Below are 72089 nucleotides of genomic sequence, written 5' to 3'. Positions count from 1 at the left end.
ATCCCTTAATCGGGCAGGTAGGTTAGAAAATTTAAAAAGGGAAATGGATAGGTTAAAGTTAGATTTAGTGGGAATTAGTGAAGTTCGGTGACAGGAGGAACAAGACTTTTGGTTAGGTGAATACAGGGTTATAAATACAAAATCAAATAGGGGTAATGCAGGAGTAGGTTTAATAATGAATAAAAAAATAGGAGTGCGGGTAAGCTACTACGAACAGCATAGTGAACGCATTATTGTGGCCAAGATAGACACGAAGCCCCCGCCTACTACAGAAGTAGAAGTTTATATGCCAACTAGCTCTGCAGATGACGAAGAAATCGATGGAATGTATGAGGAGATAAAAGAAATTATTCAAATAGTGAAGGGAGACGAAAATTTAATAGTCATGGGTGACTGGAATTCAAGCATAGGAAAAGGGAGAGAAGGAAACATAGTAGGTGAATATGGATTGGGGCTATGAAATGAAAGAGGAAGCCATCTGGTAGAATTTTGCACAGAGCATAACTTAATCATAGCTAACACTTGGTTTAAGAATCATGAAAGAAGGTTGTATACATGGAAGAACCCTGGAGATACTAAAAGGTATCAGATAGATTATATAATGGTAACAGAGATTTAGGAACCAGGTTTTAAATTGTAAGACATTTCCAGGGGCAGATGTGGACTCTGACCACAATCTATTGGTTATGACCTGTAGATTAAAACTGAAGAAACTGCAAAAAGGTGGGAATTTAAGGAGATGGGATTGGATAAACTGAAAGAACCAGAGGTTGTACAGAGTTTCAGGGAGAGCATAAGGGAACAACTGACAGGAATGGGGGAAAGAAATACAGTAGAAGAAGAATGGGTAACTTTGAAGAATGAAATAGTGAAGGCAGCAGTGGATCAAATAGGTAAAAAGACAAGAGCTGGTAGAAACCCTTGGGTAACAGAAGAAATATTGAATTTATTGATGAAAGGAGAAAATATAAAAATGCAGTAAATTAAGCAGGCAAAAAGGAATACAAACGTCTCAAAAATGAGATCGACAGGAAGTGCAAAATGGCTAAGCAGGGATGGCTAGGGGACAAATGTAAGGATGTAGAGGCTTATCTCACTAGAGGTAAGATAGATACTGCGTATAGGAAAATTCAAGAGGCCTCTGCAGAAAGGAGAACCACTTGCATGAATATCAAGAGCTTTGATGGAAACCCAGTTCTAAGCAAAGAAGGGAAAGCAGAAAGGTGGATGGAGTATATAGAGGGTATATTCAAGGGCGATGTACTTGAGGACAATATTATGGAAATGGAAGAGGATGTAGATGAAGATGAAATGGGAGATATGATACTGCGTGAAGAGTTTGACAGAGCACTGAAAGACCTGAGTTGCAACAAGGCCCCGGGAGTAGACAACATTCCATTAGAACTACTGACGGCTTTGGGAGAGCCAGTCCTGACAAAACTCTACCATCTGGTGAGCAAGATGTATGAGACAGGCGAAATACCCTCAGACTTCAAGAAGAATATAATAATTCCAATCCCAAAGAAAGCAGGTGTTGACAGATGTGAAAATTACCGAACTATCAGTTTAACAAGTCACAACTACAAAATACTAACGCGAATTCTTTACAGACGAATGGAAAAACTGATAGAAGCCGACCTCGGGGAAGATCAGTTCCGTAGAAATGTTGGAACACGTGAGGCAATAATGACCCTACGACTTATCTTAGAAGTAAGATTAAGGAAAGGCAAACCTACGTTTCTAGCATTTGTAGACTTAGAGAAAGCTTTTGACAACGTTGATTGGAATACACTCTTTCATATTCTGAAGGTGGCAGGGGTAAAATACAATTTGTACAGAAAGCAGATGGCAGTTATAAGAGTCGCGGGGTATGAAAGGGAAGCAGTGGTTGGGAAGGGAGTGAGACGGGGTTGTAGCTTGTCCCCGATGTTATTCAATCTGTATAATGAGCAAGCAATAAAGGAAACAAAAGAAAAGTTCGGAGTAGGAATTAAAATCCATGGAAAAGAAATAAAAACTTTGAGGTTCGCCGATGACATTGTAATTCTGTCAGAGACAGCAATGGACTTGGAAGAGCAGTTGAATGGAATGGACACTGTCTTGAAAAGAGGATATAAGATGAACATCAACAAAAGCAAAACGAGGATAATGGAATGTAGTCGAATTAAGTCGGATGATGCTGAGGGAATTAGATTAGGAAATGAGACACTTAAAGTAGTAAAGGAGTTTTGCTATTTGGGGAGCAAAATAACTGATGATGGTCGAAGTAGAGAGGATATAAAATGTAGACTGGCAATGGCAAGGAAAGAGTTTCCGAAGAAGAAAAATTTGTTAACATCGAGTCTAGATTTAAGTGTCAGGAAGTCGTTTCTGAAAGTATTTGTATGGAGTGTAGCCATGTATGGAAGTGAAACATGGACGGTAAGTAGTTTGGAGAAGAAGAGAATAGGAGCTTTCGAAATGTGGTGCTACAGAAGAATGCTGAAGATTAGATGGGTAGACCACATAACTAATGAGGAAGTATTGAACAACAACAACAACATTGTATGTAAGCGACCTAACAGACAATGTTAGACTATTTGCAAATGATGGACTGATCTATAATGAAGGACTATATGAACAAAGTTGCACAAACATGTAGGCACATTTTGATAATATGCCAAACTGGTTCGAGGATTGCGTTTACTTTAATTGTTCATATATGTCAAACAGTGCATTTCATAAGACGCAGAAAAGTGATATCGTATGACTACAGTATCAATAAGTCAGAATTAGAATCACTCACACAAACACCTTTAGGTATATGAAATGAAATGATCACATAACTTCTATCTTAGGTTATGCAGTTGGCTTACTTCGATTTATTGGCATAATTTTGGGAACAACTTACAAAACACTAGCGTGTCCCATCCTTGAAAATTGCTCAAGTGTCTGAGGCCCATACAACCAGGTCTAAAATGACATACTAAATTGTGCAAATAAGGGCACAAGAATGGTTACATGTTTGTTAGCCTCACGGGAAAGAGCCATGGAAATGCTCGAAACCCAGAATTTGCGGACTTACAAGAAAGACGTCATTTATCAGGTGAAAGTCCGTATAAAAAGTTTTGAGAACCAGTATTGAGTGAGGTATCTACACTCTTGTTCATAAATTAAGGATAATGCTGGTACATGGGTAAACAACGCTCTGGTGGGCGGTTTGTGGCTTTAAATCACCTCGGCGTATGACCATGCGGTGCATTTGACCTGTGGTCGTCGCACGGTGGTGCTGGCAGCAGTCCACATACGCAGAGGTGTGTTGGTGCATGTCAGAGTACGCTGCACCGAGTAAGTGTGCAGGCGTTTTCAGACGTGCTAATGGTGGCAGTGGGTTGAAAATGACTCAAAGAACACATATTGATGACGTTATCAGAGGTAGAATACTGGGGCGACTGGAGGCTGGTCAAACACAGCAGGTCGTAGCACGAGCCCTCCGGGCGCCACAAAGTGTGATCTCAAGATTATGGCAACGATTCCAGCAGACAGGAAACGTGTCCAGGCGCTACAGTACCGGACGTCCACAGTGTAAAACACCACAGGAAGATCGATATCTCACCATCAGTGCCCGCAGACGGCCACGTTTGATACGGGCAAGTCTTCAGGTCCAGATTGTATACCGATTACGTTCCTTTCAGATTACGCTGATACAATAGCTCCCTACTTATCGATCATACGAGGTGTGGCTAGAAAAAAACCGGACTAGTACTGGTGAAACAATAAAACGAATGCAATAAGGCTGAAAGTCGCGTGGCCTGTCACGTGACTCTCGCTCCGCCTACTGCTCGAGTTTCATCTGCCTCCTGCACTCAGTCTGCCCGTGGCGTCTGTTTTAAGTAGTTGACGTTTTGTCTGTGCGTCGGAAAATGTTGAGTGTACAGAATGAACAGCGTGTTAACATCAAATTTTGTTTCAAACTAGGAAAATCTGCAAGTGAAACGTTTGTAATGTTACAACAAGTGTACGGCGATGATTGTTTATCGCGAACACAAGTGTTTGAGTGGTTTAAACGATTTAAAGATGGCCGCGAAGACACCAGTGATGACACTCGCACTGGCAGACCATTGTCAGCAACAACTGATGCAAACATTGAAAAAATCGGTAAACTTGTTCGACAAGATCGCCGTTTAACAATCAGAGCAGTGTCTGAGTTAACAGGAGTTGACAAGGAAAGTGTTAGGCAGTTTCTTCATGAAAGTTTCAACATGAACAAAGTGTGTTCAAAAATGGTTCCAAAGTGTCTCACAATTGAACAGAAGGAACGCCAAAGAATGATTTGTTCTGACATCCTGGAAAACATTGAAAGTGATCCCACCTTCTTACAAAATGTTATTACTTGCGATGAATCGTGGTTTTTTACTTACGATCCCGAAACTAAACGCCAATCGATGCATTGGAAAACTCCTGGTTCTCCACGACAAAAAAAAAGCACGAATGTCAAAATCGAAATTCAAGGCAATGATGATTTTTTTTTTTTTTTTTTTTTTTTGACATCAAAGGGATTGTGCACATTGATTGGGTACCAGAGGGACAAACAGTGAATCAGCATTACTACATTAGCGTCCTGGCTACCCTACGTGAGCGAGTACGGAGAAAACGGAACGATTTGTGGAGAAAAAAGTCATGGATCCTTCACCAAGACAATGCCCCAGCTCACAGTGCGTTGTCAGTGAAGACGTTTTTGGCAAAACACAACATTCCCATCTTAGATCATCCACCCTACTCACCTGATTTGGCCGCCTGTGACTTTTTTCTTTTCCCTAAAGTCAAGTCAGCTTTGAAAGGAACTAGATTTGAGACTGTTGAAGCAGTAAAAGAAAAAGCGACGGAAGTAATGTATGGACTTACCGAAAATGATCTGCAGCATTGCTATGAACAGTGGAAAATTCGTATGGAGCGGTGTAGAGACCGAGGAGGAGAGTACATTGAAGGAGATAACATGAAATTGTAAATAATTGTAAATAAATGTTTTTTCCAGCATCAGTCCTGTTTTTTTCTAGCCGCACCTCGTATACAACCGCTCACTCACCGATAGATCTGTACCTACAGATTGGAAAATTGCGCAGGTTGCACCAGTGTTTAAGAAGGGTAGTAGGAGTAATCCATCGAACTACAGACCTATATCATTGACGTCGGTTTGCAGTAGGGTTTTGGAGCATATACTGTATTCAAACATTATGAATCACCTCGAAGGGAACGATCTGTTGATACGTAATCAGCATGGTTTCAGAAAACATCGTTCTTGCGCAACGCAGCTAGCTCTTTATTCGCACGAAGTAATGGCCGCTATCGACAGGGGATCTCAAGTTGATTCCGTATTTCTAGATTTCCGGAAAGCTTTTGACACCGTCTCACAAGCGACTTCTAATCAAGCTGCGGGCCTATGGGGTATCGTCTCAGTTGTGCGACTGGATTCGTGATTTCCTGTCAGGAAGGTCGCAGTTCGTAGTAATAGACGGCAAATCATCGAGTGAAACTGAAGTGATACTAGGTGTTCCCCAGGGAAGCGTCCTGGGACCTCTGCTGTTCCTGATCTATATAAATAACCTGGGTGACAATCTGAGCAGTTCTCTTAGGTTGTTCGCAGATGAAGCTGTAATTTACCGTCTAGTAAGATAATTCGAAGACCAGTATCAGTTGCAAAGCGATCTAGAAAAGATTGCTGAATGGTGTGGCAGGTGGCAGTTGACGCTAAATAACGAAAAGTGTGAGGTGATCCACATGAGTTCCAAAAGAAATCCGTTAGAATTCGATTACTCGATAAATAGTACAATTCTCAAGGCTGTCAATTCAACTAAGTACCTGGGTGTAAAAATTACGAACAACTTCAGTTGGAAAGACCACATAGATAATATTGTGGGGAAGGCGAGCCAAAGGTTGCGTTTCATTGGCAGGACACTTCGAAGATGCAACAAGTCCACTAAAGAGACAGCTTACACTGCACTCGTTCGTCCTCTGTTAGAATATTGCTGCGGGGTGTGGGATCTTTACCAAGTTGGATTGACCGAAGACATCGAAAGGGTGCAAAAAAGGGCAGCTCGTTTTGTATTATCGCGTAATAGGGGAGAGAGTGTGGCAGATATGATACGCGAGTTGGGATGGAAGTCATTAAAGCAAAGACGTTTTTCGTCGCGGCGAGATCTATTTACGAAATTTCAGTCACCAACTTTCTCTTCCGAATGCGAAAATATTTTGTTGAACCCAACCTACATAGGTAGGAATGATCATCAAAACAAAATAAGAGAAGTCAGAGCTCGAACGGAAACGTTTAGGTGTTCGTTTTTCCCACGCGCTGTTCGGGAGTGGAATGGTAGGTAGATAGTATGATTGTGGTTCGATGAACCCTCTACCAAGCACTTAAATGTGAATTGCAGAGTAATCATGTATATGTAGATGTAGCCTTGCTCGGGACCTTACCGCAGTCACTGGAACAGTTGTCTCCAGACACACAGTCTATAGACTACTGAACAGACATGGTTTATTCGCCCGGAGACCGGCAAGGTGCATTTCACTGACACCTGGTCACAGGAGAGCCTGTAAAGCCTGGTGTCAAGAACACAGTACATGGTCACTGGAACAGTGGTCCCAGGTTATGTTCACGGACGAGTCCAGGTGTAGACTGAACAGTGAACTCGCCGGGTTTTCATCTGGCGTGAACCAAGAACCAGACCCCAACCCCTTAATGTCCTTACAAGGGACCTGCACGCAGGTCGTGGTTTGATGGTGTGGGGTGGGATTATGATTGGTGCACGTACATCCCTGCATGTCTTCGACAGAGGAACTGTAACACGTCAGGTGTATCGGGGCGCCATTTTGCACCAGTATGTCCGCCTTTTCAGGACTGATAAAGGACGGCCCCACCGAGCTGCCATCGTGGAGGAGTACCTCGAAACTGAAGATATCAGGCGAATGGAGTGGCCTGCCTGTTCTCCACACCTAAACCCCATCGAGCACTTCTTGGATGCTCTCCGTCGACGTATCGCTGCACATCTTCAACTCCTACTACACTTCAGGAGCTCCGAGAGGTGCTGGTGCAAGAGTAAGAGGCTGTACCCCAGCAGCTGCTCGACCACCTGATCCAGAGTATGCCTACCCATTGTGTGGCCTGTGTACGTGTGCATGGTGATCAAGTTGTTCAAGTGGCTCTGAGCACTATGGGACTTAACTTCTGAGGTCGTCAGTCCCCTAGAACTTAGAACTACTTAAACCTAACTAACCTAAGGACATCACACACATCCATGCCCGAGGCAGGATTCGAACCTGTGACCGTAGCGGTCGCGCGGTTCCAGACTGTAGCGCCTAGAACCGCTCGGCCACTTCGACCGGCCCATGGTGATCATATCCCATATTGATGTCGGGGTACATGCGCAGCAAACAGTGGCGTTTTGTATCACATGTGTTTCGGGACGATTTTCTCAACTTATCACCAATACCGTGGACTTACAGATGTGTGTCGTGTGTGTTCCCTATGTGCCTATACTATTAGCGCCAGTTTTGTGTAGTTCCACGTTGTGTGGCACCACATTCTGCAGTTATCCTTAATCTACTGTATGAGAATGAGTGTGGAAATATACTACAGGTCCCCACTCTTCCCATAGGGAACACGGAGACATGGGATAGACTAATTAGAACGCCCGCAGGGGCATTCAGGCATTCATTTTCCCTTCTTGGAACTACAAGAAAATCTAACACGTGATACGATGCTAAATACACTATGCAGAGCAGTTCGCAGTCGCTGGCAGAGTATGTGTGATGTAAAGCAACAGCACTGGTAGTTCGCTATTCCGCTGCAAACATTCGTCTCCTGTCTGATACAAAAGGTAAATCGGTGTCTTCAGTGGTAGGTGATTAGTCATCACCGACTGTCTACAACCCACTGCCCTAAATATAAAGTCCAGCCACATTAATGTGACCATCACGATTGTTCGCAGTGGGAGGTATATAAAGCGTGCCGGGGGTACAGCGAAAACACTGCAGTCGTTGCCGTAATGCGTAAACGGGGTGGTTTATCTGACGTCCAGACATGCACGATCGTTTGCTTTCGGGCAAGAGTAGAAGTATTTCCGAAATATCTAAGATTGCAAACAGTTCGTGTGCCTCCACAGCTAAATTATACCGTGGCGCTACTGTGAAACACCTCTCTTCCATTGAACCAGAGCTCATAGATGTTAAGACATGCATTTTAGAACCCCTATCTACTAGACATTTTTTCTTGTTTCGGTCCGTACAACCTCCTTCCAAAATATCGACATCAAAGATCCTGAAGTAGAAGACATATATTTCGTAGAACTCAAATGGACAGTGGTCGTAGCTGTCAATATATACATTTTAGAACCCATGTTTACCAGACCTTTTTTTCTTGTTTTGGTGTAAGGAACCTGCCCTATCGCTTGTCGGTGTTTTCCTGGGACACCCTGTATATTATACAGACGCGTAAGCGACGGGTACTCCAAACTTACTATGAAACGATATTACAAGACCATGCGGAAAGAATTTAATGATTTAGCTGGCAGAAAATGACAACTATCGACAGAGGGGATTCATTGTTCTGTACATCAAAAAGTACTTAGTGTTAAATTTACAGGCATGGATCACGTGAAGTAATTTGGTGGTACGAATAGTAAAATTTCCGAAGTCTCACGCAGGGTTTCATTTGCATCAGTTTTCGATGGAACTGAAGGAAGAGTGATGGACGCGTTATATATTACCGCAAAGTACGTTGGTTAACTTAAGGGACATACCTAAAACTATTTTTCGATTTAAAACTCGCTACAGGTGAATTTATTAAGGAAAAAAGAGTACAGAAACGAAAATTAGGACACCTGGAATGGGTTACGGACCTCGCATTTTAAGTGGACTTCACTGCAAACTGCCGACAGTAAAATAGTGCAAGCCGGTCGTTGTGGAGGAGCGATTCTGGGCGCTTCAGTCGGGAACAACGCTGCTGCTACGGTCGCAGGTTCGAATCCTGCCTCTAGCAAGGATGTGTGTGGTGTCCTTAGGTTAGTTAGGTTTAAGTAGTTCTAAGTTCTAGGCCTCAGAAGTTAAGTCGCATAGTGCTCAGAGCCATTTGAACCATTTGAACCGAAATGGTGCTATCCAAAACCAACACCGAAGCAACTGTAGTGCACCGTGGGCCATAGACAAGGGTGAATGACGGCTGCAGAGATGTGTACGCGAACAGACGTGCAACTCTTGAGCAGCTGACAGACCAGATGAACCCAGGGGCTACCAGCAAATGTCTCCTCAGAGACCGTTCAGCGAACATCGCTGCGTATGGACCTCCGCTGCAGGCTCCTGGTTGATGATCACATACTGACTGCTGCTAATCGGCGACGAAGGCTGAAATACGCACTCCAGTACCGCAGCTTGACGATCACTGAGTGGCGACATGTGGCCGTTCCGGATGAATCACGTTTTATGCTCCATTAGGCAGATGGCGATTGGCATGTATGGCGTGAAATGTCAGAAAGCAAACACAGGAGGGACCGATGCGGTCTGGGGAATATTTTCGTGACACTCCGTAGGTGATCTCGTCATTCTGGAAGATGCAGCGGACGAACACAAGTATGCAGCTATCCCTGAGGACCCAGTCCCCCCTGCATGCAGTTTGTTTTTCATCAGCACGATGGCATCTACAATCACAACAATCCAACGAGTCACACAGTTCACGGCGCATGTGCATGGTTCAAAGAGTGTCAGGATGAGTTCACGGTACTCCCTTGCCACCAGCTCCCCGAATTAAAACCCAATAGAGAATGTGTGGGTCTACCTCGATCGGGCTGTTCATGCCATGGATCGTCAACCAAGAATCCTAGCACAGCTGACCACGGTACTGGAGTTGACATGGCTCCACATCCCTGTCGATACCTCCCAAAACCTCACTGACACTCCTGCAAGTCTCGCAGCGGTGCGCGCTGCAAGTGGCTCCTATTCAGGCTTTTGATAGGTGATGACATTGGTATGACTGAACTGAGTAATATCAACCATCTGGTTGGAATCGTTCCACCAACAATTCTTCGAGAAGCAACTGCCTTCACCGAGAGGATGAAGCCCTTAACGCCTGTACAACTCTCACTATGCGGCATTCGACTGCCTACCAAAAGCCACATCAACTGAGGATTGCAACATTCAAACTGAGACTAAACTGGAAATCTGGTCAACCCTAAATGACCGTCACTGGATGGAACCACCAGGAAAAGTAGCCCCTGCCCATTTTGGAAACGGGGAAGTCTTCACATCTCTAAACAGACTGCGGACAGGGACAACCAGATCGAAAGTATGTCTTCTGGAATGGAGGGACGCAGTATCGTCTAGCCTGTACAACTGTGATGGGGTCCAGAGTATCCAACTCATTTACTTTTATCCTGACTACACCAGGTAGTGTATCCGGAACGACTGCATTCAGCAACTAGTAATGCAGTTTTCATTGCCTGTTTCTAGACAAAATTAGCATTATTAATACACTTTGTTCTGTAATACACAGTCGTTGCTATTTAATTTGTGTCGAAGATGACAGATGTAAGTAGAGTTCTATCAAACTATGTTTTAGTTGCTTTTCCTGCTTTTAATTTTTAATTTATTGCGGCTGACAAGAATAAAAAATGATGGGTTGAATGAATGAACGAATATCTTCTTAAATTTTTAGTGCCTGTTCTTATTAGACAAACCATTTTCAACTTCCAGAACGCCGTATTCTAGCTCAAATTCAAGAGCTTACTGAATGTTAGACAAATATTTCTGGATGGAGAATTGCTACCTATTAATACGTTAGACAAATACACCAAACAGCAAATGTTCGAATGAAGGGCGTTTGATAAATCTCATACTGCAAGAGAACCGACCATCAGAAGTGTGATAGCTACAGAATCTCAGGCAGTGTACAAACATTTAGTAGCTCCTCAGATTGGGATATGCTTTTCAAGTTACAGTTGTCCGAGTCCAGAAATATGTAATACGAATTGTTTGTGGTTTGAAATAAAAAACGTTCTTCAGACACCTGGTCAAGGAGGTGGGGATAATATGCTCCACTAAATATTTATTACTTAATGAAATTTGTCATAGATAATATAGCTCTTCTTGAAACAAACAGCGCAGTTCGTGCAACCAATACCGAAAACAAGACTAATCTGCGTAATGACATTAAATTACTTACTTTCGCCAGAAAGATGTCCATTAGTAAAGAAAACACATTTTTAATAACTTTCCAGTCGCGATAAAGAATTCAGCTAATAATGAAGTGCAGTTTAAGAGCAAATTAGACTATTTCTTGGCAGCCAGCTCCTTCCACCCCACCGACGATTTTTTTCTTACTGAAACCTTACTACGTATATCTATTACTAATAAAATTAAGTAACGAGAATGTTAAGTAAAACCTGACTTCTTCATATCTGTAGAGCACTAAAGTGATCAATGCAAATAAAAATATGTGACGCACATTTTACTTAAGAAGTGATAACAACCTTACTGCAAATCACCTAAATGCACAATAATTCTTACCCTGTTGTCGCCATACACCACAAACAATTCGTATTATATATCCCAATCTGAGGAGCTACTAAATGTTTGTACACTGCCTGAGATTCTGTAGCTATCACACTTCTGATGGTCGGTTCTCTTGCAGCATGAGATTTATCAAACGCCCTTCATTCGAACATTTGCTGTTTGGTGTATTTGTCTAACGTATTAATAGGTAGCAATTCTCCATCTAGAAATATTTGTCTAACATTCAGTAAGCTCTTGAAGGTATTTTCAGTGCTGATATCCAGACGTCGTTTGTCACGTCTTTTCTACTAATAAAGCCAGTAGGGCGATTTTGAAACGCTTACACGCAATTTAGACTGTTTTAAAATGCTTTGACTCTGTGTGTCGTACTTGAGCGTCTACTTTCTAGAAGAGACGGATCTCGTATAAAAAGATAATTGAAGAAACTCATCCTTAACTTTACTGACTGAGAGTGGACAGACAGATACAAAATCGTATCGTTTTATTACAGCCATACCTTTCTCTCACTTCGACGAAGCATAACACGTACAGTAACAGCAGTTATTACTTTTTAATTTATTAGGACGCCTCAGGTGGAAACAGAAGATAATAGTAATCGAAAAATAATATCAAGGGTGATAAATCAATAATTCAGAAAATATTTCCACAATGAGAGGTTCTCTCGCAAAAGCACGGAAAGTAAATGGATTTTCTTTTTATTTTAACTACACTAACGGATATGGAAAGCATTACACTATGAAAGCCTTGACCCAACGCTGCCAAACTGATACTCCAGTCTTTCCTTACCTTTTGGACATGTTTAAAAATTTACCCTTGTGAGATCTTATTTCAGGATTTTTAGTACAGAAAAATTCATGTCTACAGATAAAAAATAGTGTGAGTAAACTACGGGTACTGTGTATGTGTAACGTTACTGCGAGTTTCCAGGTGAACATCGCAACACAACAACCCCAGAGGACGTCCACGTGCAGCATGTGGCCATCTGTCATACCCTGCCCAGTCACAATTAAAGTGACCACCTGTCAAAAGCCTGAGTAACCACGTTTTATAGTCCGGACGGCTGCGAGACGCACAGGAAGAGGGTCAGTGAGGTTATGGAAGGCACTGGCACGGGTGTGGGACCATCGCGACTCCAATGCCGTGGCCAGCTGCGGTATGTTTCTCGGCTGAGAGGCCTTGGCGCGAACAGCCCGATCGAGCTGGTCCTGCAGTTTTCGATTTGTGTTTAAGCAGGTGGAGTTTGGTGGCCAGGGAAGTACGGCAAATTCATACAGGTGCTCTTCGAACCGCCCACGTACACCGCCTGCTGTGTGACACGTTGCACTGCCCTGGTGGTGTAGATGTCATTGTGCCGAGGAAAAACGAACTGCATGTAATGCAGTCTTCAAGGATAGATGCAGTGTTTTGTTGATCCATTGTGCCTTCCTGAATGACTCGATCAGCCGGGAAATGACGAAAACATTCCCCAGACCAAAACGCTCCCACCTCCGGCCTGGAAAGCAATATTTTATCTGCAGATTCTAAAAATAACCCCAAAAAATTTTGGTCGTACGTAAAATCTATGAACGCTACAAATAATGCAATACCTTCTCTTGCTGACTTTACGGGTGATGATAAACAGAAGGCCTAAATTCTAAGCCTAGTCTTCAAAAACTCGTTTACGGTAGAGTACTGCAGCACCATTCCCCCCTTTCAATTATCGAACAAACAAAAGGATGGCTGACATAGTGTTTAGTGTATCTGGGATTGTAAAACAGTTAAGATCCTTAGACGCCAGGAAGTCATCTGGCCCAGACGGTATCCCCGTAAGATTTTATGTTGACTATGCTACAAATATAGCACCATTCTTATCCACCATCTATCAGAGATCATTGGAACAGCGAGAAGTTCCACGGGACTGGAAGAAGGCCCAGGTCATAGCAATCTATAGAAATGGTAGAAAATCGGATGCACATAATTACCGGCCAATTTCACTGACATCGATTTGTTGTAGAATCATGGAACATATTTTGTGTTCAGACATTATGACCTTCCTAGACTCTGAGAAGCTCATCTGCAGAAACCAGCGTGGTTTTAGTAAATAGCGCTCATGCGAGACACAGGTGACTTTCTTTGTGCATGATATACAACAGGCTCTAGATACCGGCTCCCAGGTTGATACCATATTCCCCGACTTTCGAAAGGCGTTCGACTCAGTTCCGCATTGCCGCTTGCTGCAAAAAGTGCGCGCTTACGGTCTGTCCGATGACATATGCCGTTGGATAGAAAGTTTTCCAACAGACAGAGAGCAGTATGTCGTCCTGAACGGGGTGACTTCAACAGAAACAAGCGTAACTTCAGGTGTCCCCCAGGGCAGCGTAATAGGTCCTCTGCTTTTTACGATTTACATAAACGATCTGGTTGATGCTATTGACAGCGGCCTTAGACTGTTTGCCGATGATGCTGTAATCTACAGGAAAGTACTATCACACGAAATTTGTGAACAAATCAATGATGATTTGCAGAAAATAAATGCGTGGTGTAAAGACTGGCAGTTACCTCTCAATATTAGTTAGTGTAACCTAATGCGTATAACAAGGTGATAATCCCCATTAATGTACGAGTACAATATTAATGACCAGTCTTTGGAAGCGGTAACGTCCGTCAAGTATCTGTGTGTGACTATTCGAAATGATCTCAAATGGAATGATCAGATTACACAAGTAATGGGTAAAGCGAACTCTAGATTGCGGCCGACAGGTGTGATCACCATTCAAAGATAAGGGAAATTAGAGGTCGTAGTACTGTGGCGTTCATACAGTCGTTTTTCCCTCGCGCGATCCGCGAGTGGAACAGAGTGGGGAGGGGGAATATGACTTTGGCGCGAATTGTGCCCTCCGGCACACACCGCTTGGTGGCTAGCGGATTATATATGTAGATGTAGATGTAGATCCTTCTGAAGATTCTTTCAGGGTGTTAGTTTTTAGTCCGATGGAGCATAAAGTGTGATTCATCTGAAAAGGTAGCCTGTCGCCGCTCAGTTGACATCCAGCTGCGGTAATGGAGTGCAAATTCCAGTCTTCGTCGCGATGAACAGCTATCAGCATGGATGCATGAACCAGGCACCTAGTATACAGATCCAAACCCAGCAAGTTCGCTGAACGGCTGTTGAGGAGACACTGTTGGTAGTTCCTGGGTTTACCTGGTCCTCAGCTGCTCCACAGTTGCATGTATATTCGCTACCGTTGACCACTCCTGTTATGTGTGTCCTGCTGTGCGTCTTAGTTGCCTCGGCGCCACTTACAGATGGCACCGATTTTCCACGCACGGTACACTTCAAGTACGCTGGCACGCGAACAGTTTGTAAATTTATCCGTTTCAAAAATGCTTTCACTCCTGGCCCGAAAGCCAATGACCATGCCCGTTTGCCGGCCGGTGTGGCCGTGCGGTTCTAGGCGCTTCAGTCTGGAACCGCGTGACCGCTACGGTCGCAGATTCGAATCCTGCCTCGGGCATGGATGTGTGTGATGTCCTTAGGTTAGTTAGGTTTAATTAGCTCTAAGTTCTAGGCGACTGATGACCTCAGAAGTTAAGTCGCATAGTGCTCAGAGCCATTTGAACCATTTGAACCATGCCCGTTTGGACGTCAGATAAATGTCTCCATTTCTGCATTACATAAATGACTACACTGTTTTCCGCATCCATAGACATACTTTACATACTCTCCAGTGCTGGTCCTGCCACCTGCCGTCTGTGAATGGTTATTGGACACCGATGTCGAACACAGGCGGTGGACACATTAATGCGACTGAACCGCGTGGTATGGGGTAGATCGAGTAATTGACAAGAGGGAAATCGGGAATCATAGCTGCAGATCGCACCTACAGTCGACAGTAGCGCAGTGTCTGCAGATCGAGTGGTGGCTTAACGAACTTCGGACAATAGTATGGCAAGATGAGTAGGCACAAGTCCTTTTAGATGCACTGCACCACGAGAAGATCCACAAATTGTTTTACTGTCTCTGATGGATAGAGAGATGACAACAGCTGAAAGCTAGACAGAGATTAATAGGCAGAGTGTCACCACGAATATTCTGGAACAGATGGCTGGAAAGAGTGGAGATATTAAGCTGACATGTTTACCGGTGACAACATGCCACAGGTAACAGACATGCATGATGGTGTAGAGCACGAGTGGGCAGCGCGCGACTAGTTTCAATCCGCTGCGGAAGAACTTCGTGGGAGAGCGAGCGGGGCACTGTCATTGTTCGCTCGGGACGTGTGTTTTGATATTCCCGCTAGCGCTCGAGTCGCCCCGAGTTTGCGACACATCAAGGACAGTAGTGAAAGTTTTTCTTTCTCCGCACATCCGCAATGCCATTTCACCGCTGCTGGATTTGAACCGCAACAAAAACACGTTTCCAGTCTGAGCTTGAAATTATAGCCCATGTGTGCGTGCGGACTGTCTTGAAGCTCATTACCCCGAAGGAATACAGGGATGAAGATTTTCGTCTCTGAATCAATACTGAGAACAGGCAAACTTTACTTGCTGCTATCTGCCTACATCTGTGGTACACAATGACAGATCTCAAACGTTAGTAATACGCGAAAAAGGCACGAAAATGACAGACAACTCGCAAAATGTATCGATTTTTTTCACCCGTAAAATTTTGTGCTAATTTCATTTTGTTTGTTCATTTATTTCGAGCGATTATTTCCGTGCGTCTTTACTAAGTTTTTCTGTAAAATGTCTGGCATTAAGAAGAGAAAAGTACATGTTGAATATCGCCAATTCCAGGATAAACAGATGCGGGATTATTTCTTTACCGCGTACAAAGGTAAGCGTGTTGCTTAGTGAATCAACGTTTGTTGTGAAGGAAGATAATACGAAAAGACATTGTTCTACGAAGCACATTGCTCAACAACAATATACAGTGCAAACGCGGAGAGACATAAAACATTAATGGTTGCTTCCTAAATGTGTTAAGGTAGTTCGGCAGCACTGACCGATTTTTTAAAATAACTCCACCTATGAGGGACGTGGACCACCGCTTTTTGATCGTCTTCATCCCACGTAAAACCGTATTGCAGATACTGTACTATTAAAACTGAAAAAGTTAGTCTTTTAATGCTGAACGTATGTGTAAATTTTGACATGTTTGACAATATGGATTTTAGACAGTATGATAGTGTTTGCGTGGCCTAGAAGATAATGTGAGCGCTCGTGAAATGTGAGAGATCCAGTTTTGCAACCAGTGGCTAAACACAAAATTATACGATCACATTGCAACCATACGGCAAAAATTTAACACTGTTGTTAAGATATACAACACGTTCTCGTAAATGCTGGAGAATCTCTCATATTGACTGCTGCTTGTCTAACACTGTCACAAGTCCTGAAGGTTATTCAGTTTACTTTTATGAACAGTAAGACTCTACATCACAAATCAGAAACAAAATTTTTGGACCACTACTTACGTATGGCGTATGTACACTGAAACTAACAATATTCCCAGGATGCTTTTATTCTTGTTTTCACGAAGTGGGAAGAGTAAGGCTGAAAGGGGCATGAAAGGGTTGCGTCGTTTATGCACCGCTCCTAGACACCATCATCATCATCATCATTTAAGACTGATTATGCCTTTCAGCGTTCAGTCTGGAGCATAGCCCCCCTTATAAACTTCCTCCATGATCCCCTATTCAGTGCTAACATTGGTGCCTCTTCTGATGTTAAACCTATTACTTCAAAATCATTCTTAACCGAATCCAGGTACCTTCTCCTTGGTCTGCCCCGACTCCTCCTACCCTCTACTGCTGAACCCATGAGTCTCTTGGGTAACCTTGCTTCTCCCATGCGTGTAACATGACCCCACCATCTAAGCCTGTTCGCCCTGACTGCTACATCTATAGAGTTCATTCCCAGTTTTTCTTTGATTTCCTCATTGTGGACACCCTCCTGCCATCTACTAGTACCTGCAATCATCCTAGCTACTTTCATATCCGTAACCTCAACCTTATTGATAAGGTAACCTGAATCCACCCAGCTTTCGCTCCCATACAACAAAGTTGGTCGAAAGATTGAACGGTGCACAGATAACTTAGTCTTGGTACTGACTTCCTTCTTGCAGAAGAGAGTAGATCGTAGCTGAGCGCTCACTGCATTAGCCTTGCTACACCTCGCTTCCAGTTCTTTCACTATGTTGCCATCTTGTGAGAATATGCATCCTAAGTACTTGAAACCGTCCACCTGTTCTAACTTTGTTCCTCCTATTTGGCACTCAATCCGTTTATATTTCTTTCCCACTGACATTACTTTCGTTTTGGAGATGCTAATCTTCATACCATAGTCCTTACATTTCTGATCTAGCTCTGAAATATTACTCTGCAAACTTTCAGTCGAATCTGCCATCACAACTAAGTCATCCGCATATGCAAGACTGCTTATTTTGTGTTCACATATCTTAATCTCACCCAGCCAGTCTATTGTTTTCAACATATGATCCATAAATAATATGAACAACAGTGGAGACAGGTTGCAGCCTTGTCTTACCCCTGAAACTACTCTGAACCATGAACTCAGTTTACCGTCAACTCTAACTGCTGCCTGACTATCCATGTAAAGACCTTTGATTGCTTGCAAAAGTTTACCTCCTATTCCATAATCTCGTAGAACAGACAATAACTTCCTCCTAGGAACCCAGTCATATGCCTTTTCAAAATCTATAAAACATAGATACAATTCCCTGTTCCACTCATAACACTTCTCCATTATTTGTCGTAAGCTAAAGATCTGGTCCTGACAACCTCTAAGAGGCCTAAACCCACACTGATTTTCATCCAATTGCTCCTCAACTAATACTCGCACTTTCCTTTCAACAATACCTGAGAAGATTTTACCCACAACGCTGATTAAAGAGATACCTCTGTAGTTGTTACAATCTTTTCTGTTTCCATGTTTAAAGATTGGTGTGATTACTGCTTTTGTCCAGTCTGATGGAACCTGTCCCGACTCCCAGGCCATTTCAATTATCCTGTGTAGCCATTTAAGACCTGACATTCCACTGTATTTGATGAGTTCTGACTTAATTTCATCCACCCCAGCTGCTTTATTGCACTGCAATCTATTGACCATTTTCTCCACTTCCTCAAACGTGATCCTATTTCCATCATCATTCCTATCCCATTCTACCTCGAAATCTGAAACATTACTGATCGTATTTTCACCTACATTGAGCAACTCTTCAAAATATTCCCTCCATCTGCCTAAGGCATCCACAGGATTCACCAGCAGTTTTCCTGACCTGTCCAAAATACTTGTCATTTCCTTCTTACCTCCCTTTCGAAGACTGCTAATTACACTCCAGAATGGTTTTCCAGCAGCTTGACCCAATGTCTCCAACCTGTTTGCAAAGTCTTCCCAAGATTTCTTCTTGGATGCTGCAATTATCTATTTGGCTTTGTTTCTTTCTTCAACATAACTTTCTCTGTCTACCTGAGTTCTAGTATGTAGCCATTTTTTATACGCCTTCTTTTTACTTTTACAGGCTGCCTTGACTGTGTCATTCCACCAAGCTGTTTGCTTCCTCCTACTTTTACACACTACTGTACCAAGACATTCTTTAGCCACTTCTAGTACTGTGTCCCTGTACCTTGTCCATTCCTTTTCCAATGACTGTAATTGACTACATTCAACTAACTGGTACCTTTCTGAGATCGCTGTTATGTACTTGTGCCTGATTTCCTTATCCTGAAGTTTCTCCACTCTTATCCTCCTACATATGGACCTGACCTCCTGCACTTTCGGCCTCGCAATCCCAATTTCACTGCAGATTAAATAATGATCAGTGTCATCAAACAATCCCCTGAATACACGTGTGTTCCTCACAGCCTTCCTGAATTCCTGATCTGTTATTATATAGTCAATGACAGATCTGGTTCCCCTGCTTTCCCAAGTATACCGGTGAATGTTCTTATGTTTAAAAAAGGAGTTTGTGATTACTAAGCCCATACTGGCACAGAAATCCAAGAGTTGCTGCCCATTCCTGTTGGCTCCATATCCTCTCCAAATTTACCCATAACCTTTTCATACCCTTCTGTTCGATTTCCAATCCTGGCGTTAAAATCACCCATGAGCAGAACACTGTCCTTGTCCTTTACTCTAACAACTACATCACTGAGTGCCTCATAAAAACTATCCATCTTATCTTGAACAGTCCCTTCACAATGTGAATATACTGACACAATCCTAATTTTCTTGCTAGACACTGTCAAATCTATCCACATCAGTCGTTCGTTTACATACCTTATTGCAACTACGCTGGGTTCCATTTCTTTCCTGATGTAAAGCCCTACACCCAATTGTGCTATTCCTGCTTTGACTCCTGACAAGTAGACCTTGTATTCTCCAACTTCTTCTTCTTTCTCACCCCTTACCCGAATGTCACTAACAGCTAAAACGTCCAGCCCCATCTTACTTGCAGCCTCTGCCAGCTCTACCTTCTTCCAAGAGTAGCCCCCATTGATATTAATAGCTCCCCATCTCATTACCATTTGTTTGCCAAGTCGTATCTTAGGAGTCCCTGGTTTGTCAGTTAGCGGTGGGACTCCGTCACCTCCAAAGGTCCGAGGCATTTTGCTCTGATTGTTGCCAGCATCATATTTAAAGTACCAGGGAAGCAGGTTGCTAGCCTTACTTGCCCCGAGTCCCATTGGGTTTTACCCCTAACGGCTGAGGGACTAACCGGTGGATTTGGTAGTCTTTGCCGTATGAGCACAAAGGTGACCACGACTCAGAATATGTCCGAGATGCCCAGCCTTATTCCAAAGTAACTGGTATCCCGACTGTCGGGACCACTTACTTGGCCACTCATACGTTGCCCGTGGTTCATGAACTAGGACATGACTACGGGTACCCACACCATGAACCACGCTCCTAGACACGGATACCAGAATTAAAGTTATAGTTCTTTTATAATGCCCGCATACATAAACTGAGACTGTGGTTGTTAATTCTTTCTTTATCAGGACAGAGTCACTGTGCTCCAGTCAGGCCTCGTAACTAACAGGCTTGCTTTTTTTTTTCACACATGACTACGACGTGAAATATGGCCAGTAAGAGGTATTAATAATGATGATTTGCGGAAAGGGTGACTTAGATAAATTAAGGAAATCACGCAGCTAAAGGTGAAGTCACTTATTTAGGCTCGGAGTTTGCTAGAATAAACATCTGGTTGGTGATTCTAGTATAACATTGAAGAAGATGGGGACAGGGAATAAATTATAGAATCAAAATACGAGAGACTTCGCTTATGATCAAAATAACAATTTATTCAAAATGAAAGTGGATTTGCTACTATTTAGAAAACGTTTATAATAGAAAGTACTCATGCTCTTCACGTGGTAGGCGTCCCCTCTCTTGATAATATATGAAATATGGGATCCTTTAATGGACGTAAAAATGGGGTGCATTTCAATTATTGGCTCGCATATAAACGAGACAAGTCCCATATTTGGGACAACGATAGGATACGGAAGATAAGATTAGGATCACGTAATGTACGCGTATATTCAACCACTCTAGCACACCAGGAGAAAACAGTCGCCATTTACTAATACGATTCACAGCTAATGAAGTGTTTAGAGAAGAAGCAGAAAGGGCATGAGGGAGTATCAAATATGGTAGAGTGGTCGGAAAAAAAGACCCTACGCTTGTTGATATTCATTCTAAATGGGAATTAAAATGCTGTAAGGTGAGTAACTGAAGTATTAGACGTGAAGTGACGGACACATGTTATGGATAACACTCGTTTGTGAAGTTGAAATAGCCGGCCGCTGTGGCCGAGCGGTTCTAGGCGCTTCAGTCCGGAACCGCGCAGCTGCTACGGTCGCAGGTTCGAATCCTGCCTTGGGAATGAATGTGAGTGATGTCCTTAGGTTAGTTAGGTTTACGTAGTTCTAAGTCTAGGGGCTGATGACCTCAGATGTTAAGTCCCGTAGTGCTTAGAGCCATTTGAACCATTTGCAGTTGAAATAACAACTATTCGTCTTCCGAGAGCACAAACAGTTTAAAATACAAAAGAGATTACCGAGGATAAGCGAGGAATAACCGTTGAAGTTGCTTAATGTGTATAACATTCGACTATTTAATGACACCCAGTTCTATTCTGGCTACACGGGATGGTCTAATGGACAAAGATTTGAATTTTTAACATAGCGGCAACTGGTTTAAAATATCATTAAATGAAAAGGAATAAAAACAAATTAAAGGGCAAACAACTCATGAAAGTCCAACCATACGTGATAAATGGGCACGTGGCAGCAGTTCAGCAGGAACAACGCTCGCCATACTGAGAGACTCTTTGTACACACACAGCTGAAAGAGATAGATTAAGGACCATTACGAATCATGACTGCTCATTCCAAACCATAACTCAAATGGACCGCTCAAGGAGGCGTGACCAGATATTTACGAAATCTGCGAAAGAATAACGCTATCTCGCTTGACCGTTTGCTACTTCTTGACGAAAACTCGCTATTAGACATCCATACAGGTTTAAGTTCGCAGAACTCATCCGTAAGCTACAAACTTTGCTTTCCTTCGAAACTTTTAATTTGAAAGCACCCAGCCGGCCGTTGTGGCCGAGCAGTTCCAGATGCTTCAGTCCGGGACCGCGCTGCTGCTACGGTCGCAGGTTCGAATGCTGTCTCGGGCATGGATGTGTGTGATGTCCTTAGGTTAGTTAGGTTTAAGTAATTGTAAGTCTAGGGGACTGATGACCTAAGGTGTTAAGTCCCATAGTGTTTGGAGTCATTTGAACCATTTTTTTGAAAGCACCCGCACATAGTCATTCATGATGTCAATCACAGGAGAAGGAGAAACAGGTAGGGATTTTATAAACACAATAAATGAATATTTTGGTTCGTCTTTCCTTCAGAGGTTTGTTAACGACTAAACTAGGTAAAGTTTGATGTTAATTCTTAAGTGTCTTCACAGTTGGAAGCTCCATATTTATATTTATGAAACGATTCTGACTGACCCTTTCCGCGGTAACCGCTGTCCCTGTTTTTTACCATCTTTCCCAATACTAGCAAGCAGAACTGGGAGTAGCCCGCCGTCGAAAGCGCTGACTTGAAAGATTGGCTCGAAGCTGGTTATACATTATTGAAGTCCCCGTTATAAATAGTAAAATGCCTGTTGTTAAAAACTTACGCGGTTCAGACCTCTGGAAAGAACAATGTTTGCCGCACGGGATTAGTCGAGCGGTCTGGGGGGGCTGCAGTCATGGACTGTGCGGCTGGTCCCGGCGGAGGTTCGAGTCATCCCTCGGGCGTGAGTGTGTGTGTTTGTTCTTAGGATAATTTAGGTTAAGTAGTGTGTAAGCTTAGGGAGTGATGACCTTAGCAGTTAAGTCCCATAAGATTTCACACACATTTGACATTTTTAACAACAATGTTTAGTGACATACGCAACAGTATTACGCGACACAGTAATACGTCACAGCACGCCATTTGGGAAAGCCTAATCGACATAGTGCTTGTCCCTGAAACCTGGAGACCTTACCACTGCCGCAGGAGAGAATAAGCACAACAGTGCACCTGAATGGGTTAAATGTTTACGTAATTCCCTGATGTCTTTGCACACGTACACAAACACTTGCTTCGTTTCTCTCCCTTTCTTATTTTACTACAGTCCATGTTTCACATCTACGCAATGCCGTGCTCCAAACGTACTTTCTCAGAAAATTCTTCCTCAAATTCAGGCCAATGATTCACACTAGTAGACGTCTTTCAGCCAGGAATGCCCTCTTTACTTGTGCTACTCTGCATTTTATGTCCTCATTGCTTCGTCCGCCACGTGCGTTTTGGCTTCCACAGTATCAGAATTCCTTCACTTCGTCTTCAAATGGTTCAAATGGCTCTGAGCACTATAGGACATAACATCTGAGGTCATCAGTCCCCTAGAACTTAGAACTACTTAAACCTAACTAACCTAAGGACATCACACACATACATACCCGAGGCAGGATTCGAATCTGCGACCGTAGCAGTCGCGCGGTTCCAGACTGTAGCGCCTAAAACCGCTCGGCCACCGTGGCCGGCCTTCACTTCGTCTACTTCGCGATGTTAGTTTATCACTAATCTCATTTCTGCTAACCCTAAATACTTCCATCTTTCTTCAGTTTATCTTCGGTCCATATTCTTTACTCATTAGACAGTGCATTACAGCAACAGGTACTGTAATTCTTCTTCAGTTTCATTGAGGTAGCAATATCATCAGCGAATCTAATCTCTGATTTGTCTTGATCCTTAATTGTATTCCCACTCTTGACTATTTCCTCTATTTCAGTCATTTTTTCTCTCATATATAGATTTAACAGGAAAGGTGAAAGACTGCATCCTTGTCTTACGCCCTTTTCTATATTAGCACTTCCTCCTGACTATATAAAAACACATGCAATGCAGGTTCACAACATCCTAACAACTGATTTAGAAGAAAAGCCACAGACACAAAAAATCAACATTCTCAGAGTAACCTAACAACAAATCTTTTAATTTTTAACATATGCTGAAAAACGCTACAATGTAACTTGCAAAATTTATATTTTAAATAATCTGTTTATGATTTCAGGATAAAGTTTCATACATCTAAACTCTAATCTTGAGCAAATGCGTTGACCTCATTCCACCCTTCTTCCTTCTTAATTTTTTATTGTCTTGAACTAACATATAAACTGTACATATATATGCCTGGTCCATAGTATGAAATGGCATGGGTTTACAATATTTCGTTAAAATTTCCGCCGCCAGTTGTAAAAAGAAATGCTGAAAATAGCTTATCCTGCAGTCCTTTAATGGTGGTGTGCTCTTCAGTCCTGAGACTGGTTTGATGCAGCTCTCCATGCTACTCTGTCCTGTGCAAGCTGCTTCATCTCCCAGTACTTACTGCAACCTACATCCTTCTGAATCTGCTTAGTGTATTCATCTCTTGGTCTCCCTCTACGATTTTTACTCTCCACGCTGCCCTCCAAAGCTAAATTTGTGGTCCCTTGATGCCTCAGAACATGTTTTACTAACCGGTCTCTTCTTCTTGTCAGGCTGTGCCACAAACTCTTCTTCTCGCCAATTCTATTCAATACCTCCTCATTAGTTATGTGATCTACCCATCTAATCTTCAGCATTCTTCGGTAGCACCACATTTCGAAAGCTTCTATTCTCTTCTTGTCCAAACTATTTATCGTCCATGTTTCACTTCCATACATGGTTACACTCCATACAAATACTTTCAGAAACGACTTCCTGACACTTAAATCTACACTCGATGTTAACAAATTTCTCTTCTTCAGAAACGTTTTCCTTGCCATTGCCAGTCTACATTTTATATCCTCTCTACTTCGACCATCTTCAGTTATTTTGCTCCCCAAATAGCAAATCTCATCTACTACTTTAAGTGTCTCATTTCCTAATCTAATTCCCTCAGAATCACCCGACTTAATTCGACTACATTCCATTATCCTCGTTTTGCTTTTGTTGATGTTCATCTTCTACCCTACTTTCATCACACTGTCCATTCCGTTCAACTGCTCTGCCAAGTCCTTCGCTGTCTCTGACAGAATTACAATGTCATCGGCGAACCTCAAAGTTTTTATTTGTTCTCCATGGATTTTAATACCTACTCCGAATTTTTCTTTTGTTTCCTTTACTGCTTGCTCAGTATATAGATTGAATAAAATTTGGGAGAGGCTACAACCATGTCTCACTTCCTTCTCAACTACTGCTTCCCCTTCGTGCCCCTCGACTCTTATAACTGCCATCTGGTTTCTGTACAAATTGTAAATAGCCTTTCGCTACCTGTATTTTACCCCTGCCACCTTTAGAATTTGAAAGAGAGTATTCCAGTCAACATTGTCAAAAGCTTTCTCTAAGTCTACAAATGCTAGAAACGTAGGTTTGCCTTTTCTTAATCTAGCTTCTAAGATAAGTTGTAGGGTCAGTATTGCCTCACGTATTCCAATATTTCTACGGAATCCAAACTGATCTTCCCCGAAGTCGGCTTCTACCAGTTTTTCCATTCGTCTGTAAAGAATTCGCGTTAGTATTTTGCAGCCGTGACTTATTAAACTGATAGTTCGGTAATTTTCACATCTGTCAACACCTGCTTTCTTTGGGATTGGAATTATTATATTCTTCTTGAAGTCTGAGGGTATTTCGCCTATCTCATACATTTTGCTCACTAGATGGTAGAGTTTTGTCAGGACTGGCTCTCCCAAGGCTGTCAGTAGTTGTAATGGAATGTTGTCTACTCCCTGGGCCTTGTTTCGACTAAGGTCTTTCAGTGCTCTGTCAAAATCTTCACGCAGTAGCATATCTCCCATTTCATCTTCATCTACATCCTCCTCCATTTCCATAATATTGCTCTGAAGTACATCGCCCTTGTATAGACACTCTATATACTCCTTCCACCTTTCTGCTTTCCCTTCTTTGCTTAGAACTGGGTTTCCATCTGAGCTCTTGATATTCATGCAAGTGGTTCTCTTTTCTCCAAAGGTCTCTTTAATTTTCCTGTAGGCAGTATATATCTTACCCCCAGTGAGATAAGCCTGTACATCCTTACGTTTGTCCTCTAGCCATGCCTGCTTAGCCATTTGGCACTTCCTGTCGATCTCATTTTTGAGACGTTTGTATTCCTTTTTGCCTGCTTCATTTACTGCATTTTTATATTTTCTCCTTTCATCAAATAAATTCAATATTTCTTCTCTCACCCAAGAATTTCTACTAGCCTTCGTCTTTTTACCCACTTGATCTTCTGCTGCCTTCACTATTTCATCCCTCGAAGTTACCCATTCTTCTTCTACTGTATTTCTTTCCCCCATTGTAGTCAATCGTTCCCTAATGCTCTCTCTGAAACTCTCTACAACCTCTGGTTCTTTCAGTTTATCCAGGTCCCATCTCCATAAATTCCCACGTTTTTGCAGTTTCTTCAGTTTCAACCTACAGTTCATAACCAATAGATTGTGGTCAGAGTCCACATCTGCCCCTGGAAATGTCTTACAATTTAAAACCTGGTTCCTAAATCTCTGTCTTGCCATTATATAATCTGTCTGAAACCTGTCAGTATCTCCAGGTTTCTTCCATGTATACAATTCTTGAACCAAGTGTTAGCTATGATTAAGTTATGCTCTGTGCAAAGTTCTACCAGGCGGCTTCCTTTTTCATTTCTTAGCCACAATCCATATTCACCTACTATGTTTCCTTCTCTTCCTTTTCCCACTATCGAATTCCAGTCACCCATGACTATTAAATTTTCGTCTCCCTTCACTATCTGAATAATTTCTTTTATCTCTTCATACGTTTCTTCCATTTCTTCGTTTATCTGCAGTGCTAGTTGGCATATAAACTTGTACTACTGTAGTAGGCGTGGGCTTCGTGTCTATCTTGGCCACAATAATGCGTTCACTATGCTGTTTGTAGTAGCTTACCCGAATTCCTATTTTCCTATTCATTATTAAACCTACTCCTGCATTACCCCTAACCCTGTAGTCACCTGACCAGAAGTCTTGTTCCTCCTGCCACCGAACTTCACTAACTCCCACTATATCTAACTTTAACCTATCCATTTCCCTTTATAAATTTTCTAACCTACTTGCCCGATTAAGGGATCTGACATTCCACGCTCCGATCCGTAGAACGCCAGTTTTCTTTCTCCTGATAACGACATGCTCTTGAGTAGTCCCCGCCCGGAGATCCGAATGGGGGACTATTTTACCTCCAGAATATTTTACCCAAGAGGACGCCATCATCATTTAATCATACAGTAAAGCTGCATGCCCTCGGGAAAAATTACGGCTGTAGTTTCCACTTGCTTTCAGCCGTTCGCAGTACCAGCACAGCAAGGCCGTTTTGGTTATTGTTACAAGGCCAGATCAGTCTATCATCCAGACTGTTGCCCTTGCAACTACTGAAAAGGCTGCTGCCCCTCTTCAGGAACCACACGTTTGTCTGGCCTCTCAACAGATACCCCTCCGTTGTGGTTGCACCTACGGTACGACTATCTGCATCACTGAGGCATGCAAGCCTCCCCACCAACGGCAAGGTGTATGGTTCATGGGATCTTTTAATAACAATAATTTCCTTTAATAACAAATTTCCTTTAATAACAAATTCATATTTAGAGTTCTGTTGTTAACACTTCGCGTCTCGCAAATCTGAAACAACTATTGCTTAGTTTACACCTTTGGTCAATAGAAAATGAATTTTATCATTATATCTTTGCCTACTGGATGCTCTTTGCATTGTAAACGAAAAGACCGAGTGTAAAGCACACAAGAGGCGCTCAAACAGACATTGGGAGTAGTGTGAAGTGTGCGTCAGTGATTTATTTACTATATGTGCGCGTACATCTTTCTGGATAACTATAAGTACCAAAAGAAATCAAATCACTAGTCACTTGAATATATGTGAGTGAATACATCTGTTTCACCTTGTATCTAAATAAATGCAGGAAAATAAGCATGTTTTTATTAATGAAACAACATATAAATTGAATCTAAAGATTCAAATAATCTTATCCAGTGCAGTTGCAGACGACATGCTGCTGACCAAATCATCAGTGCGACTGAAAACGCTAGCCATTTGAAGATGGGAGTTTCAGTCCAAAACTAATGATGATAACGAAATAATTCATATTAAAAGTATCTGTGTTTGGTTGCCTTATTCCCCAAAATCATTAACGACCGCAGAGTTTGCAAGATCCAATACCGATAAAATAACACACAGTTCCCTGTCAGTGTAGTATTATTTCAAGCGTTTAAAAAATATGACAGTCTTAAACACATAATCCTATACAGTACTGCTATTTTCAATTAAATCTGCTACGGTTAATTTTTTCCCAAGAAACTGTGGCAGTCCCGACGGCGCCTAGTCTGTAGAAGGTATAAACAGCCTCTCTTCGATATAGTAACACGGATTGAGTCAGTGCTTTACTCCCAGAAGATTGTTAGTATTGATGTTTTTGAAACATTATTTGGGCTCCTGCATTTATTTTCATAATATCACATTAAAAACGCAATCATTATTTTCGATGCGAAACTGTGGACTCAACTTTCTTGAGTTACCTAGTGAATAACTTACCAGTGTGTGTCCTTCCCATACGCACACTCTTTGTCGCTCAGTTTGAGCAGCTATTTATAATACACGGATCTTGTTCTACGATTTCTACTCATCTTCAGTGTAAGAATGAGTTAACCACAAAAATGGCTCGCTCTGAGCACTATGGGACTTAACATCTGTGGTCATCAGTCCCCTAGAACTTGGAACTAATTAAACCTAACTAACCTAAGGACATCACACAACACCCAGTCATCACGAGGCAGAGAAAATCCCTGACGCCGCCGGGAATCGAACCCGGGAACCCGAGCGCGGGAAGCGATAACGCTACCGCACGACCACAAGCTGCGGACTGAGTTAACTACGACATTTGTTTGGCATGTACTCTTCCTCCTGTAGAATGTTTTGTAAATAAAGGTCTCAGTAACTGCTCTTTCACTTCGGTATTTACAGACGAATCCCTTCATCCCTTTCATTATTATTAACGTCAACAAGAACCACATCCTCGACTCACTTGTAAATGCGACCCCTTCTCCTACCGTTCCCTTTGTACACAGTTTATTAAATACATCTGCGTTGTGAGGGAGCGATCTGCACATCGAACGGATTCATTCGATTCAGATCAAAGGCACTGTTTATGTTTAGCTCCAGTCCAGTGGCGTCTTATCAGTTTTAACATTTCAATATGTTAAAATGTGTGTGAAATCTTATGGGACTTAACTGCTAAGGTCATCAGTCCCTAAGCTTACACACTGCTTAACCTAAATTATCTTAAGGACAAACACACACACCCATGCCGGAGGGATGACTCGAACCTCCGCCGGGACCAGCTGCACAGTCCATGACAACAGCGCCTTAGACAGCTTTTTTTAAATTTTTTTCGATTTTATTTTTTTTCTTATTATTTTCATTTTTTGAGGGTGGGAGATGGATCAGGTAGTGGTCTGGCGGAGGCAAAGTGGGCAGGGGTCGCAAGCCGAGGCCTGGCCACGATGTCTCTCCCCTCCCATCCTGGGGATGTGGTACAAAGGATGCAGTTGGTGTATTATTGTGAATTTTTTAAAATTTTATTTATTCATTTATTTATTTTTAACTTTTGTTAATTTTTTTTAAATTTTTAAATTTTTTTTTAACTGTAAGGAACTGAAAAGTAGCAAGTGCACTCGTTGCGTCGAGTTGGGGACGCACATAACTAAAAACATGCTAATAGTTGTAGATAAAGGCATAAAGAAAGAGAGCAAAATGCGGCGCTAAGGAAACCATGAAACAACCGCTCGGCTAATCCTGCCCGGCTTTAAATTTCAACCTAAGCTATACTTTGGCGTAAACTGCAGATCAGTCTGTCACCACAACAACCTGTATGAAGCCGCATATCCCAGCAACAGCCCCAGTCCCTGCAGAAATGTCTCACCGCAGAACTTTCATCCAGCTCAAACGGTTCAGCTCTCTGCTCGTGGCTTGTAAATATATGAGATTGCTTCTCCTCTGTGACACTTGCAAGGATGAAGAGGATTGGCTTATTGTCTCGTGTTTTACAGCAGCAAACTCTTCTCAGGCGAAAAATCTGAGTAACATTTGCTACCAAATTCATGAAATTCTGCGCCCACGACGCCTTCAACCAGGTCATAAGTTTCACACCTTCTCAGTCATCTTTATGTTAATACTTTGCAGCACAGAACTATTTTAAAAGTCGTTTCACAAAATGTAATGCTTTATGAATGCATGTGCCAAGTCAATGATTGTTGTTTCGTTTTCCGTTTCTTTACGTCATTTCAGGTAGAATTACTGTCATCTCGTTTGCTGATATGTGTTGCTTGAATGACTATGGAGCTGAAATGTTATGTATAAATGGAAATGAAATAAGCGTATGGCATCGTTGGCTGGGAGGCCACTTTCGGGGAAGTTCGGCGGCTAAGTGCAATTCTTATTTCAGTCGACGCCACATTGGGCGATTTGCGCGCCGGTGATGAGGATGAAATGATGAAAACGACACAACACCCAGTCGCCGAGCGGAGTGAATCTCCAACCCAGCCGGGAATCGAACCCGAGCCCACTTTCGTGCAGACACGATATGTATATTTGTATCATTTCGGAAAGCAACTTTTTTTTAGATTGGAGGTATGAATTAGAAAACGCGTTCAGTCACAACTTTTCGTGCTTTATTAACTACACGATGCATATCGGACCTGTGGGTCCATCATCAGGTGTAAATCGTCTTAATACATACTTTATTGCCCGCATCTTGTAGTCGTGCGGTAGCGTTCTCGCTTCCCACGCCCGGGTTCCCGGGTTCGATTCCCGGCGGGGTCAGGGATTTTCTCTGCCTCGTGATGACTGGGTGTTGTGTGCTGTCCTTAGGTTAGTTAGGTTTAAGTAGTTCTAAGTTCTAGGGGACTGATGACCATAGATGTTAAGTCCCATAGTGCTCAGAGCCATTTGAACCATACTTTATTATTTCTCTTGAATGAGGTGAAATGCATATTCCTGTCACGAAAAGATTTGATGTTAGTTAAGTCAAACGGGGGAAATATGTGCGAAATAGTAGAAAAGATGAACAGTGTAAACTTACCAAATAATCCAAGAGAAGTGTTTTTAACGTTTTAGCACCAGCATACATTCTTTTCTCCATCGTTTTCGTATATATCACTTCATTCAAGAGGCACATTCGCACACACATGTTGGTAAACACTTCACAGATGTTTCTGTACACGGTGTGGTCAAAGATGAATTTATTCGTAGTGCTAAAGATGTAATTATTAAACAATTGATATATGAAGGAAACAATTGACATATGCAGGAAATGACCTTAGAATAGGTCTTTAAAATTACTGAAATAGCTGTGGCTTGCGAAATCTGTTTGTTCATTTAACATGGATTCTAGTTTTTGATTTTGTTTAGTAATTATATCTTTAGCACTATGAACAAATTCATCTTTGATCACACCATGTACAAAAACATCTGTGAAATGTTTACAAACATCTGTATGCGAGCTTGCCTCTTGAATGAAGTGATACGTACGAAAACTATGGAGAAAAGAACGTATGCTTCTGCTAAAACGTTAAAAACACTTCTCTTGGATTATTTGGTAAGTTTACACCATCTTTTCCTCTATTTCCCACATATTTTCCGCTTTTTACTTAAGAGATTCATAACCTAACATCAAACCTTTTCGTGGCAGGAATATGTATTTCACCTCACTCAAGAGAAATAATAAAGCATGTATTACGACGATTTACACCTGATGATGGACCTACATGGTCCGAAATGCATTCTGTACTTGATAAAACACGAAAAGTTGTGACTGAACGCGTTTTGTAATTCACAGCTTCAATATATTAAGTACAGTCATGTTTGAAGCTGCGAAATATGGATAAAATTTAAAAAAGAAACTTTTTGTAATTCATAATATCTTCAGCACGTCTTCAATGTAAAGAATCCTTTGTATCATCAGCTAAACTCTGGATCACGGGGTTCCGAGTTTGATTCCCGGCCGGGTTGGGGATTTTCTCTACCCGGGAACTGGATGTTTGTGTTGTCCTCATCATTCCATCATCATTCGTGAAAGTGGCTAGATTCCACTATGTAAAATTGGGATTTTGTACGGACGCTGATGACCGCGCAGTTTAACGCCCCACAAACTAAAACATCATCGCCATCATCATCATCAGCTGTCGGTTCTCGACGAAAACACGACACTCTGTCAGAATGTGTGCGGATCTCTCGTTGGTTTTATGCCAGTCTCTGAATAATTCTTATGTGACTTACCGTTGCAAAATGTCATCTGTTCATCATACGCGTGCGTAGGTAGCGCTTGAATTCGAGGAGGTGACTGGGTATTTAGTTTCCTTGCGTGTATCTGTTGAACGCATTGAGGAGTTTATTTTAACCATGCAAATATTGTACTGTTCCGTAGAATGATAAAATTTTGAGACATGTGTGTCTGTATTGCCCGTTACTCGATGTGACTTTCTTTTAACTGTCACTTGTGTGTTGTTATTAAGTATTGTTTCTGTTATATTCAGAAATTCAAAATGTAGATTTACACAGTTCGTCCAAAAAGTTCCAAAGTTGATTTTTATTCCTGGCGTTAAAGTGACGTCAGCGCAGAATCTTGAACTAACAACTACAAACAACAGATATGAATTTGACCAGTCAGTTGTGAGCAGGAAGTGTTAAGCTGTGGCCTTGCGGCAATAGTGCGTCAACGTTGTTGTGACACGTATCGCAATAGAGCAACACCTCTAAATTAAGTTTCCCAGATATTCTCCAGGAAATTTTGAGGAAGAGAAAAGTGTGTGCAAAGTTTGTCCGGCACACCTTGATTCGCGAGCAAAGCCAACGACGCGTGGACTCCTGGACCACTACGAACCCACCACCAAAACAGAAAATGCATTCACATGAAATATCAAAGCTGTGACGACAGAACCGCCAATGTGACACACGAGTTCAACGGCATCCCAGAAAGGGACTCTCTTGACAGTGTCCCGTGGTTCTATGAAGGTTCTGTGCCTTGTACTCAAGTGGGGGGGGGAGGGGGGGAGGGAGACTATCTATAACACCTGAAGCATTAAAACCACTACCTTATCTATTGTATATTTTGTTACCCAAATCTTGTAACTTTATGGAATGACGGAGTATTATCAAAATGTACCTTCACGGATTTTATTTCGACTATGAGAACTGTCTGTGTCTGAGATTGACTTAGTTCTGATGTATGCCACATGTGGTCACGACAGAGTTGTACATAGTGGGACCACTTACATAAAAGATTGCACTCTATCATTCATATTTGTGCCCACGGTTCAAGCTAAGCACGCTCTAATAGCAAGATTACAGGTAAGTCATAAATTATCGTCTTGTTCGACATAGGTGTTATAACGTCTCACACGTGGTCAGTTACGAGACAATTAAAGCAGAAGTATGGGAGAGTTTCACGCAATAAGGAACTTTATACTGTATTTGTTGTTTTTAAAGGACGATGGAGCAATTCTCTTGTTCTCCATTGTTCCATCGATAGTTGTTTCTGGTGGGATTCGATGATTAACTATTTCTTTAATGGTTAGGAGCTTGTGTTTCGCTGCGCAAAGTTGTAAAATATAGATTTCGTGAGACGAAATTTGGGGATGACCAATTTCTAAGGGTAGTATCGTGTAGTCCGTTGCGCTTAACTTTTGATGTATAGCAGAGAGAGAAAGGAAATGTGAGTATTCTCCCTGATGTAAGTTTAATCGCAATGTTAACATTTTTAGTCATATCTGTACAGACAGGGTGTCAATGGAATGACTTTCAATGAGCCCGTCCACTTAACAGCTCAAAGATTGAACATGGGAATAGTTTCCCAGTATAACTTTTAAACTCCAATAATGCAGCTGGATCGACATCACTGGGGGAAGCAATAGGGCAGAGCGTTTGTCACGAAATGTTCATCGCAGCCTGTACTCGGTTAACTGTTTGAGGCATAATGATATTAAAGCGACACTACCTGTTCAACATTTTATAAGGAAGCAAAGAGGTAATATACATTCAATAATAATTTTGTCACATAGTTTTACCACTTCCGTTAGTGGCGTGATGACACTTCATATTACTGAACGAGGTGGCGCAGTGATTAGCACACTAGACTCGCATTCGGGAGGACGACGGTTCAATACCGTGTCCGACCATCCTGATTTAGGTTTTGCGTCTTTTCCTCAAATCGCTTCAGGCAAATGCCGGGATGGTTCCTCTGAAAGGTCACAGCCGACTTCCTTCACCGTCCTTCCCTAATCCGATGAGGCCGATGACCTCGCTGTTTGTTCTCTTCCCCCAAACAATTTAACCCTACACCTCATATTCCAAGTGCCACTGAAAGCGGCAAGTGACAGGACTTTTCTTTCTTTTCGTTTTGTAGCCACTTGAGCTACATTGTACTAGGTTTTCTGGAAAGTATCACTATGGAATACACAAGTTATGTTTTCGCTGTTATTGTTTGGGTGCCTGACTCGTGATATTTCAGATAGTAAATTCACTTTATCGCCACGCAGATGGAAGACTTTTGCCAAAAACTTTTTTGTAATCTAAAAACCCAACGATCATCGAAGTGTCGAGAAGATACAGTTGAATGTCAATGTAACTTCGCACATGTACACACCATCGGTGGCTATGTACAGTAGATGTTCAGAATTGCAGTTCTCTGTGACATTAAGAATGGCCACTAGAGATAGTTAGTGTTGTTTAGTGTTGTTATCACGTCTGGTAGGGCACAAAAGTGGCGTGGATAGCGTCCGATGTTCTGAGAACCCTGTGAAGGACACGGAAATGGCGAGACCGTGTTATAAGCACTCGACAGAATTTGAAAGGGGGCTCATTGTGACTCTCCATTTGGCCGCTTGGTCGAATCGTGTAATATCGAGAACTGTGCGGCATTCGGATGTGACAGTGGGCCAGTGTTGGTTTGCATGGGAACGTCAATATTCGATGTGAAAGTTCCATGTCTGACCATCACAAAGGAGGTTCACTGCATTGTGCACCTAGCACATCATAACTCATTCACATCTATGCCTGACATCCGAGAACAAGAAATGGACTCCCTGCAACACTGTGCGTCCTCTCGCACCGTCAGTCAGAGAGCATCAGCAGACGCATTACGGGGTTATCGTCCCACGGGCATCCTGCTGTTAACACCACAACATAAGCGGCTGCGGTTGGAGTGCTGCCGTGACTGGGGAGCATGGACCGCCGGTGTATGGCGTCTGATTGTGTTCAGCGATGAACCATCGTCGGCAAGCATAGCGGCGACCTGGGGAGAGCCGCACTTTTCCTGTGTCTTGCAGAGGCACAGCGGTGTTACCCCTTGTGTTATGATGTGAGGACCTATCGGGTCTGACTTGAAGTGGCGGCTGGTTGTGACAGGGAATACTGACGACACAACGGTACGTCACAGACATCCTGATCTCACACGTTACCTTGCGTATGACAGTATCCTACTGTCGCTTACCAATAGAACAATGCTCGTCCACACATGGCACCTGTCTCAACGAACTGTCTACGTGGTACTTAGGTACTCCCTTGGCCACGAAGATCTCCAGAGCGGTTTCCAATAGATAGCCTTTAGGGCGGTGTGTGTGTGGCGGGGAGGGGGGGGGGGGACACATCAGCTTTATTACACTTCCCAACTGAATCGGCGCTAATGCATCCAGGCCAGACGAGTGCAACACCATATTGATACGTGGGCTCACACTCCCAAGGTCTTTGTAAATTTTACTTGACTTTTTTGATGTTAATTACATCATTTACCCTCTGAACACGTGAAGTTCCAATCTTTCCTTCTCTTCTTCTGGGTGCTTCACTTCTTTGTCAGGCAGTGTATGATTTGATGCCAACAGAAATATCTGTGTTCTTATTCCCTACGCATTAATTCTTGGGATCCTTTTCCTCACTTGCATGTTGTGTACAAGACAAAGTGACCGCTATATCTTTTGTCCCAGAATTACTTGTAGCAACATAGTTCGAGAGCCTTTGTTGAGCTTGGAGGGTATCGGTATGAAAAATTCAAATTCAAGATTTGATACGATCTTTGGTTTCTTGATAATACAGATAGTGATCCTGATTACAAAGCAGAAAGTTCCCAAGAATCATGTGCTTCGCTAGAAGAGCGTAGTAGTGCCGCATATGATTCTGCCATAGTAATCAGCTGCATAGCACATCAGTCAGACCCTAAAATCACTCAGAAAAACGGTGGAGGTAAAGAGGTACAAACCGCATGTACCGCAAGATGCACGTCTGTAACGTTTCAATCACCTGTCAGAGTGGACGAAAATTTGTAAAACTTCGTGCAAGGTGCAGCATTAAAAAATAAAGCAAGGACACAGGGGATTTATTCTAAATACAAGGTCTCACTGAAGAAGAGTTAATCAAATATTTTCACAAAACTACGTAGAATGTAAATATTTTCTAATATTTTTCTTATCGATTAATGTTAATTAACGAGGTTAGGTAAATGTATTTTATTGTTATTTAATTACGTCAGTAACGACTTCCGTAACACAATTAGAGATCCTTCTAAACGACTTACAGGCATCACGAGTCCATAATCGCAAGAGATACAGATTCTGAGGTGAAGGAGATCTGCTCTCAGATCTTTACATGTAAACGTATTTTGTAGTGCAGTCTCGTCTTCCAATAGTATTCCAGAAGTAATAAAATTTCGTGAATAGTTAGAAATAAAGTTATTGTAAAGGAACCACTAGCCCAGGAAACAAAGATGACATAAAAAACATTTATGTTTTTAATTTGTGAAGATTTGTATTGTTTTCATTTTATTTCTCGTTGCTTTTATTCTTAGGATGACTTTCAGTTGCTGTTACAATTTTTTAGAGGGACACACTTCGCTTTGCACCCTCCGTTGTCCTTATAGGAAATGCACCTAGTGTTCGTCTGGCATAAGGTGTATGCACAAGCGTTTGGTTCGCACTGCTCTGCCACCTGCAACAGAAAAGAAACGTAAATCAGTGTTACAAAAGGTCGACCAGCAACCTGTCTCACTGACTACTCGGACGTTGCGCTTTACCAAGAGAAACACAGTGAACAATGTAAAACACAAAAAGCTGAATATCTGTGAGATTTGACCAGAGAGAGATCTGCTGTATATCACTTTGTCTTATTAACAGAAGTGACATCATGGTGACAGCTAGCGCAGAAAATACACGTAACACACTCCGCCACAGTACATGTATATTTATAAAGCACTGAACGGCTACCGCGCACAAAATTGCTCCATTTAACTGGCGTTTTTGCGATAATTTTCGAGTTCTAGAACTCGCTTTCAGGCATATCGGAAATGCAATGAACGAAATACTTAACCAGTGATTGACCTAAGTTGTACAGTACATTAAACTTTTAATGTTTTTGTGTGGAGTTTGGTTCTACCAATGCAGTTAATATTGTCTGATTATCTGAAGTTTCTTGTAACGTATGCGAAAAACATACGGATTATTATACTATGCCCACAATTACCACGTTTGCCCTGTGATATTCACAGCCTTACGAAATGTTGATGTGACACCATTTGTTTGTATGCTGACTATTAGTGTGGTACGTTTAGGGACCACAGATGTGACTTCCCGTGTACTCTTGCCTTTTGCCAACATGCTAGTCAGTCTGGGAACCTTAGGGGTAGGATTATTAGAGGATGAGGAGTTGATCCAAAGGAGAGCTTTCGGAAGGACCGGTGTTCGAGCCTCCGTACAGCCATTCAGATCCAGCTTTTCAGCGTTTTCCCTAATGTCGCGGTGTTTCCTTACAAGGGGACACAGTCGGTTTCCTTCCCCACCCTTCCCCAGTCCGGTCTTATGCTCCACGTCTAACTGTCCTCGTTAACGAAGGAACAATTTTCCTTCCTGCCAAAGAAGAGAAGAGCAGCTAGTGTCATCACAGTTTTGTTTGAAACATCCCCTTAGAATAATTAAGAATAACAGTGCTGGAAAAACTCTTACGTTATTTGATTTTCAAACAGCTGAGCAAAACTCAACGTACTCAGACAGTTTTCTCTTTACTTATTCTGATCATCACTAAACCGACACACAATAAGTTTAGCGCAACGTAATCTGACTTTCAATAATCCCTACAAGGAAATGGCCCTGACTAACAATAACCTATACCTTTCATGAATCACTTACGTCACAAAAATCTTCGTTATTCGAACTACTGCATTATAGCGAGCGCCAATACTGCCAGCTAAATAAAAGATTCTAACTACTGAAGGCACTAACTTCTGACAGGCATAGTTAGCAAATGAAAGATTCTGATAGAGAACAAACAATGTTTCCAGAATGAGATTTTGACTCTGCAGCGGAATGTGCGCTGATATTAAAATTCCTGGCAGATCAAAACTGTGTGCTAGATTCTAACTACTGAAGGCACTAACTTCTGACAGGCATAGTTAGCAAATGAAAGATTCTGATAGAGAACAAACAATGTTTCCAGAATGAGATTTTGACTCTGCAGCGGAATGTGCGCTGATATTAAAATTCCTGGCAGATCAAAACTGTGTGCTAGACCGAGATTCGAACTCGAGACTTTCGCCTTTCGCGGGCAAGTGCTCTACCAACTGACCTATCCAAGCACGACTCACGCCGCCTCCTCACAGCTTCACTTCTGCCAGTACCTCGTCTCCTACCTTCCAAACTTTACTGAAGCTCTCCTGCGAACCTTGCAGAACTAGCACTCCTGAAAGAATGGATATTGCGGAGACATGGCTTAGCCACAGCCTGGGGGATGTTTCCAGAATGAGATTTTCACTCTGCAGCGGAGTGGAAAGTAGGAGACGAGGTACTGGCAGAAGTAAAGCTGTGAGGACGGGGCGTCAGTTGTGCTTGGGTAGCTCAGTTGGTAGAGCACTTGCCCGCAAAAGGCAAAGGTCCCGAGTTCGAGTCTCGGTCCAGCACACAGATTTAATCTGCCAGGAAGTTTCAACAAACGATGTATTTACCTTACTAGCGTTCAAAAGTCATAATATACATATAATTTTGTGACATCCAATTAAGCAAATTTCCTTTTTCTGACGGACACACGTCTAGATCGTCCGCTCAAAACTCTGGCTCTTCTCTCGCCACATCCACCACTGCTGGTGGCTCACCTCCAACTGCGCAACGCTACGCGCTGTTCACATCCAACTGCCCAACATTACAATAGCGAATATTCCAACAATGAGTCCAACCAGCCACAGACTGCACACAGCGCAGTCAGCGATTTTCATACAGAGGGCTACGTGGCGTTACCAACATAAGAACCTAAACAGCCTACTTCCATGTTTTGTTAGAGCGAGAATGTCACGAAGATCCTCGTGCAAATGATGTTAAAACAGAGGCATTGTGGCTCACTCAGAGGGGTTTACTATAAAATTTAAGAAACCGTACGCTACAAAAGGAGTCAACCAACATGTTTCTTCCTTTCACCTATTGCTCTTGAAATAATCGTCATGATCAAAACAGTGCGCTGTTCAGGAACGGGAAAGAGAAATGGCGGGAGGGCGGACGACGAATGTACAACGATAGTGGCACACAAGGACCACCTACCAACAACCATAAAAATATTTCAGGAGTGTAGCTGCAGATGTACTTTTTTATTATTATTTCTGTTACATTACATTCAAACTGTATTCCAGGACCTGGTGGAATTTTAAACGAGTTGTGGCTATCTCTCGTTTGAATGGTGGGGGGGGGGGGGGGGGGGGGGTAGGACGTCAGACGGGCCGACTTGGAGCAGGAGGGGCACCACAGGACATTTTAATTTCCACTGTCTATACTTTTACAAATAAATTCATAAAACTTTGCCAGCATGACCAGAAAGGATTCAGGATTCATACTCATAGCAGTGGAAGTTCAAAAAAAGCAACAAAATAATTTTTTTTAAATGTGAAGTTTCATCATTTTTTCACTAACTATTGGCTGCATTTGTTGCTATAGGTACACTTTTCATCATAAGTAAGAGAGATTCTCCGATGAATTTTGCACAGCATGCAAACCATACTTAAGGGTGTATGAAACTCTAGAATTTATTTAATTTATGAAAAACTGAATGAGCTGCTATATTTTGTACTTCATGTTTAGAAAAAAAAGTGAAATTCTATAGTTAATTATCTCAATTGTTACCACAGTTTTTAATAGATTTGTACCTATAGCAACAAATGCAGCCAATAGTAAGTGACAAAATGATGAAATTTCACATGTTAAAAAATTTATTTTGTTACTTTTTTGAACTTCCACTGCTATGAGTATGAACCCTGAACCTTTCTGGTCATGCTGGCAAAGTTTTATGAATTTATTTGTAAAAGTATAGACAGTGGAAATTAAAATGTCCTGTGGTGCCTCTCCTGCTCCACATCGGCCCGTCTGACGTCCTACCCCCCCTTAATAGAGTGGTTTTGAGGAATGCTGAATCGTACAGCAGTCGATGCCAACTGATGTCACAAGTTGGTACTACGTTTCCTGGTACTCAGTGGTGTCGCTCAGTTTGTTTGAGGAATGGATAATCAGAGGGTCGTGCGTAAGTCTCAAAAATGGATTCTTACATTTTTTTTGCTTGACAAGGGGATACTAAAAATGTGTTCAAATACAGAAAATGCGAGACTCACTTGTCGAAAAAAAGTGCAGTAATGTGTGAATAACAGCACTGTATCTTCGTTCGAAAACTTGATGACGAAAACAACAGCAACAGTGATACATGTCATATATCAGTCAGGCATTATATCTGTAAGGTAATCAGTGACGAAAAGTAACTCCTTTATATTGTACAGTGCCTGACAAAAAAAGTGAAGCACCTAGAACAAATTGTCGGATTGTCAATATAACTTTGTACTTGTAGACACAATTGCCACGTATGTAAACGAACAGAGTTGCAGTTCTCTGTTATAAATAGAACGGCCAACAGTGCGCATTACTGTCGTTCGTGTTTAGTGTTGTTACCAGTCCTGTGAGAGCTAGAAGGGGCGCGAACAGCGTCTGACACTGAGAGCTCACAATGGAGGAGATGCTACGTAGTTGTGTGAGACAGCGTTATCAGCAACTGGCAGAGTAGTAGACTTGCCTCCCGGTGTCGTACGCCGGGAAACGTGACTAAGTTTCGGCTGAATAGGCTACAGATGCGATTCATAATTACCAGCCTTAGAAGATACATAGCAGTGAATCAAAACAGTTCTCCCCAGAACTACTTGCGGGATACTCTGCGGCTCTTACAACTAAAGGTAGAACGAATAAGGGGAGTAAAAGGTGATAATCTGACTCAAATATCAACTGAAAATGACGTCGATATCATATTACTATAGGAAACTCACTGCTCAGATAAAATCAAGCTTCATACCACCTGTAAGATATCTGGCTATACGTTAGTTGCTGCCACACATCACTCAAGCTATGTATCTGCAACGTCTATCGAGAATGACGAATGTAACAGATGTCCTAACAAAAACAGAAAATTACATCTATACCATCAGGCTGAAAGTCGCCAACACAGAGATTGTGAACATCCACAAGACTCCCGGTACAATCATGGGTATAAGAAGGTGGTCAAAGTATCCAACACCTGGTAGCAGTAACTGGAAACTTCAACAGGCATAACACAGAATGGGGCTACAGAACTACGGATGAAGATGGCTTGAAGGTATCGGAATGGGCTGAAATGGAACGTCTTCTCTTATTATTCGACGGGAAGGACAAGTGAACATTCCACTCAGCTAGATGGGCTCAAAAAAGCAATTCAGACCTCGGTTTTTGTTATCACTCACAACAGAGAACTACCGCTACAAAGCAGCAGGAAGGTGCACGTGATTTTCCGAGAAGCTACGACAGACCTGTTCTGGTGAATGTTGGACTCCAAATCCCAATAGCCAGGTCTGCACCAGAGCCACAACGGAACAAGTCGGAAAAGTTCTCAGAAGAGGTTGACTATACTGTCCACTTTATTATCCCTAAAGCTAGGCACTATGACCGCTTTGACAGACTAATTCATTCCATTGCCAGAAAACAGCTTCCAAGAAGCTATATGGAGAACTACATCCCCGGATGGAATCCTAGATGCCAGCAATTGTATGAAGAATTTCAGTGACTCAAGACATCGATGTAGCACATGAGCAGATCTCCCCTCTAGACTCAATTAGGCAAACAGACTGAGGGATCTAATAGAAAACATGCCTTTCCAACACTCGGGCAAGAAAGTATGGAACGTAAAAGAAAGTTGCTAGTACCACAAGAGCTAACAACACCTTACCAGACAAAATAAATCCTAACGAAATAGTAGCTAGGATTTTCAATGAAATAAGAACGCCAAGAAACAAAAACAAACAGAAAGTCAAAGGAGTGAAACACGAGCTAAATTCTAAAATTTCTCAAGCACAGCCATCCCAATTCGCACAAAAAATCTCTACAGCCAAAGATGCTGCAGCCTTAGACACCTTCAAACCTTGTAAAGCTGCTGGGTTTGATGGCATATATCTTGAGTTCCTTAAACATGCTGGTCAAAGTGCAGTGCAGCGGCTAGCTGCACTGTTTAACGATGTCTTCGTAACAAGCAGACTGCTTTTTAAGAGAAACACTTTGTGTTGATTCTGATGCCGCGTGATGTCAGGTATTCTGGAAATTTTGGAATGAAAAACACTTTGTGACTGACTCCACAACAAGATCCTATTTTTTCTTCAACAGAAAAAAATAGCTCTGAGCACTATGGGACTTAACGTCTGAGGTCATCAGTCCCCTAGAACTTAGAACTACTTAAACCTAACTAACCTAAGGACATCACACACATCCATACCCGAGGCAGGATTCAAACCTGCGACCGTAGCGGTCGCGCGGTTCCAGACTGTAGCGCCTATAACCGCTCGGTTTTCTTCATCGCCAGACCCACATTGCCCTTAGTAGGTCTGTGGCATCCAAACATATAAATCTGCATCCATGCCCGGTGCTGTTTCGAAAACAAGCACTTTAGATATCCGCATAGGTTAGTGAAGCAGGGAGAACTGGCAGACCAGGGAATGTGGAAGAATGGAAGAACGATTAGTGTCGAACGTCCGTTTGACAACACTATCATTAGAGACATAGCACGCGCTCAAATTGGAGGAGGATGAAGAAGAAAATCCTCTGTGCACTGTTAAATGAATCTTCCAGGAATTTGTCGTAAAAGGTTATGGGAAGTCACGGGACCAAAAATCTAGCTGATCAGGCAGCGCTGTGAACAGTCATGTCCCAGAATACGAGTTCATTCCAGCCGCCCTTATTTAGTATTTCTGCTTTTTCCCTAAATCGCTAAAAACCGTGCCGAGGTTGGTTCCTTAAAGAAGTACACGACCCATTTCCTTCCGTATCTGCAAAGACTCGCCGTCTGCTATACGCAAAGCCCTTCGTTTCATTTCATTTCGCATGCGTTCGGAAATATTAAAGATATTCTATTTTTTGCAATGTTTTAATGCGAGGATTAAGTTATTATAATGGTAATAATTCCTCACCGCAGTTGAAGGCAGTACAACAGCAACCAGCAGCACGGCCAAGATGAAACAACTCATCGACTTCCTTTCCATGTTGATACACCAGAAGCAGCGTTTGCAACTTTCTGTAAGAAAAAGATACCATCGTTTCTGAGAGATCTTTCACAGACATGAGATTCAAGTGACTCAGAGACAGATACAATAACAATCTGCAGGTGCATTTCGTACTTCACTGAAACTGTAGTGTTTCTGTAAGCACATATCATTTCATTTTAAATAGTCTTTGCAATTTTTCAATACGTCAAACTTGCTTGCAACTACCATAAAGTGGATGATACCATAAAGTGGATACTACCATAAAGTGGATGCTTTTGATGATCTGACATAGTGAACGGCAAGTCAGAAAGTGCTGATACGACAAACGGACCGTAACTATATTCCTTTGGTCTCATTCTGTTACTTGCAGCTATTTCATTAGCAATATAGAATAGACATTATAAATTGTAGAATCAGTTGTAGTCTCCTTGCAATGAAGTTCATTGTAATGATCTTCCTCATTAATTGTTGAGTATACCTGATAAATATTTACGATACATTTCATTGGTAGATATTTGTTTTCCATGTCTTCAATGGGAATGTTTTCATCTTTTTAGTTTTGTGAATTGAACTGTAAATACTGAACTGCTGCATTCATTTATGACATAGTCATAATAAGGTTCGTCCATCTGATATAAACTAAAGCACACGAGCATTGCTAAATAGGGCGCAACCTTTCCGAATGGCAATTTATCAATCCAGATACCATTATTATTCAACTGACCTTCCAGTACCCTCATTTTACCTCATTTTGGTATTATTGTTCTCCGTTACAGATACGTTATCCTTTTGAATCCTTCTGATTTTTTTCCAATCGAAGGAAAGAAAATAGTATCAGTCTCAAACTGAATATGTTACAAATAAGATCTTACGAAGATTGCCACTTCTTCACTTCAGTCTAAACTCTAAAGGCTTAAAACCGCTTTCCATAACAAAAGGAAAATTCCACCACTTTTCCTATTCTTTCTTTAGTTCATACGTATATAATGTCGTCATCCTGTACCATTATTGTAGATGATGACGTATAAACTGACATATGGAGGATCGTTAGCAGATTTATCAAGAGCTTTCAGTGTAAATTTCGCCAAGATGCAGCTAAATGTTTACTCAAAAACAATAAATCAAAAGCAAATTGGTAATACACATCGCTGCTTCTTCCTGTAAGATTATTTGCAGACTGCTAGTGTTTCGTTACGCAACATCCATCTGTCAAACAATTTTCGTTGCTTGTCTCGTTTAAAGTTCAATGTTTTTTTGGACGACTAGGGGGCATCACTGAAACAAGAGAATTACATATACGATGATGAGCGGCAAGGAAAGGGCTGTTGAATGTACATGCACAATTTATAATTAACTCCAATACAGTCACAAATAAAGGCACACGTAAGTAAATATTATTTAAAGTCTGAGTCAGAATAGATATATTCGCTTGCTCAAAATCGCGCATCTTAATACAAAGGAGCCGAAGTTGACGTACATGGTTCTCTTAACCAAATATCACTTAAGTCTTTTCAGATAATTTTTCTTGTGCTATAATCATATACTGAAGGCCCCACTTTTCAAAATTTTTACCAATGACGAGCTGAATTTTATGAAGCCTAGTAGAAATCTAAGATAGCAATACAGGTAAACATACAAGTGGCATGGCGTAAACATCTGAAAATTCAAACTGTTTGGTGTTATATGTGGTTTTCCTTGTTGTGGAGATACATGAGAGCATTGTAGCACTTTCAGTCTCAGGATCATATTTTCATTACCTAACTCAACGGAAATAATCACCAAGACTCCGATAAAAGAAAAAATACCAGTATTTGTAATTACACAGACACACAGCGCAACTGTAGGTGTATATTTACAAGCAATTGACATGCGTAGCGTTCGAAACTAAGTGGTCAGCAAAGTACAAACGTGGACGAAACATCAGTCTAAAGATTAAAATTTATTTTTTTACAAATGAACTCACGTCATTGTTACACGATTTATGAGATTACACCTACAAGCTCCTTACAAAGAAAATTCTTTGTAACACACAGTACCAAAATCTGACAACAGTGGCATTTCCTGTATTTTTTTTAACGACTTCGATTGAAACTGTGAGGCTAGGTAGCCCGCCTCGTTTTCTTTAGTTTCCTACTTGCGTATTGTACCTTAAAATGCGGTTAATAATATTACTTTTATTTTTAATTTTCTTATTTGTAATATTACGGCACAGTAAGTGTGAGTAGTTTTTCGGTGTAAAAGCAAGATGTTAATGTTAAGAAATAAGGTTTGACTTCCAGAGTACTTCGAATATTCTTCTTAATGGTGGGCATAGCAGTAACATTCAGCTATCAGCGAAATTATTTTTCAAAATTCCGTGCAGTACATACTCTTAGGAAAGTAGGAATATGTACTGGAAAATGTGTTAGAAACTTGTTAAGCCCAATAGGACAGCAAAAACGTATTAGCCCCTCACAAAGTAGTTGCACAAGCAAGAGTTACACTAGTGAACACAATCTTTGCCAACTGTGGCGTAGTAGTAACATCCGGAGCTATATATTGAAGAGGAGGTCGCGCAGAGAAAAGCAAAGAAGGCGAATGTTATTCTTTTTGCGGCTATAAGCAGGCTGAGCTGCGTTAAAGACAGTTCCAGTCAGTCTGAAAAGAAGTGAGCAAATTGAAGCCATTAATTACAAATAACACAAGTCCATATTTTGGCACTTCAGTGTACTCATCCCGCGCTATACAAATGATTAACAGCCAGAACAGCACAAAATTTTGAACGAAGTCTTGGGATAGCGATATGCACACATACAGATGGCCATAGTATCGCTTACAGAAGGTATAAAACGGCAGTGCATTGGCAGAGCTATCGTTTGTACTCAGACGATTCAGGTGAAAAGATGTCCGGCGTGATTAAGAAGACTTTGAAGGCGGAATTAAGACTCTGACCGCAGAATGATATTGGGAGCTAAGCGTGTGGGACATTCCATTTCGAAAATTGTAGTGAATTCTGAAGTGTTGGCAGAAGAGCCAACACCGTGTTGCTAGAGGAGGCCGAAATGCACGCTTTTAAGCTCACGCAGGCTGGCGTGAGGTCTGGAACAGGTCAGAGAAATAAGACTAGCAAAACAGGAGGTAACTGGTAGAATACTTAACCTTAATCCATAATTGTAGAACATCGCTCTTGATTGTACATGCTTCAAGATAAATATCAAATGCTATGGCGCCTTGCTAGGTTGTAGCAAATGACGTAGCTGAAGGCTATGCTAACTATCGTCTTGGCAAATGAGAGCGTATTTGTCAGTGTAGCATCGCTAGCAAAGTCGGCTGTACAACTGGGGCGAGTGCTAGGAAGTCTCTCTAGACCTGCCGTGTGGTGGCGCTCGGTCTGCAATCACTGACAGTGGCGACACGCGGGTCCGACGTATACTAACGGACCGCGGCCGATTTAAAGGCTACCACCTAGCGTGTGGTGTCTGGCGGTGACACCACAAATTCAATATTCCGCAGTGTAAAGAGAGCGCCCTGAGTACCACATTTCAGGCATTACCTCTCACCACGGACAGTGCAAAAGCCGACTGTCTTCACATAACGACCGAGAGCAGCGGCGTTTGCGTAGAGTTGTCAGTGATAATAGACGAGGCAACACTGCATGAAATAACAGTAGAAATCACTGTTGGACAGTGCAGCGAAATTTGACGTTAATGGGCTGTGGCAGCAGACAATCGACGCGAGTGCTTTTGCTGGCAGCACGACATCGCGTGCTGGGCCTCTCCTGAACTCGTGAACATATCGGTTGGACCGTTTGTCTACATCTACATACATACTCCGCAATCCACCATACGGTGCGTGGCAGAGGGTATCTCGTACCACAACTAGCATCTTCTCTCCCTGTTCCACTCCCAAACAGGACGAGGGAAAAATGACTGCCTATATGCCTCTGTACGAGCCCTAATCTCTCTTATCTTTGTGGTCGTTCCGCGAAATATAAGTTGGCGGCAGTAAAATTGTACTGCAGTCAGCCTCAAATGCTGGTTCTCTAAATTTCCTCATCAGCGATTCACGAAAAGAACACCTCCTTTCCTCCAGAGACTCCCACCCGAGTTCAAAAATGGTTCAAATGGCTCTGAGCACTATGGGACTCAACTGCTGTGCTCATCAGTCCCCTAGAACTTAGAACTACTTAAACCTAACTAACCTAAGGACAACATACACACCCATGCCCAAGGCAGGATTCGAACCTGCGACCGTAGCAGCAGCGCGGCTCCGGACTGGAGCGCCTAGAACCGCGCGGCCACCGCCGCCGGCCCACTCGAGTTCCTGAAGCATTTCCGTAACACTCGCGTGATGATCAAACCTATCAGTAACAAATCTAGCAGCCCGCCTCTGAATTGCTTCTATGTCCCCCCTTAATCCGACCCGATAGGGATACCAAACGCTCGAGCAGTATTCAAGAATGTGTTTTATAAGCGGTCTCCTTTACAGATGAACCACATCTTCCCAAAATTCTACCAATGAACCGAAGACGACCATCCGCCTTCCCCACAACTGCCATTACATGCTTGTCCCACTTCATATCGCTCTGCAATGTTACGCCCAAATATTTAATCGACGTGACTGTGTCAAGCGCTACACTACTAATGGAGTATTCAAACATTACGGGATTCTTTTTCCTATTCATCTGCATTAATTTACATTTATCTATATTTAAAGTTAGCTGCCATTCTTGAAACCAATCACAAATCCTTTCCAAGTCATCTTGTATCCTCCTACAGTCACTCAACGAGGACACCTTCCCGTACACCACAGCATCATCAGCAAACAGCCGCACATTGCTATCCACCCTATCCAAAAGATCATTTGTGTAGATAGAAAACAACAGCGGGCCTACCACACTTCCCTGGGGCACTCCAGATGATACGCTCAACTCCGATGAGCACTCACCATCGAGGACAACGTAGATGGCTGGAAAGCCACGGGTTGGTCAGACGAGCCCCATTTCCAATTGTTATGAGTTGACGATAGGGCTAGTGAGCGGCGCAGACCCCATGAAGCCACGGGCCCAAGTTATCAACGAGGCACTGTGCAAGCTAGTGGTGGCTTCATAATGGCGTGGGCTGTGTTTAAATGGAATGGACGGGGTCCTCTGATCCAACTGAACCGATCGTCGATAGGAAATGGTTATGTTCGGATACGTGGAGACCGCTCTCAGTGACTCATAGATTTCATGCTCCCAAACAACGACGGAATTTTTGTGGATGACAATGCGCCATGTAACCAGGCCACAGTTGCTCGCGATTGATTTGAAGAAGATTCTGGACATGAATCCCATGGAACATTTATGTGACACCTGGACGGCTATAGAGGCAGCATGCCTCAGTATTTCCGCAGGGGTGTTCCAGTGACTTGTTGAGTGCATGTCACGTCGAGATGCTGCACTATGCCGGGCAAGATGAGTTCCGACACGATAGGAGGTACCTCATGACTTTTTTAGTCTCATTTTATAGAGGTAATGATACTCGTAACAGCTCAGGTCCATGAACTACTCCGTTTTTGATTATTAGTAGAAGTGATGCATTTCATTCCATTGACTTTGCCTGCCTTGTGACCGTAATTTTGCCCGTATACAACTGAAGAAAAGAAAGCAAGATACTGGCTGCATACCAAATCAGTGGGTTAAGATGATGCAGAAGGTGCTAGTAGTATAAGCGTTGTTGATACTGAGCAATCCATGATTGAAGATTATGAAACACTTTGTCCAGTTTCCAAAGCTCTCGAGTGTCCAGCCGGATGCGATCGTTGAAGTCCCATGATATTTCGGCGAATAACATTTCCGCCATCATCAGGTGGTTCTGATGGAATGGTCTGCCTGCTCATTCTCAGTGTTATTTATGTCCGTCAGTCGGGCTTCGATTCCCTGCGCCGATGGTCCGATTGTGGCCGCCAGTATGTCGGCGCAAGGAATCGAAGCCCGACTGACGGACATAAATAACACTGAGAATGAGCAGGCAGACCATTCCATCAGAACCACCTGATGATGGCGGAAAGGTTATTCGCCGAAATATAGTGGAACTTAACGATCGCATCCGACTGGACGCTCGAGAACCCTGGAAACTGGACATACGCCGGGAAAGCCTCCTATCACACTTATGTCCAGTTCGAAAAAACCTGTTCCTCTGACAAATAATCAAGGGAAGTGCAAAACAACGACAAATAAAAACACTGAGTACCATTACAATCGTGTGACTGTAAGTAATACTAGAAGTAGTCTTGTCACCGATAGATATAGTTCAGACAGAAACGGTTTCTTAATGATCGAATTCTTAAATGTCCTTAGGAAAATGACAAACCAATAAAAGCTCCTGGAGCAAAGGACATGGGGAAGTGTGCAGCAGCCATTAATCAACAAATCCAAATCATCGCTGATACTTTGAGGAGCAGATGGAGAAATACATAACACAAAATGAAAAATATATTGATTCAGAAAGTGAAGTCTGGGATTCAGATTAAATGTGGGAATATATTTATAGTTCACACTATCGTAATTAATTTAGGTCAAAATAAACAAATTTCCTTTCTTGCCAACTTAATTAAAGATCCGTTAACGGGAAACTGCACAACCTGGCATACAATGACTTTCAAAACAAGACAAAATTACCATTTTTTAAACTTATTAGGGTTCCGTGCATCACCCTGTAAAAACGAGGCCCTTACGGAATCGATTTGTTGTCCGATTGTCTGTCCGACTGTCAAGAATATTTTTTCTTAGGAGTGGGTTGACGTATCAAGTTCAAATTGATGTCCCATGTTAAGGTTTATAGTTCCTCGGCGACGCAAAAATTTTAAGCTTCAAAATCACTATAATTAAATGATACGGCTATTTATGTCACATATTTTGGCACTCAAAAACTCACTCGTCAAAACCTATGGGTGCCTCTCGTTGACCTACAATCACGCAATTTGGCAAGAAGCAAGGTTCCACAGTACAACTAAAGGGAAAAAATACGAAATTTGTTAATTTGTTATTATTTAATATGAAAATTTTTTTGTCTTTTTTATACGTCTGTCTGTCCGTCTGTTAAGTGCCTTTTTCTATTGAACAGTTTGATCTAGTTCAAGTTTGTGTCACACAATAAAGTCCGACGTCCCTTGGCGGTGTGAAAATTGGCCTCTGAATGTTCAAATGTGTGTGAATTTCTAAGGGGCCATACTGCTTAGTTTATCGGTCCCTAGACTTACACACTACTTAAACTAACTTATGCTAAGAACAACACACACACCCATGTCCGAGGGAGGACTCGAACCTCCGGCGGGAGGGGCCGCGCAGTCCGTGACATGGCGCCTCAAACCGCAGGGCCACTCCACGAGGGTGTAAGCCTCTAAGTGAATGCAATCAAAAGATACGGTCATTTATGTCAGATATTTTGATACTCGAAAAATCAGGCATCAATACCTATACGGTACTTCCCGTTGACCTAGGATCATGAAATTTGTCAAGAAACAATGTTTCACAGTGCAAGTAAAGTAAAGTCAACAATCCGGAAATTGTCAAATTGTAATTATGTCACACTAAAATATCTTTGGCCATTCGAATATACACTGCATCCATCATCCGTCAAATGCCTAACTGCATGTCTACATAAAATGTAAGTTGTGGTCGTATTTTAGTAGATAAATAAAAATGCCCCCTGCCCCCATGAACCATGGACCTTGCCGTTGGTGGGGAGGCTTGCGTGCCTCAGCGATACAGATGGCCGTACCGTAGGTGCAACCACAACGGAGAGGTATCTGTTGAGAGGCCAGACAAACGCGTGGTTCCTGAAGAGGGGCAGCAGCCTTTTCAGTAGTTGCAGGGACAACAGTCTGGATGATTGACTGATCTAGCCTTGCAACACTAACCAAAACGGCCTTGCTGTGCTAGTACTGCGAACGGCTGAAAGCAAGGGGAAACTACAGCCGTAATTTTTCCCGAGGGCATGCAGCTTTACTGTATGGTTAAATGATGATGGCGTCCTCTTGGGTAATATATTCCGGAGGTAAAATAGTCCCCCATTCGGATCCCCGGGCGGGGACTACTCAAGAGGACGTCGTTATCAGGAGAAAGAAAACTGGCGTTCTACGAATCGGAGCGTGGAATGTCAGATCCCTTAATCGGGCAGGTAGGTTGGAAAATTTAAAAAGGGAAATGGATAGATTGAAGTTCGGTGCCAGGAGGAACAACATTTTTGGTCAGATGAATACAGGGTTATAAATACAAAATCAAATAGGGGTAATGCAGGAGTAGGTTTAATAACGAATAAAAAAATAGGAGTGCGAGTAAGCTATTACCAACAGCATAGTGAACGCATTATTGTGGCCAAGATAGACACGAAGCCCATGCCTGCTACAGTAGTACAAGTTTATATGCCAACTAGCTCTGCAGATGATGAAGAAATTGATGAAATGTATGATAAGATAAAAGAAATTATTCAGGTGGCGAAGGGAGACTGGAATTCAGGAGTAGGAAAAGGGAGAGAAGGAAACATAGTAGGTGAATATGGACTGGGGGAGAGAAATGAAAGCTGTCTGGTAGAATTTTGCACACAGCATAAATTAGTCATAGCTAACACTTGGTTCAAGAATCATAAAAGAAGGTTGTATACATGGAAGAATCCTGGAGATACTAGAAGGTATCAGGTAGATTATATAATGGTAAGACAGAGGTTTAGGAACCAGATTATAAATCGTAAGACATTTCCAGGGGCAGATGTGGACTCTGACCACAACCTATTGGTTATGAACTGTACATTAAAACTAAAGAAACTGCAAAAAGGTGGGAATTTAAGGAGATGGGACCTGGATAAACTGAAAGAACCAGAGGTTGTACAGAGTTTCAGGGAGAGCATAAGGGAACAACTGACAGGAATGGGGGAAAGAAATACAGTGGAAGAGAAATGGGTAGCTCTGAGGGATGAAGTAGTGAAGGCAGCAGAGGATCAAGTAGGTAAAAAGACGAGAGCTAGTAGAAATCCGTGGGTAACAGAAGAAATATTGAATTTAATTGATGAAAGGAGAAAATATAAAAACGCAGTAAATGAAGCAGACAAAAACGAATACAAATGTCTCAAAATTGAGATCGACAGGAAGTGCAAAATGGCTAAGCAGGGATGGCTAGAGGACAAATGTAAGGATGCAGAGGCTTATCACACTAGGGGTAAGATAGATACTGCCTACAGGAAAATTAAAGAGACCTTTGGAGAAAAGAGAACCACTTGTATGAATATCAAGAGCTCAGATGGAAACCCAGTTCTAAGCAAAGAAGGGAAAGCAGAAAGGTGGAAGGAGTATATAGAGGTTCTATGCAAGGGCGATGTACTTGAGGACAATATAATGGAAATGGAAGAGGATGTAGATGAAGATGAAATGGGAGATACGATACTGCGTGAAGAGTTTGACAGAGCACTGAAAGATCTGTGTCGAAACAAGGCCCCGGGAGTAGACAACATTCCATTGGAACTACTGACGGCCTTGGGAGAGCCAGTCCTGACAAAACTCTACCATTTGGTGAGCAAGATGTATGATACCAGCGAAATACCCTCAGACTTCAAGAAGAATATAATAATTCCAATCACAAAGAAAGAAGGTGTTGACAGATGTGAAAATTACCGAACTATCAGTTTAATAAGTCACAGCTGCAAAATACTAACACGGATTCTTTACAGACGAATGGAAAAACTGGTAGAAGCCAATCTCGGCGAAGATCAGTTTGGATTTCGCAGAAATATTGGAACACCTGAGGCAATACTGACCCTACGACTTAGCAAATAGATCAAGGAGAGGCAAACCTACATTTCTAGCTTTCTCTAAAGCTTTTGACAATGTTGACAGGAATACTCTCTTTCAAATTCTAAAGGTGGCAGGGGTAAAACACAGGGAGCGAAAGGCTATTTACAATTTGTACAGAAACCAGATGGCAGTTATAAGAGTCGAGGGGCATGAAAGGGAAGCAGCTGTTGGGAAGGGAGTGAGACAGGGTTGTAGCCTCTCCCCGATGTTATTCAATCTGTATATTGAGCAAGCAGTAACGTAAACAAAAGAAAAATTCGGAGTAGGTATTAAAATCCATGGAGAAGAAATAAAAACTTTGAGGTTCGCCGATGGCATTGTAATCCTGTCAGAGACAGCAAAGGACTTGGAAGAGCAGTTGAACGGAATGGACAGTGTCTTGAAAGAAGGATATAAGACGAACGTCAACAAAAGCAAAACGAGGGTAATGAAATGTAGTCGAATTAAGTCGGGTGATGCTGAGGGAATTAGATTAGGAAATGAGACACTTGAAGTAGTAAAGGAGTTTTGCTATTTGGGGAGCAAAATAACTGAAGATGGTCGAAGTAGAGAGGATATAAAATGTAGACTGGCAATGGCAAGGAAAGTCTTTCTGAAGAAGAGAAATTAGTTAACATCGAATATAGATTTAAGTGTCAGGAAGTCGTTTCTGAAAGTATTTGTATGGAGTGTAGCCATGTATGGAAGTGAAACATGGACGGTAAATAGTTTGGACAAGAAGAGAGTAGAAGCTTTCGAAATGTGGTGCTACAGAAGAATGCTGAAGTTTAGATGGGTAGATCACATAACTAATGAGAAGGTATTGAATAGAATTGGGGAGAAGAGGAGTTTGTGGCACAACTTGACAAGAAGAAGGGACCGGTTGGTAGGACATGTTTTGAGGCATCACGGGATCACAAATTTAGCATTGGAGGGCAGCGTGGAGGGTAAAAATCGTAAGGCCAAGAGATGAATACACTAAGCAGATTCAGAAGGATGTAGGTTGCAGTAAGTACTGGGAGATAAAGAAGCTTGCACAGGATAGAGTAGCATGGAGAGCTGCATCAAACCAGTCTCAGGACTGAAGACAACAACAACAACAAATAAAAATGTTTTATTATAGCTTGTCCCTCTACATATACAAGGTAAAGCACCTAAAACTTGCGGAGCAAGTATTGTGGAAGTGGAAAGTGCTATCGATGTGCGTTTTTCACAGAGTCGATTGGTTCAAATGGTTCAAATGGCTCTGAGCACTATGGGACTAGGTCATCAGTCTCTTAGAACTTAGAACTACTTAAACCTAACTAATCTAAGGACGTCATACACATCCATGCCGAGGCAGGATTCGATCCTCCGACCGTAGCGGTCGCGCGGTTCCAGACTGAAGCGCCTAGAACCGCTCGGCCACTGCGGCCGGATAATTTTCTCAGAAGTGAGGTTAGTGGACTTGTGATGTTCTGGAAAGCTTCAAGTGTATTTTGCAAATAAAAATGGTTAACCACGTACTGCACGCAATTTGTTCTGAATTCACTGTTCGGTACTACATTGTTTCCCACAACCAGAAACACGCTTTCTTATCCGTTTCACTACAGTATCTACATCTACGTACATAATCCATGAGCTCATGTACGGTGTGTGGCGATGGGTGGTATGTTCAGTGCCAGTCATTCCCTTCGCTGTTCTAGACTCAAATGCAGCGCCCGGAAAATGTGTGTCCGTATCTTTCTGTCAGATACCTAATCTCCCATATGTTGTCATTACTGTCTTCAAGCGAGATGATTGTGGCAGAAAGTGGAATCGCTCTGCAATCTTCTGTAAACAATGGTTGTCTGAACTTCCTCGCCAGCGTTCCGCATAACGGTAGTCTCCTTCCCCCTAATGATTCCCACGAAAGACCGTGAAGTTTTTCCGTGACACTCCTGTACTGATCGAGTCGATAGCTAACGAATCCAACCCCACATCTCTGCATGTGCTCGTTCCATTTAATGTCATTATCAGCTTTACTCCCATGCGCGTAACCGACATGACTTTGTGAAGCAGCATACCATTAATAATGAAATCGAACATTACAGGAATGTTTCTCTAGCCATTCACATTAACATAAAATTATCCACGTTTGTTTATGTCTTTGAAACCAATCTTTGCAACTACTGAAAGCGTCGTCTACGTACACATTTCCCAAGTCTTCTTGTATTGTTTTCAATCTAATTTCCCTTTGTCTTGCATGCAGGGGACACTTCTGGATGTAAGCAGAAATAATGCAAAAATGCAGTCACCGATCACGCTTCAATCCAATAAAACTAAACGCGTTACACAGAATAAATATGCATCTTAGTAGCTGCATCGACGATTTGAAATACCTTAAATAATTATACAACAACTACGAAAGCCATGACCAAACATTTCTAGAATATATTCAAATTAAATGAGCCACACAGAAGATGTATCCAAGTAATTCAGAATCTTCTACAGCCACTCAACGACAACACTTCCCCGCACACAACAGCCTCATCAAAAAACAGTTCTAGATTGTTGCCCGCCTTTTCTGACAGGCCATTAACGTGAATGGAAAACAGCAGCGATGATAACACGATTCCCGAGGCACACCTGACGTTACCGATAGTTAAAATGAATACTTGTCGTCTTGGACAATGTAGGCGGTTCTGCTACTCAAAATGTCTTCGATACAATTACAAACCTAATGCATGACAACTGCAGTTAACCTGCTGCATTGCTAAGACTAAATATCTGTCACGTTTTCTTCAGTGTCTCGCCCACATTGACAAGTAGGGGTGAACCGCGTGAGTATACAGGGAGTTGGGAAATTCCCGTTACAAACTTAATATATCAAGTTCCATTGTGCACTCGACTGTGCATGCCAGCTAACTGCCTCGCACTTTACTATTGTGTACCATTCTTCTCGTCCATCTGCGAAAGACAGGGGCACCCAAGTTTCCATTGCATTCACATACTACGAAACGCTTCCCCAAGGACTTGTAGAGGGAAGTGAGTACATAACATTCTGAATAGGAACGCATGTCCGGAAACGCACGCTTTCCATTCTAAGACGGTTTCAGTCAAGATGTGTATCGCGTCCACGTCTGCTAAGAGAAAGAGAAAAGCGTCAGAAAAAGGGTTCAAATGGCTCTGAGCACTATGGGACTTAACTCCTGAGGTCATCAGTCCCGTAGAACGTAGAACTACTTAAACCTAACCTAACCTAAGGACATCACACACATCCATGCCCGAGGCAGGATTCGAACCTGCGACCGTAGCGGTCTCTTACATCAGTAAATCTATTCATAGTACTGCTTTGTATCACTGCTAACGAACGACAAACATCACTTGGAAAACAAACGTGAGACAGCGCAGAGCGGTGCTGAATACAAGCTTGAGGAGCAAGAGTAAGGTGGGCATTACTGTTTTCAACAGAAAGTAGTGCTCGACCAAGATATTATTGCACTTGCCCTCCCTTGACAGTTATCAGAAGCATGCGCTGACGTTATGGTAAACAAGTACAGTGTTGAATAAGGAAAACGCATCGCACTGTGAAGGCTTTCAGGACACTTGTGCATATACTATCAAGTTGTTCATTGAAGCATCACGACAAAAAATTACAATAAGCCAACCAAAGCACCCTCATTCCCAGTTGGACAATGTTGCAGTCGATTAACACTGTGAGTGAATGGAAGAAGTTTGGTTACACACAAACCACACAGCACTCACAACAGATATTTGCACTGTTATGCTGATATTCTCTGTACAATACAAATACAACAATGAATGGGGGGACGGGGGGGGGGGTTAAGAAATCAAACGAGACCATGGGTCCCCTTCCCCAATATACTACAACGGCGCTTGGCAGACACTGCTAGAAAATTTCGACTACTACAATAGTAGCGAATAGTGTGCATTGTTTCCGAACGCTAATATCCAATAGGACAATAATACTCGTCTTATCTGGCGACAGCTGGAATTGGATAAGATTTTTAATTATTGCAAGCTTTAATTTGAACAATCTGGACGTTTAGATTTGACACCTGTAGCAGATTCAGAGAAATAAAAACCATCTGAATACCTCCCAAGAAATTCTAGCCTTCCATATAAGATACTGAAATTTGCACATAAAATACTTTGAATTAATCACGGTTGAATTGGTATTAGTATTTCTTAAGTACTCCAGTAATAAGGTTCGGTAAATAATTCACACTTATAAATAAGCCAACACCGTGGATGCTTTTATGGTTCACAGTGACATTCCTTCGACACACTATGCTCACATTGAAAGGTTGAACCTTTATCATGAATTCTGAAGAGAAGCTTAAGCAAGAAGCTTTTTTTTTATCTCAGAAGTTGGCTATCGCAGAAGAAAATATCACAGAAGTATGAGTCATAAAACTGACTTGAGTCTTTTATAGTTTCTAACAGTCAGCAAATAGAACGAAAATGGCCACAGCGATATTTAAATTATGTGTAGAAGCGTCTCCGGACTCAAATTCGATAGACAATGAAAGATACGGAAGTCGCGTAGAAAAGATTCGAAATAAACTGATATAACACTGAGTAAACTTCCGAAGTTTTGCCGGTTATTTCGTTTTCGTCCTGTACGTAGTGTTATAACTTCGCCAGCTCTGTGCAGCTTCTTTGTAAACTGGAGGAAGAACCGTGGCGCATTCTTACTTGGCTGAAGGCTTGCCTCTGGCACGTGGCGTGTTAACTCGGCAGAAGGAAGCGTCTGTTCCGAAGCCGTGAACTGTCCGGCTTTTATACCCGCACTCGGTTGTTTTCCGCTTCTCTTTCTGCCTGGGGAATCACCTGCTCGTTATCTCACGCCCGCAGCTCACGTCCGTGGCATGGCCGCAGTCCTTGTGCGTGACCTTGGCCCCACTAGCTGGCTAAATGGATACACCGATCAGGGCCAGTTCAGTAACCACAAAAGCGACATATTATTATTTTGGCGTCCTCCTCCCCCCCTCCCCCCCCCCCCCACCCCGCTCTCTCAGAGATTAGTTACCTTTTCCATTAGTTGCCTGTCCTTAAACTTTTGGCGAGGCTTTTAAAATTAATTTTAAGTATAGCAATGGTGTAAATGAGGTGTACTTTCTTTCAGAGTAAGTACTACATAGATATTCCTCTGCAACACGAATAAATTACTTACTCGTTGTTCCATTGTTATATATTAAAAGAAAAAAGTAATTCATTTTCATTCAAGATAACTGCTGAGATTTTAAAACGTTTTAGAGAAATCAAAAAGAACTAGAACTAGTGTATTCCTGAAACTTCAAAACAAATGTGCTGTCTATTAAACAGAGTGGAAAGAACGTAAATATAAAATTTAAGTTATTTTTTAGTTTAATAATGGAATTTTTAATTCCATAATTTACAAATTATCTCACTTTTCAATGGGAAAAGTGGAACTGAAATACAAAAATATCGTCTAATTTTGTATTGCCGTGCTAAAGGGAAAACATTGTTTAACTGTTTAGTGATATGTTATATGTGAACAAAAGCCAACAGTACATACCTAAATTTTAGAAAATGTTCGAAGAAAGTAGTTAAAAATTGAAACTTCCTGGCAGATTAAAACTGAGTGCCGGACCGAGACTCGAACTCGGGACCTTTGCCTTTCGGGGACAAGCAGGAGAGCTTCTGCAAAGCTTGGAAGGTAGGAGACGAGATACTGGCAGAAGTAAAGCTGTGATGACGGCACGTGAGTCGTGCTTGGGTAACTCAGCTGGTAGAGCAGTTGCCCGCTGAAAGGCAAAGGTGCCGAGTTCGAGTCTCCGTCCGGCACACAGTTTTAATCTGCCAGGAAGTTTCATATCAGCGCACACTCCACTGCAGAGTGAAAATCTCATTCTAGTTAAAAATTAATGTGGTCAGACTTTTTACGTACGCGACTGAAAAGAAAAACACAAACTGATGTGTGAAACGGAAGAGAAATATTCTATTAAAAAAGTCATGTAGAATTCCTATAGTTGTTCATTATACGTACTGACAATGTTTTGTATTGAAAAAATATTACACAGAATTTTTTTGTGTAATTTGACTTACCAAACGCTTACAGAATAAGAGGATGTGCTGAAAAGTAATGCCTCCGAAATTTTTATTCTGTTCTCAATATCTGTTGAGCTATTTCATATGTTGCATATTACTCGATTGAGTTCCCGTATCGCTGAGGCAACTTGTTGCCCTCTGCCGCTAGAACGCTTCGAACTGTAGTCTGTAACGTCGCGGTGTGTAACGTAAATACAGTGGCGCTTCAGAGGCCATCAGAGAACTGAAAGCTCAAATTCGGAGAATTCCTCCTCACACTGAGCACGCTGCTCTTCAACGTGACAATGCCAGACCACACACGAGCGCTGCGAATGCTGCAACAATACGATGCATAGGGTTCACTGTCATCCGCCGTACTGTCCCGGCTCTCATCCTATTTTCATGTGTTTCCAAATGTTAAAGAACGCCTTCGAGGACGTCACTTTGACATTGATGAATGGGTGCAAGCAGAGCTTGTGTGACTGGTCTCTCGTTGGGAGAAACGTATTCGTCGCCAGGGTGACCATTTTGAGAAGTAAGTATATAGATATGAAGAATAAAGATGTACAATGTTACTGACGTTTGTTATAGTTAATAAACTGTAGAAGTTTTCACGTAAAAAATTTGGAGACATTACTTTTGAGCGTACCCTCGTGGAATCTAAATCTATTGAGTTCAATGAATCGCTTTCAGTGCTTGAATTTGAGAGTCATCGCAATCGTTGTAGAGAAAGTGTTGACATAAGATACGCGGTCCAGTCACATTCTACATCTACATATACATCCATACTCTGCAAGCCACCTGACGGTGTGGGACGGAGGGTACCCTGAGTACCTCTATCGGCTCTCCCTTCTGTGCCAGTCTCGTATTGTTCGTAGAAAGAAAGATTGTCGGTATGCCTCTGTGTGGGATCTAATCTCTCTGATTTTATCCTCATGGTCTCTTCGCGTAGGAGGGAGCAATATACTGCTTGACTCCTCGGTGAAGGTATGTTCTCGAAACTTGGACAAAAGTCGGTACCTACTGAGCGTCTCTCTTGCAGAGTCTTCCAATGGAGTTTATCTATCATCTCCGTAACGCTTTCGCGATTACTAAATGATCCTGTAACGAAGCGCGCTGCTCTCCGTTGGATCTTCTCTATCTCTTCTATCAACCCTATCTGGTACGGATCCCACACCGGTGAGCAGCATTCAAGCAGTGGGCGAACAAGTGTACTGTAACCTACTTCCTTTGTTTTGGACTGCATTTCCTTAGGATTCTTCCAATGAATCTCAGTCTGGTATTTGCTTTACCGACAATCAACTTTATATGATCATTCCATTTTAAATCACTCCTAATGCGTACTCCCAGATAATTTATGGAATTAACCGCTTCCAGTTGCTGACCTGCTATATTGTAGCTAAATGATAAAGGATCTTTCATTCTATGTATTCGCAGCACATTACACTTACCTGCATTGAGATTCAATTGCCATTCCCTGCACCATGCGTGAATTCGTTGCAGATCCTCCTGCATTTCAGTACAATTTTCCATTGTTATAACCTCTCGATATACTACAGCATCATCCGCAAAAAGCCTCATTGAAGTTCCGATGTTATACACAAGGTCATTTATGTATATTGTGAATAGCAACTCCCCTGCGGCACACCTGAAATCACTCTTACTTCGGAAGACTTCTCTCCATGCTGCGTTCTGTTATCTAGGAACTCTTCAATCCAGTCACACAATTTGTCTGATAGTCCATATACTGTTACTTTGTTCATTAAACGACTGTGGGGAACTGTATCAAACGCCTTGCGGAAGTCAAGAAACACGGCATCTACCTGGGAACCCGTGTCTATGGCCCTCTGAGTCTCGTGGACGAATAGCGCGAGCCGGGGTTCACACGACCGTCTTTTTCGAAACCCATGACACGTGACCACCGCCTATGTTTGACGTCAACGTGCAGTAACCACTCACAGACGGCAAGAGGCAGCACTGGCAGTGGAGGGTACATAAAGCATGTTGCGGGAGGCCGAAAACAGTGCAGCCGTTGTTGTAATGAGGAAGCGGGGAGATTCATCTGACGTCGGAAAGGGCATGGCCATTGGCGTTCGGGCCAAGAGTGGAAACAGTTACGAAACGGCTACGTGTGTAAAGTGTTTGCGCGACGCCTTGGTTAAAATATACCGTGCATGGCAAAAATGGCTGTATCCAAACCCGGCCCCGAGTCAATTGTGATGCGTCACCGACCGTAGATGACAGGACTGAACGACGGCTTCGTAGATGTGTACGGGGACTAAACGTGCAACTGTTGAGAAACTGACAGCCCAGATAGACTAAGGAGCTACCAACAGTGCCTCCTCAACGACTTTCAGCGAACGTTGCTGCGTATGGGCCTCCTCAGCAGGCGCCTGGCTCATACGCCTATGTCGACTTCTATTCATTGGCGATTAACGCCGGAATTTGCCAGCCAATACGGCAACTGGACGTTCAATGTGTGGCGATAGGTGTCCTTTTAAGATGAATCGCGTTTTACACTCCATCGGACAGATGGCCCTTGGCACGTAAGATCCTGCAACAATCATCGGAAGGGTCTACATCTACATTTACATGGATACTCTGCAAATCACATTCAAGTGCCTGGCACACGGTTTATGGAACCACCTTCACAATTCTCTATTATCCAAATCTGGTACAGCGCGCGGAAAGAATGAGCACCTATATCTTTCCGGACGACCTCTGATTTCCCTTATTTTATCGTGGTGATCGTTCCTACCTACGTAGGTCGGTGTCAACAAAATATTTTCGCATTCGGAGGAGACAGTTGGCGATTGTAATTTCGTGAGATGATTCCGTCACAACAAAAAAACGCCTTTCTTCTAATAATGTCCAGCCAAAATCCTGTGTCATTTCAGTGACACTCTCTTCCATATTTCGCGATAATACAAAACGTGCTGCCTTTCTTTGAACTTTTTCGATTTACTCCGTCAGTCCTATCTGGTAAGGATCCCACATCGCGCAGCAGTATTCTGAAAGAGGACGCACAAGCGTAGTCTAGGCAGTCTCCTTAGTAGGTCTGTTACATTTTCTAAGTGTCCTGCCAATAAAACGCAGTCTTTCCTTAGCCTTCCCCACAACATTTTCTGTATGTTCCTTCCAATTTTTAAGTTGTTCGTAATTGTAATACCTAGGTATTTAGTTGAATTTACGGCTTTTAGATTAGACTGATTTATCGTGTAACCGAAGTTTAACGAGTTCCTTTTAGCACTAATGTGGATGACCTCACACTTTTCGTTATTTACGCTCAACTGCCACTTTTCGCGCCATTTAGATATCTTTTCTAAATCTTTTTGCAGTTTGTTTTGATCTTCTGATGGTTTTATTAGTCGATAAACGACAGCGTCATCTCCAAACAACCTAAGACGGCTACTCAGATTGTCTCCAAAATCGTTAATATAGATAAGGAACAGTAAAGGACCTGTAACACTACCTTGGGGAACGCCTGAAATCACTTCTGTTTTACTCGATGACTTTCCGTCAATTACTACGAACTGTGACCTCTCTGACAAGAAATCACAAATCCAGTCACATAACTGAGACGATATTCCATAAGCACGCAATTTCACTGCGAGCCGCTTGTGTGGCACAGTGTCAAAAGCCTTCCGGAAATCCAGATATACGGAATCGATCTGAAATCCCTTGTCAATAGCACTCAACACTTCATGTGAATAAGAGCTAGTTGCGTTTCACAGGAACAATGTTTTCTAAATCCATGTTGACTGTGTGTCAATACACAGTTTTCTTCGAAGTAATGCATGACGTTCGAACACAATATATGTTCTAAAATTCTGCTGCATATAGACGTTAACGATATGGGCCTGTAATTTAGGGTCAAAGCCGAAGGAGGCACCGTTATGGGCTGGCGCTAGTTTTCGTGGCATTCGCTGAGTGATCTCATCATTCAGCCTCCAAACTCGTGGGATTTAAGCCCAGTCGAAAATCTGTGGGGCACTTCCATCTGGCTGTTCGGATCGTGGATCGTCAAGAGAGAAACTTAGCGAAGCTCGCCACGGGACTGGAGTCGGCATGGCTTCACATCCCTTTCGCTACGTTTCACAACCCCATCGTCACTCTTCCTGTACCTCTGCACTGAGAAAGATAGTGATTCACGCTTCTGACAAGTGGTCACATTAATATGACCGGACCGTGTAGCTGGCATCTGTGGCCGAGCGGTTCTAGGCGCTTTAGTCTGGAACCACGCGACCGCTACGTCGCAGGTTCGAATCCTGCCTCGGGCATGGATGTGTGTGATGTCCTTAGGTTAGTTAGGTTTAAGTAGTTCTAAGTTCTAGGGGACTGACGACCACAGATGTTAAGTCCCATAGTGCTCAGAGCCTTTTTTTTCTTTTTTTTCTGACCGTGTATGTCTGTATGAACCTCAGTTTTGAAAAATACCTTAATGCACGTGTAACATGTTGAAGCAGTATTGTATTTTTTGGAAACGTAGGACTTTGATGGAATTTGAGCGTAATAACATGGGGACTTAATGTGTTTACATACATTTGTACTAAACAATATATGATAATGAAGTCAGTGGTGCAGTGGCGACTCGCCACGATACACTGGCAGCTATCTCGCAAATGGGTCGTTTGTGGACCCATATTTACTGGAAAGTTGTTCCTTGCATTTGGGTATACTTTCAGCTGTCTGAGATTTCGCATTCGGCGGCCCAAGCTGCCACTTCTGTCGCTTGACCCTTAAATCGGCGCTGGCATTGCTACAAGTTTCATCTCTGCACTTTATGACAAGTTTATTTCCTTATCGATGTCCTTGTAATTAGACACAGAGAACTTGCCTAGATCGTTGACATCAGTCTTACGTAGAATTATGGAACATGTATTGTGACGTATGTGGCGAACAAAAAACCTTTTCTATAAAAATCAACACGCATTCCGCTCACAATGATCATAGGAAACTCAGCTCGTTCGTTTCGTCGACGAGCTCCAGAGTGCCGTAGACAACGGCGCGCAAGTTGATGTCGGTTTCCTTCCCCGCAGGGAGGCATTCGATTCAGTTGCACACTGTTGCTAAGTGAACAAAATACGCGATTGCCGAGATTTTTGGTTGAATTCAAAACTTCCTTGCGGGCAGAACTCGACAAATCGCTCTTAGCGGTATAAAATCACCAGTTGGAAAGCTAATTTGAGGAGTATCTCAAAGAAGAATCTTAGGAACGTTTCTGTTTGCAATATAGATAAATGGTATATAGAATAACTTCCAAACCTCCATGAGGCTCTTCGCAGACTATGAAGTTGCCTAGAAGAAAATAGTAACACAAGAAGACTATAGGTACGTAGAGGATCGACTACTGACACCGAGGGGCTGGAGTTGAGCCTTGACGGAAGTACATGTAATGTAGTGTGCAAAAATAGGCCAAAAAAACTCAGCACCGCTCTATAACACTGTTGAAGACAAATCACTAGACACAGTAACTGCCGTGAAGTAGATAACAGTAGACATTGGAAGCGGCCTAAAGAGGAATGATGGCAGGAAACAAAATGTAGGAAAAGCAGATGAGACTGACTGGCTGAATCTTAAGCTACTGTATTTCAACTACAAAAGAAACTGCTTGCGAAACATTTGTTCGACCGATTCTTGAGTATTGACCCTCGGTCGTGGACTCTTACAAGATTGATGGAACACACAGAGACGATACAGCAAAGAGCGATGCGTTCCATTACGGGCTAATCTAGTCACCACAAGAGCATTACTGAGATGATTGATAAATTTCATCGGCAGATGCTGCAGGCGAGGCGTTGTGCGTCAGCGAGAAGTTTACTGCTGAAGTTTAGAGACAGTGCACTTTTTGATGAGTCGGACAACATGTCACGTCCTACCAGGTATGTTTCCCGAAATTATCATAATGGTAAAATCAGAGAAATTCTAGCTAATTTAGGGGTTTACCGACAATTATACACACAAACGTACTCTGCGCGAATGAAAAAGGGAAACGCGGGAAGGTAAAGGTGTGAGATGTATCCTCTCCCGAAACCTTAAGGTGGCTTGCGGAGTACACCTGTAGACGTATTTAGTGAATAAGGATGAAACACTTAGTGAATTGAAAGTTGTTACGTCTTAAAATCACTGTTTTCGATCAAAGATCTATAATCAATGACAGAGGACTGATAGTGCATCATAACAACAAGGGCAAAGATGAAAAGTGGGAAGAAAAAAGTTCGGAACGTAAAAGCATCCTTATGTTTCGTAAACGGGGCTGTAGTGCGACCTCCAGCAGGTGACCATATGAAAGGAAACGAAGATGCCAACTAAAAACGCGAAGAAATATCCCGCTGACGATGCCTTAAAGTAAAAAAAGTCGAAACGCGTCTGGGAGAAATTAAATACAGTGCAGCAAGAGAAGGCGTTTCTTAATTATAAAACAAAGAACTATGTGCTTGCTGCGTAGGATGGACAAGCAAACAGACTCGTTAAACACCACTTGAATCACACCTTTTCATTTACCGACAACCGATTATAATCTACGCTGCAAATCGTCTTCAGGTCTGGCTCCCCAGAGTACAGTTTGTCAACAAAGTTTGTCCGTTTGTCTCACAGTTGACAAACAGCATCTCGCGGCGCCAGACCTGAAGACGAATTGCAGCGTAGATTGAAACCGGTTGTCGGCAAATAATCCAGACAGTGTTTGTTTATTCATTATAACAAACGGATCACGGTTTCTAGGCATAGCGCCAATTACAAAGCAGTTTGTGAACGAGTCACCTCAGTATTCACTTGAAATGTGATACGGAATCCTGATTCGAAATGAACGGATGACAATGACAATCAGAACAGGACTGCTTTATCTCTGGTCACTAACCCTTAAGCAGTCCTGATGCCTCAGGATCTGTACATCTTCAACACTGGCAATCCTGCTGATTTCAAGGTTGCTACTGTGTCATTCTCAGCCAGTGGAAGGTTACTGATGACCTTCATTCCAGTGACCACTTCTTTCTCTGGATCCACCTACAAGGCTGAGCAGTTCTTGAAAGGAAGCCGCCAAGATGGGTAACGTCAGAGCTAACTGGACGTTGTTCAGCCAGCTGGTTGTGTTTCAACACAGAGGCTGCGTCCAGTAATGGGTGGACAACAACACACGTCTCATCCACCAAGCCGCCGCCAACTTATCCATCCTGCAGTCCTCAGGTTATCTTATAAAGCACCCTGTACGTTGATGGACTGAAGAGTGTAGCTCAGCTATCCGGCTCAGGCGTGGGACCCAGCGACGGTTTAAGTGCCAGCCAACAGCAGAAATCCTTGCAACCCTTCGAGCAGCGTGAGTCAAAGCTCGACGCACAATCAAGGAAAGGAAGAAAGGCTCGTGGTAAGAGTTCCTGCACCCTATCAATTACTCCGTTTATTGGACGAAAGTATGGGAAGCCAGTAGGAGGATTTCTGTTAAACGCAGTCGTTTATCTATAAAAGAGCTATATGACACAAATAGCAAACCAGAAACTCTTGAACTTGAATCACACAACAGTGTAAGTGATGACGAGAAAGGACCGACCATCATAATGGAAGAAGAAAGTCTGCCATAGCTGCAATGAAAAATGGCAAAGCGGTAGGTACAGATACAATACCGGGAGAAATACTAAAATGCTTGAGCCACGATGGAATAAGAGAAATATTGAGGTTATGTAATAAAATATGACAGGCCTGAGGACTTTATGACAACAGTAATGATTCCATTACCGAAAAAACAAGGAACCAAGAAAAGCAGCGAGAACAGGACAATCAGCCTCATTTCACATGCAGCCAAAGTGATGTTAAGAATAATTAATAAAAGACTTGAAAAATTAATGGAGGAGAATCTTGGCGAGGAGCAGTTTGGCTTTAGACGGAATACGGGCACCAGAGATGCAATAGGGCTCCTACGAATCTTGGGAGAAAGGTTTATTGAAAAAGGAAGAGACCTATATACGTGCTTCATCGATCTAGAAAAGGCATTTTACAATGTGGCTTGGGACAAGCTGGCGACTATAATGAGGGAAAAGAGAGTGGACTGGGAAACCAGAAAACTTATAAATTCATTATATCTTAATCAAAAAATTTCAGTTAAAGTGAGAGGAGAAAGTACAGACTGGATCAGACTAGGAAAAGGAGTAAGACAAGGATGCTGTTTATCACCCACTCTTTTCAACCTCTACTTGGAAAATATGATTGACCAATGCTCATTAGATCACAAAGGAGTAGAAATTGGAGGAACAAGAGTAGGGTGTTTGAGATTTGCTGATGACATGGTCCTTCTAGCCACAGGGGAAAAATAATTACAGGATTTGGTGGACACCATTGCAACTAACGGAAAAAAATATGGAATGAAAATTAACACAAATAAAAGTATTGGCACTACGAGGAAATAAGGAAATAAATATTATCCTGAATGGAGAAACACTAGAACAGGTGCAAAATTTTAAGTATCTTGGGAGCAGAATAGACACCGACTGGAAGTGCACCACAGAAATTAAAACAAGGATATCAATGGCAAAAGAAGCGTTTTATAAGAAAAGGAGAATCTTCTGCAGTGGTCTGGACAGAGAACTCAGAAAGAGACTCATAAAATGTCTTGTATGGAGTGTTCTTCTATATGGCGCTGAAACATGGACTATGAGGAAAAAAGACAGAGAAAGGCTGGAGGCTTTTGAGATCTGGACATGGCGGAAGATGGAAATAATAAGTTGGATGGACAAAGTAAAAAATGAAGAGGTACTGAGAAGAGTGGGAGTGAAAAGACAGTTACTAGATGTAATAAAGAAAACAAAAAGAAATTAGATTGGGCGTATATTAAGAAAGAATGACGGACTGATAAAAACAGTTTTAGAAGGTTATGTAGAAGGTAAAAGGAAGCGAGGAAGGAAGAGATTCCAGATACTGGATGACATGATGCACGGTACAACTTGCAGCAGCCTTAAGAAGGAAGCAATGGATCGCAGAAAATGGAGAGGCAAAGGACCTGCTAATATAGCAGATAACTGATGATGATGATGACCTATAGCAGCGGTGCTGAAGCAGGGATATCTCCAAGCTGCGCCCGGGGACATCACCCACACAATGGCAGAGCATTTTGGGACCATTACAGACACTACCAGCCAGGATCCATCCTTCCGCTGCTACCTTGCGACCGCGTGTCGCGATCCGCAGATACTTAAGTTTACCATGAACTTACATGCTGTTGTGGCGTAACAAGACAGCCACGCCACTCGGAAGTAGCCGAAAGGCACGCGTTAGACTCACGCAGGCTAGAGATAGGTCTGAAACAGGATACGTAATGAATGCTATAAAGAAAAGTACGTAGCTGCTGGAATACTTAACTTTAATCCATCCTTGTTGTACATCGCTATTGACGATACAAGTGAGACTCTATAGATACATGCAATGTTACTAATGGCGCCTTGCTAGGTTGTAGCCATTGACTTAGCTGAAGGCTATTCAAACTATCTGCTCTGCAAATGAGCGAGGCTTCGACAGTGTGCATCGCTAGCTACGTCGTCCGTACAACTGGGGCGAGTGCTAGTACGTCTCTCGAGACCTGCCGTGTGGTGGCGCTCGGTCTGCGATCACTGACAGTGGCAACACGCGGGTCCGACGTGTACTAATGGACCGCGGCCGATTTAAAGGCTACCACCTAGCAAGTGTGGTGTCTGGCGGTGACACCACACATGCTATCAGCTCACCCTTGAGGTCCGGGGTCATACGTCGATGGGAAGAAGAATCACAGATAAGAAGCTGCCTCTGATAAAGTCAGCAACTCAGCAGCAACTCCAGCTAAGCAGAAGTGATGACATTCTTCTCATTCATCTTCGCATAGGGCACAGCCCTTCTGGCAGCCTTCTTGCCCCGACGAGTGGACACTCCGAGTCGTGCTTGCGACGTACAGACAGAGTGCGCGACTGTTTTATATTCAGACAACGGGGCAGTAGGTAATTTAACGATAGATTTGCCTTTTATTTTAACTGACAACTAAACGAATGTGGTACGGCGTTTGAGGTTTTCTGACATGTCCGACTAGTTACCTTATATTTTAGGGAGAAGTTTTTAGTTTTATTGGGGTGGCTGGCTCATACGTATTTTTGTAATTGATCAGCAAGCCATTCTTCTCTGGGTCGTTTTATTTTTCCTCTTGTAATACAAATGTTTTAACTGACACTTTTAGGACACTGACCTATTTTGCAATTCTTAAAATACGTGAGATAGTGTAATTGCGTGGGTAACCGTGGTTGACATTGGGACAGAGTGAGAGAGATTGTGTCAGAATTACTCGTACTTGTTTTATGACATTTTAGGCATTTGCACTACATTCCATACTACTGATTTTCGCACGGCCACCGACAACCTCGGCACTGAGTGCCCTTAAACACACACCCACGCACACACACACACACATACACACACACACACACACACACACACACACACACACACACACACACCAGTAACATTGGTCCAAATAAAATTACGGTGGTGTATTGTGAGAATAATTTTGTAAGAATGGAGCTACATTTAACCGTTTAATTGAAAATGATGGAGCTATATTTAACCGTTTAATTGAAAATATTACTCTAAGCCGACTGCTATAGACGAGCGGTTCTAGGCGCTTCAGTCCGGAACCGCGCGACTGCTACGGTCGCAGGTTCGAATCCTGCCTGGGGCATGGATGTGTGTGATGTCGTTCGGTTGGTTAGGTTTAAGTAGTTATAAGTTCTAGGGGACTGATGACCTCAGAAGTTAAGTCCCATAGTGCTCAGAGCCATTTGAACCAGTCCATACTTTTGGAATTAGATAATGTGGAAACAGTTTTACAAACGACACCGGCTGTGATTTTATCCCAGTGAAACAAAGGCCTTTCAGACAACTAGGAGCAAAGCAGATCCCTTGCAGATGTGTCTGTGGCCTTAATTGTGTTTCCGAGTTCTCTGGCTGATGTAACGAAGTGTCTCTTCAATGCTCCTTTATCAAGCAGAGTTTGATGGTGGAGTAGGGTAGCCGACGTCTTCACTATCACAAACACAAAATAGTTCAGTAGGTACAAGTCTTCGTGTTCAGTGCACCGTTCCTATCACGTTCACAAAATGATGCTATGGCCTATGTTGTTCTTATCAAGCGAGGTGTCGCAGTGATAAGACAATAGATTTGTAGTATAAGAACTATGGATCAGATTTCGGTTTTTCATTATTTCCTTAAATTATTCAAACGCGAATGCGGGGAAGATTCCTTTTGTAAAGCCGTGCCTGATTTATTGCGTTACTGTGAGAAAAACAGATAGCAGCCATGCGCAGAGGCGCTGATATGCGATTTCAAGAAAATTGGCCACGCGCTAGTAGGGGTCGCGCACGGAGGGTTCCGTACGAACATGGACAGTTTATACTTCCTGGTAATCGAGAATCTCAACGTTTTTTGCCTGTTACTGATGTCGATACTGCCCAGACATCGGTCCTGGGAATTCCAAGACCATACCAAAATCTCTACAGTAGTTCCTTGCACTTGCCCAGACGTATAAGAAGGAGTGAGCAGGGGACTACAGTTTATGTATATAGAGAAAGAAAATTCAAGAAAACATTTTTTTTATTTAATGGCACATAACTACGGCGTACAGTTTATGTTTGCAAGCAGAAATGTTTTTCTGTTATGCTTTTGACTGATGCTGAATGCAATGTGTGCTCAAATGGCAAAAATATTTTTTATGTGATACAATTACCCTCATGAACCATCTACGTTGCCGCTGGTGGGAGGGAGGGGGGCTTTTGTGTCTCACCTAAACAGCCGGCCGCGGTGGCCGAGCGGCTCTAGGCGCTTCAGTCCGGAACCGCGCGATTGCTACGGTCGCAATTCGAATCCTGCCTCGGGCATGGATGTGTGTGATGTCCTTACGTTAGTTAGGTTTAAGTAGTTCTAAGTTCTAGGGGACTGATGACCTCAGATGTTAAGTCCCATAGTGCTCAGAGCCATTTGAACCATTTTTTCACCTATACAGACAGCCCTACTGTAGATGTAACCGCAACGGTGGGGCACCTGATAAGAGGCCAGAAAAACGTGTGGTTCCTGAAAAGGGGCAGCAGCCTTTGCAGTAGTTGAACGGGCAACAGTTTGGATTATTGACTGATCTGGCCTTGCAACGTCAACCAAAATGGCCTTTCTGTGCTGGTACTGCGAACGGCTGAAAACAAGGGGAAACTGCAACCGTGAGGTTGTCAATTCTACTGTATGGTTAAATGATGACGACATTCTCATGGGTAAAATATTCGGGAGATAAAATAGTGCCCCGTTCGGATATCCAGGCGGGAACTACTCAGGCGGTTATTGTTACCAGGAGAAACAAAACTAGCGTTCTCCGGATCGGAGTGTGGAATGCCAGATGCCTTAATCAGGCAGATAGGTTAGAAAAAATAAAAAAAGGGGAAACGGATAAGTTATAGTCAGATATAGTGGGAGTTCGTGAAGTTCGGTAGCAGGAGAAACAGGACTCCTAGTGAGGTAAATATAGTGACATAAATACAAAATCAAATAGGGACAAAGCAGGAATAGGTTTAACAATGAATAAGAAAATAGGAACGCAGATGAGC

At 42.4% G+C, this 72089-nt stretch overlaps 1 long non-coding RNA gene and 1 other non-coding gene across 2 annotated transcripts; one reads left to right on the top strand and one right to left on the bottom strand.

Moving 5' to 3' along the window:
- Positions 1 to 36885: 36885 nt before the first annotated feature.
- Positions 36886 to 58201, bottom strand: LOC124799270. The gene is made up of 3 exons (XR_007017001.1): positions 58138 to 58201; positions 43597 to 43700; positions 36886 to 37085 (listed from the first exon to the last, which is right to left on the bottom strand). It is a non-coding gene; the product is annotated as an uncharacterized LOC124799270 (long non-coding RNA).
- Trnal-caa lies at positions 38972 to 39046 on the top strand. The gene has a single exon. It is a non-coding gene; the product is annotated as a tRNA-Leu (tRNA).
- Positions 58202 to 72089: the final 13888 nt, after the last annotated feature.

This window comes from Schistocerca piceifrons, chromosome 5 (assembly GCF_021461385.2).
Source record: "Schistocerca piceifrons isolate TAMUIC-IGC-003096 chromosome 5, iqSchPice1.1, whole genome shotgun sequence".
Taxonomy (NCBI): Eukaryota; Metazoa; Arthropoda; class Insecta; order Orthoptera; family Acrididae; genus Schistocerca; species Schistocerca piceifrons.
Note: the sequence above shows the minus strand (reverse complement) of the source record. Positions and strands in the feature narration are given on the sequence as shown.